General features: G+C 45.7%; 1 pseudogene; it reads left to right on the top strand.

The window, feature by feature from the left end:
* The first annotated feature begins 8,207 nt into the window (after nucleotides 1-8,207).
* LOC136499467 ((E)-beta-caryophyllene synthase-like) lies at nucleotides 8,208-53,331 on the top strand (annotated as a pseudogene).
* Nucleotides 53,332-65,338: the final 12,007 nt, after the last annotated feature.

Raw genomic sequence — 65,338 nt, 5'->3', positions numbered from 1 at the left:
AATTCTACTAAGAGTAGGACTCCTACTTGCATGTATGGGGACCTTGGAGAGGACCATATAAACAAGGGGTAGAGGCCATAGGCATCAGCCAACAGCCAACACAAGGGCAGTGGCGAAGGATGGATTAAACTTGAAGTGCGGTGGATCAAAGCATGCCACGATTCCATCTGCCAACGGATGTAATTAGAGGTACTAGGGAGACGCTTTATGCCATGTGCACTATTGACTAGGCCTGCTATTGTCTTGTTTTGATAACCTAGAGACCTTTTCTACAAGTAGCAAAATAGAAATTGAAAGAAAAACAAGTAGTAAAAGGTATATGTGGTAGACGCACCTTGCCATGTTGGTCCTCCGCCCCTGCACAAGGGTCTCATCCAAGGCTTGTAAGGATCAATTAGTAGCGCTAAAGAGGATTAGGCTAGACAGTTCTATTGCACTCAGTGGATCCTAAAGTGTCAAGTAGGTTTGTGAGAGAGCGACAATTAGTTGTACTTGTTAGAGTATATTTGGTGTGTCAAGTGACCTGGTCTTAGTTCCCACAATAGATAGGCTGCCCCTCCCCTTGCTTGTAGGCATGGTGACTGGGCACGATTGGCCACCAGTGCTCCAGCACATCTATATGTACCTGCACACTATGATTAATGGACATCAAGCATTCTCCATTCTTCCTCTATCATGGCATCAGATGCTTAGGTTCAAATCCTACTTCTAGCCGCTGCCGCTTCCACACAGCGCGTCCCCGGGGAGAGATCGATCTCTGCCGGGGCAGCACTATCATTTAGGCGCCCGATCCTATTGATCCGGCTGCCATCGTCATCGTCGCAGCAGCACATTGGGCTATCTCCTTGTGCTTGTCGCCTTCACGGATGGGTCGTCACCGCCTCATTCCCCAGGCTCGTCTCTAGGCCCTCGTCCTCCCCTTCCAGATCCGCCCCACCATGGAGGCGAATGACCTGCGCACCGTCATCCCTTGCTGTGGTGGCGGCCAGGCTTGGCCACGTCCCTGTCCTTCAGCCACCATGGTGGTGGTCGGGACAGGTCGTGCCCCCTCCCCGGCCGTTGCCCTGGCCTTGAGCCACGAGCCCACCAATATCGCCCGGGCCGCGCCCCTCCAACCGCCGAGGCCCTATCGTGGCAACTCGACGGGGCCGTTCCCCTTTGCTTGTGCCCGTGCTTGCCCTGGCCACAAGCCGTGAGCCCTCCGGCATCACCCATCGAGGCCCTGCTGTGGCCACCTGTCGGGGCTGTACCCCTCCGTTCGCACCTATCCTTGCCCTGGCCATGAGCCACGAGCCCGCTGGTGTCGCCCGCCGACACCGTGCCCCTCCACCCGTGTCCGTGCTTGCCCTGGCCACGAGCCGCGAGCCCGCCGGGGCCACGCCCCTCCGCCGGCTGGGACCCTACCATGGCCACCTACCGGGGCCACACCCCTTAGCCGCTAGGGCCCTGCCATGGCTACACGCTGATGCCACGCCCCTCCGCCCTGTGCCCGGCCATGGGTGCGCCTAGCCGCAAGTTCCGCCTGTTAGATTGATCTCTAATCCCAACTGGACCCAACGACCCAGTTGGGCCTTTGATTCGCGTCCTGATCGAGGGCGTCCAACCCACCATGGCTAGAGGGCCCCTGTCACACTGCGCTATAAAAAGAGGTGAGGGCCGGTGGCTCTTATCACGAGGTTGACCTGAGCCGAGCTCCCCATCGACACCTAAACCCTAATCCGATCAGAGAGGGGCACAGCCAGTGACAGGAAGCCACCAGCCGCGCCACCCACTCCATCAACACTATCTTCATCATCGGTCACCACCGCGCATCTCCGAAGCTGTCTTCACCGACCATCGCTGCCCTAGCGCAGACATCGACTCTATGGCATCCACTGAACCATCCCCCTCTGCGGTGTTAGGTTCAACACCTTCCTTCCTTCTCTTTCTCTTGTTCTACATGCTCTAGTAGATGTTCTAGGTTTCATGATACTATTCAACAGCAAGAACCCCCTCAGATCTATCCCTAGTAACATCTACAGTCTAACAATGGTACCAGAGCCAGGTTTCTAGGGTTTTAGATCTAGAACAGGTAAACCGATTAGAAAAGGGAAAAAAGGTTAGATCCAGTGCGGCTCTAACAAGAACAGAGGGTTTGGATGAACCCTAACCCTAATTGGGTGAAAGAAATAAGAAGGAGGGCTCGGTTTCACGTCTAAACCAAACCCTAAAACCCACAATCAATTCAGGAAAAAGAACAACAGCGAAACCCTAACCCTAACCCTAACCCTAATCCCCAAATCGGATGAAATCCGAGAAGAAAATTCAAAAAGCAGATGAAGGAAAGGATATGGGCATGTTGGGGGAAAGGGAGACCTACCTCGCTGCTGTGTAGCGCTGCTGCCTCACCAGTGCGCAGGGAGAAGAAGGGAGCACACACGCCAGCGAGGGGGGCAGCGAGGGGGGCTGCTCGACGGCGGCGTGGTCACCCGCTGGGGAGCACGCACGCCGGCGAGGGGGGCGGCGATGGTGCTAGGGCTGCCCGGTCCACCGTCGTCGCTCTCAGTTGCTCGCTCGGTGCTGCTGTGCTAAGGAGAGAAGAGAAAGCAGCGAAGAGAGAGAGAGCAAAGAAGCAAATGAGCTAGGGTTACGGGTCGGACGGCCGTGGCTACGGTTTTGTTAGCGTGATATCACCGCTCGGCCATCGGATCGGCGCAGACAGCTCAGATCGAGCGGACCGCCGGTTAGCCTAGGTGGGCGCACGCGGCAGCACAACTTTGCCTGCCCAAGCCTAGGTTGCGGCCTGGGTGAGGGCAGCTCGCGGGCAAAGGAGGTGGGCCGGTCTATTTTGTCGGCTGGGCCGAAGCAACAGTGTTGAAATGAATGTGTTTTTCTTTTTCTTTTTCCAGTAAATGTTTATTTCCTAGAAATTGATAAATGGCTTAAAGAAAATAGAAAAGAGAATTTTCCTGTGGGTAAAATTCACTAAATTGAGATTATTTTTCCGCTGCGTATTTAAAGATGTTATTTTCATTATTAAATTCGAACCAACGGGAGAATTTAATTTTGAAAAATGGATATGTTTTAATTGATTATAATATTGTTATTATTCTGACCAACGTTGATTAATGGCAATATTATGATGTTTTGTCTTGCATTAATTCTATTTCTGCCCAACGGTGATGTAGAATTAATGTAGAGAACAATTGCATGTTTTAATTTTGACCAACGTTGGAACTAAGACATGCAATTATTACTGTTATTATTTATGTTCTCACTTTATTTGAATTATGGTTTCAGGCGGATACAACTTGATGGGTTGTATCAAAGAGATCCCCACTCTCAAAGGTGATAACTACACGGAGTGGAAGAAAAAGATAGACCTGGCTTTCATCTTGGCCGAGGTGGACTGGGTAGTCACCACACCGTGTCCCACAGAGCATGTGGCACCGGTGAGGGAGACAAACGAGGCTTATGCCGCTTGGGCAACAAAAGAGAGGGATTTTGCATTCCAAAGAATGTCCTATGACCTTGACCATAGGAAGTGTGTCACTGCCAACAAGAAATGTTTAGCTATGATAAAGAACACGATTGAGCCTGCAATTATGGGCTTAATCCCAGAGTGTGACACCGTCACGAGTACCTTGAAAGAATAAAGAGTCAGTTCACTGGCTCTTCAAAGACATATGCTACCCAGCTGATAAAGTAGCTGGTGATAGAGAGGTACTCAGGTAATGGTGGCATAAGAGAGCACATACTAAGGATGAGCAATTTGGCATCCAAGCTAAAACCAATGGATCTGGCTCTCAAGGAAGAGTTCCTTATTCATCTAATTTTTGTTTCCTTGCCAAAAGAGTTTGACACTTTTATTGTCAACTACAACATATAGCCCGAGAAGTGGGACATGGAGAGGCTCATGGCTATGTGTGTGCAAGGGGAGGAGAGAATGAAAGATGCCAATGGTGGCTCTATCAATTATCTCAAAGATAACAAGAAAAAGAATACTAATCCTAACTTCTCCTCAAAGTTAAAGGGAAAGGGTCCCATGCTGCATCAACCTCAGCAGAACAAGTTCACAGTAGAGAAAGACCAGTGTCTCTATTGTAAGAAGATGGGACATTATAAGAAAGATTGTCCTGATTACTTAAAGATGGTCATGGCAAAGAAAGGTGAGAACTTATTACGTTCATAAATGAATCCCTGTATGTACAGTATTCGAAATCTACTTAGTGGATTGACTCAGGTGCAACTATTCATGTTGCTAATTCTTTACAAGGATTCCGTTTGACGAGGACTACGCAAAGAAGCGAAAGACACGTTAAAGTTGCAAATGGAGTCTGAGCAGAAGTTGAAGCCGTTGGCGATCTTTCTCTAGAGCTTGCTGATGGTTTTAAACTTATACTTAGAGATGTTCTTTATGTTCCCTCGTAACAGAGGAACTTGATTAGTGTTTCATGTTTGGACAATGATGGATATGATTGCCATTTTGGAAATGGCAAATATAAGATAACATTTAATAATTCATGTGTTGGTCTTGCTATCTTACAAAATGAGCTTTATTTGTTATCACTACGTGATGATGTAAATGTTGTATGCGATAATGAGAACGTTGTGTGCGACAATGTGAATGTATCCTCATCTGCGGATGTAAACATAAAACGAAAGAGAGCTCACGATGCATTGTCGAAATTATGGCACTGTCGTTTAGGTCATATTTCGAGGGGGAGAATAGAAAGACTAGTTAAGAATGATATTCTTCCTCCATTAGAGCTCTCAGATTGAGAACAATGCAGAGAATGCATTAAAGGAAAGTATGTAAAGAAAATTAAAAAAAGATGCCAAACGAAGCGTAGGAATTCTATAGATTATACACACAGACATTTGTGGTCCGTTTCCTGTAAAGAGTGTGGATGGTTATGATTCGTTCATAACATTCACAGATGATTACTCCCGTTATAGCTACATTTATCCAATCAAAGAAAGAACAGAAGCATTGGATAAATTTAAGATATATAAGGTAGAAGTTGAAAACCAACACAATTTAAAGATTAAGAGAGTCAGGTCCGACCATGGGGGGAGTACTACGGTCGGCATACTCCATATGGTCAAGTTCTTGGACCTTTTGCAAGGTTCTTACAGGAGAATGGCATAGTAGCCCAGTATTCTACATCGGGCGAACCTCAGCAGAATGAAAGGCGCAATCGTACCATGATGGATATGGTGCGCAGTATGATAAGTTACTCCACCTTACCGATGAGCCTGTGGATGGAGGCGTTAAAACCCATCATTCATATTCTCAATAGAGTACCAAGTAAGTCGGTGTCCAAAACACCGTATGAGTTGTGGACAGGAAGAGTACCCTCACTAAACCACTTACGCGTGTGGGGGAGTCCTGTTGAGGCTAAAGTATTTAACCCAAACATTGAGAAGCAAGATCCCAAAATAGTAAGTTGTCATTTCATTGGCTACCCAGAAAAGTCAAAAGGTTTTCATTTCTACTGTCTAGATAGGCATACAAAGTTTGTGGAAACAAGACACACTGTCTTCCTAGAGGGTGAAATGATGAGGGGGAGCATGGTAGCTCGAGAAATTGACCTTGAAGAGAAGCGGGTGTATGCGCCCACTCCGATGATTCATGAGCCATTTTTCTCACTACCTGCTGTCGCTGCACCGACAGTACAAAATACTGTAGTGCCAACACCTGTTGTTGTTCCGCCCGTGGCAACAATGAATGATGATGAGGAACATGTTCTTCAGGATCCTATAGAATCAATTGCCACACATGAGGGGGAGCAACAACAGCCTCAAACAAAAGATATGCCAAATGTGGAGGCCCCTAGAAGGTCTCAAAGAGTTAGAAAATCAGCTATTCATGCTGATTATGAAGTGTACAACACTGAGGAATTTCAAATAGAGGATGATCCCACCTCATTTGAAGAAGCCATGAGAAGTGATCATTCATCAAAGTGGCTCAAGGCCATGGAAGATGAAATGAAATCTATGAATGCCAATAAAGTTTGGGATTTGGAGATAATTCCTAAAGGAGCCAAAATAGTAGGCTGTAAATGGGTCTACAAAACAAAGCTTGACTCTTAAGGGAATATAGAGAGATATAAAGCACGACTTGTGGCAAAAGGCTTTATGCAAAGAGAAGGGATTGATTACAATGAGATATTTTCTTCAGTCTCATGTAAGGATTCCTTTATAATCATAATGGCTTTAGTGGCACATTACGATTTCGAATTACATCAGATGGATGTAAAGATGACATTTCTCAACGGGGACTTGGAGGAAAGAGTTTACATGGCACAACCGAAAGGTTTTGTCATTGAAGGAAAAGAACGAATAGGATGCCGCCTAAAGAAATCCATTTATGGATTAAAACAAGCTTCAAGACAGTGGTACTTGAAGTTTGATCAGACAATAAGGAATTTTGGGTTTAAAGATAATGTAGAGGACAATTGTGTCTATACAAAGTTTAAGAATGGGAAGTTTATCTTCCTTGTCCTGTATGTGGATGATATCTTACTTGCTAGTAGTGATGTCAGTCTACTACTGGAGACAAAGAAGTTCTTGTCCTCAAAATTTGATATGAAAGATCTTGGTGAAGCTTTGTTTGTTCTAGGGATCGAGATTCACCATGATAGAAGTAAAGGGGTATTAGGACTGTCACAAAAGGCATACATAGAAAAGATCTTAAAGAAATTCAGTATGCACAAATGTAGTCCCTCACTTGCTCCAATAGTCAAGGGTGATAGATATGGAGATTTTCAATGCCTCAGGAACCAATATGAGATCGATCGAATGAAAGCGGTCCATATGCTTCAGCTGTCGAAAGCTTGCAATATGCTCAAGTATGCATGCGCCCTGACTTGGCATTTGTTACCGGGTTACTTGGCAGATTCCAGAGCAATCTTGGTATAGAACACTGGAAATTGATAAAGAAAGTCTTGCGTTATTTGCAAGGAACGAAAGACCTCATGATGACGTATAGAAGATCTGATTCACTCCATATAGTGGGATATTCAGATTCTAATTATGCGGGAGATGATAGAAAATCCACGTCTGGATATGTATTTACTCTCGCAGGGGGAGCTATTTCATGAAAAAGCTCAAAGCAAACCATCACTACATCGTCCACAATGTATGCCGAGTTTGTAGCTTGTTATGAGGCAACAGGGCAGGTGAACTGGCTAAAGAAGTTCATACCCGGTTTGAAGGTGGTTGACGACTTCTATAGACTACTTAAGTTATACTGCGATAATAATCCAGTCGTACAGTATGCTCACAACATTAAGTCAAGTGGTGCTGCCAAACACATTGACATAAAGTATTATGTTGTGAAAGATAAAGTCCAGGATCAAGTCATAAGTCTTTAGAGCATATAAGTACAGTAAAGATGCTCGCGGATACTCTTACAAAAGGCTTACCACCCAACGTGTTCAGAGAACATGTAGCCAGCATGGGTTTAAGGGAAAGCCTATAATTCCTGGACAAAAGAAGGCCTAAAAATAAGTATCTATTTTAGAACAGAGTAGTGTGTTGTAGCTGTTAAATCTATCGGCAATGGACCATGACGATGAGACATGCTTTATGCGCTAATCTGTAATGGAATGAACAAAAGTAAATGATATGAAAGTGAAAGATGGAAAGAGATCAAGGGGGAGATTGTTAGATTGATCTCTAATCCCAACTGGACCCAACGGCCCAGTTGGGCCTTTGATTCGCGCCCTGATCGGGGGCGCCCAGCCCACCATGGCTGGAGGGCCCCTGTCACACTGCGCTATAAAAAGAGGTGGGGGCCGACGACTCTTATCACGAGATTGACCTGAGCCGAGCTCCCCACCGACACCTAAACCCTAATCCGATCAGAGAGGGGCGCAGCCAGTGACAGGAAGCCACCAGTCGCGCTGCCCGCTCGATCAACACTGTCTTCATCGCCGGTCGCCACCGCGCATCTCCGAAGCCGTCTTCACCGACCATCGCTGCCCTAGCACAGACATCGACTCCATGGCGTCCACTGAACCCTCCCCCTCTGCGGTGTCAGGTTCAACACCTTCCTTCCTTCTCTTTCTCTCGTTCTACATGCTCTAGTAGACATTCTAGGTTTCGTGATACTATTCAACAGCAAGAACCCCCTCAGATCTATCCCTAGTAACATCTACAGTCTAACACCGCCTTCAGCTCTCTAGGTGTGTTCATCAAGTTTCCGGTGGCACTGCAAAGTTATGCATGAAAGCATTAGTAAGTGGTACTGGCACCGATTCAAAAGGACATTTCTACTATTGTCGAAGGAGAAGGCACAAATCAAGAAGGAAGAAGTGAGGCAAATTATTTTAGAAACCGTTGCCTCCTCCATCCTGGTACGGAAGATGTGACATGCTGGTACGGAAGAAGATCGACGAGTTGCTTTGCTTTGTCTACGAAGATGAGGATGGAGGCACAATCTCTACATCACCTCGCTGAAGTTCTATTTGCTCAGGAAGCATGGGTATGGAGCGTGGTGTCTCATCGATTTTAATATTCTTGTTTGAGATAGGGATTACAGAAGGAGTTCTAGTGCAATCCGTTGTAGTCTAGCTGGTTAGGATACTCGGTTCTCACCCGAGAGACCCGAGTTCTTATCCTGGCAATGGAATTTTTTTTTTCTTTTTGCACTGACAGAAAACGAATGCATTCAGAGACTAGGTCACCAGCACTGTATCGTTCTCCTATGAACACCTTTTCCGCGATTATTGGATTAAACATCATATCACCTTCTAAAATTGTGTCACTACTTCAATCAAAGTTAGGCTCTTATTCTCAGCTTCTAAAATTATGTCACTGCAGACTGCTTCAATCAAAGTTGGCTCTTATTTAAACTAGCAGAACATGCTCTACTTACACACGTTCTATATTATTACTTAACACTCATCAAGCACACGTTCTATATTGATAGATACTTCTGTAGACTGGTAGCCTTGTGTAAAAGGCTTCTGAAAGTCAGTTTTTGGTTTCTGCGACGCCAAAAACACAGCATTGGACTTCTGCGTCTTAGTGGAGCATCATGGACCTTGCCAGGTTAGTATCAGCTAACCCTGTCAAAATCAACAACAAGGATTACTAATTAGAACAAGCAAAAACTATTTTAGATTAACATAGAATAGATGGCGATCCTCTGATATGGCATAGGGATCTCAGCATTTAGCAATAAGGGTGTGTCCAACGGCAATCCAAATCGCCAGCGAGGAGCATATTATATTCAAAACTGATGAAAGATAACGACGAAAAAAGGAAAACGCTAGCAAGAGTTCAAGAGGCCAGATCGCAGCCTCGGACGATCTCCAACCACTTCTGTGTCACTGCTCTGCCGTCCTTCTAGATTACTGTTGTGTGTACTGGATTTTTTTTTCTTTTTTTACCTTCTCTTTCCTCCCTCTGAACCAGCGATTTGATAAAGGCCTCTGGAGACACCCAAAGAAAGTGGCTTCTGGGGGTTTCAATTCAATGTAAGGTTGTGATGTCATGTGACGTATGGTTTAGTTTAAAAAAACTCTCTGCACTGCTATATCATAGAATAAAAAATCATGATACTCTACTTTGCTCAATAGTAACACCAGTGTATAATTTTTTTCTCTACCTAATATTTTAACATTCTCAACCACTGCGGCACTGCAGCAGCATCTTCGAGAACGTATACCGGCAAGTTCGTTTCTCAGAAGAACACCATTGACTATCTTATAGCTTAATAGCTTATTGATTACAAGGAGGTTTCAATAGTGCATGCCTGCCTTGCTATGTGATATATGGTTAGTATCATGTTCATGGAGACAAGGGCATGCGTAGTTCATATATAACTAAGGAGATCATAAGCCATAGTGACCATCTTCAGATCAAAGTGTAACCATAGAGGACTCTCTATAGATGATTCGGTCGTATTTGGTGGGTACACGATCTCGAACGCCGGCTACCGTCGTGTCCGCCACCGCCGTCGCCCTTAGGCACGGTCTGATTCAGTTATCATGTTCGAGTTCACTTCCTCTCACTCAACGGTACATGAAGGAGTTGCCTGGACTGCCTTCCGTTCTGGGCCACGCAGGGTCCCTCTCTACTTAGCCCACTCCGGCCCAGCTAGTCTAACGTTCGCCTTCTTCTGTCTTGGAGGCCCAGCACGCCTTCCCGCTTGAATGTTCCCATGTTCAGTTTCTTCAGTCATCGGCTCCCCTTCTTCAGCAACAGAGTCTTCAGTATTTTCCGGCGCCATCTCCGCAGCTTGGTCTTCAGTGACACAAAGTCACAGTGGCAATAAAATTCAAGATGTTGACTATTCATAGAAATTTGGTTTAAGTAACAACTCAACACAATAGCATAGTAATAGGGTGCACATACCATCAATATACTGGGCTCCCTCTCCTGGACTTTTTTTTAGATAAAGGATAGTTTATATCCGGCTTCATCTACCAAGGTAGAATCAGGTCCATTATTACAAAGTTCACAGCACACCACTTACAAGATTGAGAAGCTCACATCCAGACCTTGGGAAACAAAACATGAAGAGAAGTCTTGACTAAAAAAAACCAAAAAACCTAGTAGATAACCATCCACTGGAACTAAAGAAATGCAGGGCTGAAGTCTCCAAATGTTGCCCAGCAAGGGTCAGCTGGTCCCGTAGATCATCACGCCGCTGCAGTCTTGCCCACTGCTGTAGCCAATGGGTTCCCCTGAAGAGCACCTGCAAAAAAGTTTTTGGTCTCCATTTGTCAAAAACCACTTCATTTCTTGTTAACCAAATTGTCCAACATAAAGCCGCTGCTGCTGTTAATAACAATGAGTTAGAAATAACACCACCCATCTTAGACCAAGTAATAAATAAATCGTCTATGTTGAGAGGAGGTGCTATTCCAAAAAATAAGTGTACAGCGCGCCACAGAAATTTGGCATAAGCATATTCGAAAAAAAAGGTGGTGAATAGTCTCTGTAGAGTGACAAAAGCAACAACTTTTGTCCCCATTCCAATTACGTCCTGCAAGATTATCTTTGGTTAGGATTACACCTCTTTTTAGGTACCACAAGAATATCTTTATTCTTGTAGGAATCTTGATCTGCCATAAATCTTGTGACACTCTGACCCCATTGTTAATTAACTTGGCATACATAGATTTAACCGAGGAAGTACCTGATGAATGTAAAGCCCAAACAAATGTGTCTCTTTCCTCTAGTAAGTTCGCATCTTGTATAGAAGCAACAATTCTAAGCCAGTCCCTTAAATTTCTACTCACTAAATTGCGGCGAAAGAAAATGTTAAGTGGAACTGAAGCAAGTACTGTTGCCACCGAATCTTCTTTTCTTCTCACAATATTGAACAACTCAGGAAATCTATCTTTTAGTGGCTGGTCCCCCAACCAAGCATCAATCCAAAAACGAGTTTGTGATCCGTCTTTCACTCTGAATGAACCCAAACCCATGAAAGTATCTTTAACATTCATCAAGCTTTTCCAGAAATGAGAGTCAGTTGGCTTTTTAGTACAACTCCCTAGAGTCTTATCTTTTATGTATTTATTCCTCAATAATTCTTGCCACATGCTATCCTCATTTAGCAATTTGAAAAGCCATTTACTTAACAGACATCTGTTGTGTAAGTCCAAATTTTGAATACCTAAGCCACCTTGGATTTTTGGTTGGCACAAAATTTCCCATTTAGCCAGCCTATATTTGCGCTTGTGTTGGTCATTTTGCCAGTAGAATCTCGATCTTAAACAGTCAATCTTTTCCAAAAACTCCTTTTGGGAGTTCAAAAAATGACATCATAAACATAGGTAAGCTCGAGAGCACCGAATTTATTAAAACCAAACGACCTCCTACCGAAAGCAACTTGCCTTTCCAACCACTAAGCTTCTTCTCAATTCTGTTTTCGATTGTCTGCCAATCTTTATTACTCAACTTCCTAGTGTGCATAGGTAAACCAAGGTAACGGAAAGGAAACTTACCCACCCCACATCCAAACAGCTGCGAGTAAAACACCTTATAATCCTTTGCCTTACCAAAGCAAAAGATCTCACTCTTGTGAAAGTTAATTTTAAGCCCTGAGAGTTGCTCAAAAGTACTTAAAATTAGCTTCATGTTTCTAGCTCTTTCAACATCATGGCTCATAAATATTACTGTGTCGTCCGCATATTGGAGGATGGACAAGCCATCTTGGACAAGGTGAGGTACGACCCCTTCTACCTGACCTGCTTCCTTCACTCTAGCAATCAGTATAGCCAGCATATCTATTACTATATTAAATAGTATTGGAGACATTGGGTCACCTTGCCTTAAACCTTTTTTCGTTTGGAAGTATGAACCAAGTTGATCGTTCACCTTAATATTTACATTTCCTCCTTGTGTGAACTGCTTCACCCAAGAGCACCATTTTTGTGAGAAACCTTTCATCCTTAAAGTTTGTTGTAGAAAGCTCCATTTTACTTTATCATATGCCTTTTCAAAGTCTATCTTGAACATTATCCCATCATGTTTTTTCGAGTGAAGTTCATGTATTGTCTCGTGAATTATTACTACGCCTTCCATAATGTTTCTACCTAGAAGGAATGCTGTTTGTGTTGGTCTAATAATCTTCTAGGCAACAGTAGATAATCTATTAGTTGCAAATTTGGTAAAGATTTTGAAAGAAACATTCAACAAACATATTGGTCTGTATTGTTGAATCACTTTCGCATCTTTCTTTTTTGGTAGCAAAATTATCGTTCCAAAGTTGAGACTATTCAAAGGCAAGGTTCCCTCATGGAATTCCATAAACATAGCCATCAGATCATCTTTTAATAAGTCCCAGAAGACCTGATAAAATTCTGGTGGAAAACCATCTGGGCCTGGTGCCTTATTATGTTCCATTTGGAACACTGCTGTCCTTACTTCTGATTCCGAGAAGACATCTGTCAAGTGCTCATTTTCCAGTTCAGAGACTTGTGGAATGTCATGAACATAGTGTTCATCTAACTGATTAAAAGAATTCTCCGGAGGACCAAAAAGACTCTTGTAATAATTGGTAATATGCTGCTTCAACTGAGCATCACCATCTATTACAGTGTGACCGTCCTCCAACTGGAAAATATGAGTTTTCCGATGTCTTCCATTAGCCAACAAATGGTAATATTTTGTGTTAGCATCACACTCTAGTAGGTGCTTAACCTTTGCCCTTTGGTACCATTTGAGTTCCTCTTCTCAAAGTATTTCAGCGAGCCTTTCATTTAACACGTGTTTTAAGTTTAGTTCCGACTCATCAAGCAAAGAGTTCGCTCATCGAGTTTGTTTAACAAGGTCTTGTTTTCTTTCTTGTAGGCACCACTCACATTTTTTGCCCATCCTCTGAGGTATTGGCGAAGCTTTCTGATTTCGCTTGCCACCTCTCTAGGGGGCTACCCTCGACGAGCACACTATGCCACACATCTCTCACCATGTCACAAAATCCATCCCTGAGCAACCAACCCAATTCAAACTTAAACTGTGGCTGGTAAGCCGGAGATGGGCTATTTGTGCTATAAAACAGTGGAGTGTGATCAGAAATCTCTCTGCTCAATGCTCGGACACTAGAAATAGGGTATTTGGACTCGAAATCCGTACAGACAAGAATTCTATCTAATTTCTCGAAGGTCTGATTTTGTAAATTGTTCGCCCAAGTAAACTTCCCCTGCCATTTCTAATTCTCTAAGGTTTAAAGTATCTATTACAGCATTAAACAGAAAAGCCATCTATCATTGTAGTTGTCATTGTTTTTCTCATCCGGTCTACGAATAATGTTAAAATCACCACCTATAATAATAGGTAATGTTTCTTTTGAACATACTCGGACTAATTCGGATAAGAAATGTGATTTAAGATCCGCTTGAGCTGGGCCATACACTGAGATTAAATTGAACTTAAAATCATCCTCCTTGTGTCTCAACTTAAACCTAATTAAAAAGTCCCCCTCTTCTATTTGTCCAATGTCAAAGGTTAAGAGATTTACCCCTAGAATCATGCCACCGGACCGACCCCTTGGAGCCATGCAATGCCAAAGAAAATCTCTGCCAGCGCAGATATTATTCAAAGTGGACTGCTGAAAATTGGCTCTGCCGGTTTCCGATACAGCTATGAAGTCTAGGTTCTTCTCTTTTGTTAAATCAGAAAGAAATTTATATTTTTTTGTGTCAGCAAAACTATTGCTATTCCAGAAAATTCCTTTCATTGCGATTCTTTTTTTAGTTTTTTCTTATTATTATTTTTTTTGGACCTAGACTTCTTGAGATGTGATATGGGGGTCTATAGACATAGTGGGTCACAGCCGCCATCACCTAAGTCTTCAGAGATTTCGGCACAAATGTGATTTAAAGCATATAAGTCTAGTTCTTCATCTACTGAACAAACAGTTGAAACATCCCCTACCAAAGAACTGTTATCTACTTTTAACAAGTTACTCTCAGACATTCTGGTTGATTCTATGTCTCTAAGATGTCGCAAAGAGAATGTAACTTCATGTTCATTAGCCCCAAGTGATATACCTAGTGTGCTAGTAGAAGCTAATAAAGAAGAATCATCAAAAACATCAAAAGAAAGTGGTTGTTCTTTACCTTTGATAGAAGAAGAATCCATGTTCCTACGCGCCTTTAACTTTGTTGCCTTCTCCAATGAGTTTCGCTCTGAAGTAGACGCGTTTCTTTTACTAGCTCTCACTGGCGACACTACCCCACCACTCAGTGCTTTAGTCTTATTCAAAGTGCTAGAGTCAATCTTGGATTGCAACATGCTAGCTTTCCACATTGCAGATCCATCTGGAGTCATCCCAGTCTGGGTAAGTAGCACCACAGGCTTAACTACATCACTTTTCCTGACAGAGTTGGAACCTTCGCCTTCCTTATCAACATGATGGGGTACCTCTGCAGTACTCATAAAACCCTCCTGGGTCCCAGCGGCTACAAGATCTTCCTACTCAGTAAGAACAACAGTGGTAGCCTTACTCTTATGCTATCCACTCGGTGCAACTGAGGCATCAGGATGCTTTTCAGATGTTTGACCAGCTGGCGGGTCTTCCATCTTTTTACCATCATGATCCATGTTCTCCGGCCCTTTTTCCTCTGGTGCTTTGTCCTCGTCCATGGTAGAGTCCATGTCAATGACTTGTGGGTCACCATCAGACATATCCTTCTCCACTCTGAATTGTAGCTCATAGACAAAGTTCCCAATGACTACATCCACAAGATCTGGGATGAGATGGGGATCCAGCACGGCTACTTTCATTCTAGCTCTACCATACTTCTTTGTAAATTTAGTATCAGCTGCTCTAGAGACACCTAGAATGAAGCCAATTGTCCAAATGATAGGGAACTCTCGCAGTTCCTTTGGTAATCCCCGAAACTATACCCAAACCTTATCAATCTCATATTTGAAGACATCATTTTTAGCCCCTTTCTCAAAACTAATCTTTCCTTTCACTGTTTTGGTGTCCATCGGACCCCAGTTCACCATGTGATTAAGCACTTCAGCAGAAGGGAAATTAGTGGTAAAGGTAACATTGCCTTTCTCCTCAATCACCCAACTGTTTCCAGGTAGTAGTTTGTCGAGTTCTACTGCCAATTGATCTACAGTAAGAGAACCCTCCAGAACACGTACCGCAGCTGATTTATCATCTGAAACTACTTTTGGATTTTCTGCAACAGGTATAAAATAGAATCCTAGACCTTGAACAACATACCCACATGGTAAAGCAGTAGATTGGAGATTCTTCAAATTTGGGCAAACTTTTTTAACATGATCCCCATAGCAAATCTCACAGCTAAGAACTGTTGTATAAACTGAAATTGTATGCCCTTTAGTATGGCAGCGATAACAGTAGGGTTTACCCTTGCTCTTTTGATTCCCTTTTTGGGATGACTCTAGTGCATCACACTTGAACATTGCATTGTTGGAATTTGGTGGGGCAGTGGCTGGATTGAGATTAGCTGATGCCGGTGCCGTCATAGTCGAAGATGATGCCCCCATGGTTGGATTGGAGGCAGTGCCTAGCGCCTCCTGCAGGTTGGTTCCATTGCCTTGCACTGTAGCCGTGCCATGCCCATGCACAGGTGCCTAGCCATGCATGCCTTGTCCCTGTACTGTTGCTTGGCTCCTTGGATGCGCCTGACCATGACCGGTGGTAATGGTCTGGCCGCTCGCTTGGGGCTGTGAGTGATGGTTGGGAAGAGGCATGGGAGGCGGCACGCCATGATTGGTACCAGACGGCATCGACTGATGGTTCTGGCCAGCGTAGCCCCGGCCCCTACCATCATTGTTGTAGTGCCAGCCGCCTCCTCGCCCAGCTCCCTGATACCCTCCATTGAAGCCTCCATAAGCATGTCCACCGTGAGTACCATGGCCACCGTGACCACCATGGCCACCGTGACCACCATGTCCACGACCTCTCCCACGCGGCGGGAACCGACCACGTCCTCCACCTCTCCCTCCGTAACCTGGATTGAAACCAGGATCAAAGCCCGGATTGAACCTTCCTCCGCCCCGTTCGCCGAAACCCTCCTGAGCCGCCATAGGCTTTCCTTCCCGAACAACGTCGGCAAAAGATTTTTTTCGTTGGCTGTGTCACAGGATACGGCTTAGGGATGCACCTCGCGGTATGCTTTGGCGGCTGCCTTTGTGGTTTCCTAGTTGCAGTTCTCGCAAACAGGTTACACAAGCCCGTCGTGGGCCGAAAAAAATTTCCAGGCCCAATGGAAATTAGATTAGGACTCTCACGCAGCTCGTGCCTTTCCCCCGTGACGCACGCGGACGTAACTACGACCGGAAGCTCAGCAGGGTTCAAGGGAGGAAAGATCGGATCAAGATTCCATGGATTTGAATTTTCAAATTTTTTCGAAACAGGATCAGCACCTGCCGACCCTGACCTCGCCAGCGTTCTTGCCTGACGAGACGTCGAGGGCGACCTGCCACTCACAGATCCTGAACTCGCCGGTGTTTTTGTCGACCGGTACTGGTAAGTCGCTTTGGCAAAAAAGTCTCCCAGGGTTCTTGGTGGAGATACCCGAGGGGAGGGCAAAGGCCCATGCCATGGCGTGCCAACCAATTTTTTGTGAACCATTGACGAGATCACTGACCTTAAAAGCCTGCGATCACTGGATGAAGGAATGTTACCTGATGCCAAGGCTCGTTCTGCTCTTGCTACCTGATCCACCGTGAAACCTGCCTCGAGAGCATCCTTGACGAATTCAGATGTTGAAGGCACGCTCACCTCGTGCACTGGATCTTCATCGTCGGAGTCGTCGGTGTCCTCCGGCTGCGCCCAGAATCTTGACGCAATCACCTGCGCTGGTGAAGAAGGATCAACACCGCCTTGTACGCCATGAACGGGCTTTGGACGCAGGGTCGCGTCCACGGCCATCGCTATCTCGCGCGACATAGCCTCGCGACCCTTGTCGTGCCGCCGGTCATCCGCTTTGTCGTCGTCGCTGTCAGGTTCCGTAGCGGCTGCCGCCGGTAGCAAGGATCACCTGACCGTCGGAGCGAGGGTCAAGTGACGCTTACCAACCATCGCCCGCTCAGCACCTTCATATATTATGCTAGAGGGTGAACGGCACAAGGACTTGAGGACGACAAGGCCGCAACTGAGCTCCTAGAACACAACAGTCCTCGAGGGACTTAACATGCACCTCATGTTTTTGACCAGTAGGTTGTTCCTCTTCCTCATCTTCTGACTCACTAAGCCATCCATAGCAGGGTCGCCTTGGGCCAGTCCTTCTAGCTGCATTAAGTGGCAATACAGCTTCACGAGCAGGTGGTTCAATGAACATAGGATCTTCCACTTCCTCATCTGCTGACTTAGTCTCTGCTGGTACCTACAAATGTACAAAACTTTTTGAATTGAGCCCACTGGCAATTTCACAACATGCATATGCATCATCAAATAGATAATCCTCTTAATGAAGCATGTGCCATTGCACGCTTTCAAAAAAAATCATCAAATAGATAACATAAATCATAGTCATAATATCATATATTATGACTCAGAGTTTCTGCTTAGAGAAAAATGCCATATTATGGCATAACGGTTTGTTTACCATTCTTTTTTAGTTTTCTGCATTCTACCAGTGTTAAAATTTATATCATCCTATTTGAGAATTCCACAACATGCATAAGCATTTGTCGATTGGATGACAACAGAAACTATAATCATAAATTAAATTAATGAATAATGACCCAAAAGATTTTAGTTAGAGGAAACAACAGACTGACAGTTGGTTAACTTTCAGTTTGCTGCATTGTGTCAGTATCAACTCTGGCATCATCATTGGAGTGTAAGGGACTTAATGGCCCTGAAAACATAGTAATACCGAAAGTCATAGTGATATCCAAGATAGATTATTGTACAAAACACAAAACTTTTCATTTACACTGGTTCACGTTGCATACTTAGGCATTCGAATGTTCATGGACACATACAGAGGTAAGATTGTTGGCTTCAAACAAAAATTAATACCAACTCGAAGTTATTTGGTGGTGAAATCAGTTCTTTCAGAACTACCCACCAACCATATTGATACAATGATGATTTTGCGCACTTGAAAAGAGATAAACAACAGAATAGTTTGTCAAACAAAATGTGGCACAATCACAGTTAGATATAAAACATCAGAGAAGAAGCCTTGCAGTGGAGAATAGGTGAAGCAGGATATGCTTTCAGCACTTAGGAGTGTGTGCAAGATGTTAGTATATTTTACTTAATGGCTCAGTTTGTTTTGTCATTCAGCCACAGTATGGCATCTTTTTTCTCTCTCCTGGATTAAGCTACCAACCCTTAAAGTCTGCACATATGCAATGGTTATATGAACAACTTCTTTTTAACATGGAAATACACAGGTGTCATTTGAGGTGTTATGGTGGCGGCTAGGGTTGAGAGGGAGATAGGGGGCCGGCCGGGCAAGAGAGAAGGATTTTCATTCTAATTCCTGCATGCTTATTCTCATGGTAGCTAACGGTATAAATAGTCATTAGGCAGCCCAATCACCCCTAAATTCTCTCTCAATCACTCTTGCTAAGCTTCTAAATTTGCACATGCTAATGGTGCGCCCAGGATTGTCCTCAGTTTGGTACCAACCTAGCCACTTTCCTGATTTATTGTGCTTGCCTTCTTTGCTCTATGGGTGAATCTCTTGCCTCACATGACAACATACGCCTATAACACTACACCCCTTCTAGACAAGTAGCTTATCCTCGAGCTGCAACCAAACCAGCTCATAACAATAACTCGACTCGACACAAATCTAACACTTAAAAACAAGCCTTTTACTTCTTATCCTGAAATAGATTTGGACTCTATTTCTCGGCCTCCTCAATGGAAGGTGGACACTGTCTAAACACAATAATTGCACATGCATAACCACCTGGATCCCATGGAGCAGTCCGCACATGGGCTGATGTCTTGAAGAAACAAGAACACAACATCCCACGCAGCTTGGCCACCACATCCAGCCCAAGCCACGAGCCACGTCCCAGCCACGCATCTTGCCGAGGAAAATGGAGCTCTGCCTGTCTACGCCTCAGCATGAGTATCACCTAGAAAGCAACAAGGTGGCCGTGCCACAACAGCGACCAGAAGAGCCGACCCCACGGTAGTCAATGGCGAAATGCGGCGGTGCGTGCCTACCCATGACCCATGTCTTCTCCCCGCCTGATACCTACTGGTCCATGCCACATAGGGAAGAGAGGAGGGCTTCCAATGGAGAATGGCGAGGAGGGGTGCGCCTCCCCAACCGCCTCCACCGTAGACTCAGAGTTTGCTGCCCACGTGGGAAACAGCATGCCCACGGTGAAAGGGTCTAGGGCACTGAATCAGCTACAGATCGCGCATCTCCCTCGTCCACCTTGCTCTAGGACCACTCAGCACCCACCTGGCCACTTCCTACACCCACCTTTCACGCCACGCCCATCCCTCGCCCTAAGAACCGCTGCATCTGCTAGACTGCTACCCCTAGGAACCTCATCACCGCCGCACACCTCCTCTGATCCTCTCCCAACGGCATCTCCCTCCACTACTGATGTGCCATAATAGGGGAAGACCCTGGTAAGGGCAGCCGCGTTGATGCGTGCCCAGCTTGCGATGGGCCCGGAACCAGGGCCCTCCGCAGCTCGCCCTCCGTGTGCTGCTAACGAGATTTTCCATCCACGGCTCCACGCTATGTGGTGACGAGGCCGGCGGCGACCGTGCAACAGATGGATGCATGACTGGCCGTGGGCGCTCAGATGGCCAGATCTTCATGAGCCCAAGCTTTTGGAGAAAAATGTTGCAGAGTGCCTCCAGTTGAAGATTAGTATTTTAGTTATAGTAGTACTGGTGGTGTTCAGCTTGAAGCATAGCTTATTGCTGCTAATTCTTTGTAATATAGGAAACGGTCCTTAAGGTGCACTGTTTGTTTCATGGTTAGCTGTGTTTTTTTCTATTTTTTCCAAAGGTATGTATTGACAAATTGGATAAATATTAATTCTTGCTGTTGTAAGTTTATTAATGGTATTTTCTCTGCAGTGAAAAAATATGTCATTCTGTATAGTGTCATGTGGTGGCTGGTGTTCTAAATAAGTAGCCAGTGTGAAAAAGTATCAATATAAATATGGTCTAAAATAGTATTGATCACAAAACATGTGGTCGTTATTACTAAAACATGGTCGTTAGTGCCTCATGATAGATGGTGTAAAAAATATTGACGATGAAAACTGTGGTCGTTATTATTAGAAATATGGTCGTTACAAGTCTAGTATGAACGACCACATATTGTTCGGTCGTTGAAAAGTTAACGACAGGAAATATTATGTGGTCGTTAATTGTATTATTAACGACCATGGACGACCACAATTTTGTGGTCCTTGATAACTTCTAGCGACCACATTTAGACTTTTAACGACCACATATCCCGTTATTAATACCACTTTTTCTTGTAGTGCATGGGCTGAAGTCTTGAAAAAACAAGAGCACAATAGCCCACGCAGCTTGGCCACCACATCCAGCCCGAGCCACGAACCCAGACCCAGCCCCATCCAAACGGATGAGCTAGGCATAGCAATTGCATGCAGCCACGCATCTTGCCGAGGAAAATGGAGCTCCGCCTATCTGCGTCATCAGCATGCACATCACCTAGAAGGCAGCAAGGTGGTCATGGCACCGACAACGACCAACGAAGGCGCCCCCACGTCATTCGATGGCGGAATGCGGCGGCACTTCACGCTGCACGCCTGCCGTGACCCTATGCCTTCTCCTCGCTGGATGCCTGCAGGTCGGCGCCGCACAGGGAAGAGAGGAGGGCTTCTGATGGAGACTGGCGAGGAGGGGTGCACCAGCATGCCGCAAGGGAACACCAGCGGCATGGTGGTGGTTGCCGGCGGTCGGGATTCGAGGGCTCTAGGCGCGCCCAGAGAGACGCCATCTGTTGGGTGAGGTCGGCCAGTGCCTTGGCGATGGGATCCAGTGGCAGCGTCGGTGGCACCTTCGGCTACTTGTCGCCCTCACTGGAACCTGGCATCGCCAACACAGATGTTATGGTGGCAGCTCGTGTTGAGAGGGAGAGAGGGGGCCATCCGAAGGCCTTGCCCACACCAAGCAAGAGAGAAGATTTTTTCTTCTAATTCCGTCTTGCCTCTAATCCCCATACGAGACACAGATAAATAGCCTCCCTACCTTACCACTCCTATAATTCCTTTCTTCTTTCCTATCATTTCTCCAACCTTCCGAACTAACCCAATCAGCTAACTAAGGCAAGGCTGAACAATTTGCCGCGCCTCTTATTGAGCATGGCTGGTAGCCACTAGGTAGGCCCATGACATATGCCTCTAACATGAGGTCTTCAAAAAAAATATTATCAGAAGTCCCCCACTTAACCCTGGTTAGGTGGGACACAGGCTGGTACCAACGAAGTGATAAGAGTGGATACAATTAGACATCAGGGCATGAATGCTAACGGACAAAAGATGTGTCTTGGTTTCCAGGACGATTTCAGACGTCCAAATCTCCTCTTATTCAGATTGCTAAATATGGTCTATAATTCACAATTGAAACTAGGTGGCCCTGGCAGCAGTTAGGTAAAACTGAGAAACCATGGATGGTGATGTGTCTTTGAATAGACATGCTGGGCAAACCATGAATGGGTCTTTCGAGACCAGGTGGTTTTTGTTTTGAGTGAAATGCATTAGCGGCCCTCAAACTTTGAAGGGTGTGTCATTTAGGTCAACGAACTTTGAAAATGCATTTATGGGTATCTAAACTTGTTACTAGTGCACTGCAGGTCTATATCAGCCACATGAGCGTTTGTTACTTATATGGCATGCCAACATGACATGTTTTTTTATATTTAACCCCGTTCCTTCCCTCTTCTCACTCATGGATCCTTGTCTCCCTTTTCTCTCACGCTGACCCAGCCCGTTGGACGCCGCGGCTGCCCTCACCTCGCTGTTGCTAGTCTGCATGTCGCCATTCTACCCCACCACTAGCCAACACCTCATCATCCGTATAGCGTGGAAGCTTGTCACCGCCATCGAGCTAGGCGCGCCGAGAAAAGCATGGCGAAGGGTCGGTGGTCAAAGAAGGGTGGTCAAAGAAGAGCAACTCGCCGCGCACGTACCAGTGCTGCTCCATCCCCTTCTCATGCAAAAGGATGCAGTGTCACACCTACAACATGCATGTGTGTCAGCATGTGGGGTGCACTAGCCAAGGTTGCCGGCCATTAGATAGTAAAAAGATGCGACACCAACTACAATCACAGTAATTACTCCTATGTGCGTGCATCCTAAAGCAGCAGCTAGCTTTCCTATATATGCACCAGCTGCAGTAGCATGTTGTGCTCTACAGCAGCGAGGCAAGGGGAGCCTCGGCATCCACAGGCGCAGTCGCAATTAGAGAAGAGGGAGGCACTCGGCAAAGGCTAGATTGCACTCGGCAAAGCCTTTGCCAAGTGCGACATTCGGCAAAGAATACACGGCAAAAAATTGATCGGCAAAGCCCTCTTTGCCGAGTGTCTTTTATCGGGCATTCGGCAAATGCTTTGCCGAGTGCTCCGGGGACACTCGGTAAAAAAAAGCGACCGTCACGGCTCCCGTTCCGTTGACGGTCACTTTACCGAGTGCCAACCCTGCAGACATTCGGCAAAGATTTTTTATTTTTTTAAAAAAAAATTCTTTGCCGAGTGCCAACCCTTCAGGCACTCGGCAAAGAGTTTTTATTTTATTTTTACAAAATTTCTTTGCCGAGTGCCAACCTTCAGGCACTCGGTAAAGATTTTTTTTAATTTCTTTGCCGAGTGCCCTCTGTCCAGCACTCGGCAAAGTTTGAATTTTTTTTAATTTCTTTGCCGAGTGCCCTCTACCCGGCACTCGGCAAAGTTTGAATTTTTTTTAAAAAAAATCTTTGCTGAGTGCCCTCTGTCCGGCACTCGGCAAAGTTTGATTTTTTTTTAATTTCTTTGCCGAGTGCCCTCTATCCGGCACTCGACAAAGTTTGAATTTTTTTTTAAAAAAAATTCTTTGCCGAGTGCCCTCTGTGCGGCACTCGGCAAAGTTTGAATTTTTTTTTTTAAAAAAAATTCTTTGCCGAGTGCCATGGTCACAGCACTCGGCAAAGCTGGAAAAATGGTTTTCTGGACACCCATTTTTCCAGCTTTGCCGAGTGCTGTGGCCATTGCACTCGGCAAAGAGTCCTTTGCCGAGTGCAACACTCGACAAAGTGACCCAAAACTACAATTTTTAATTTTTTTTTACATTCCATCGTGACAAATAAATTCATACAAACATATATCACATATATATCTCATCCATCACATATATATCTCATCCATCCACACATCCATCCGCACATATCACATACATCACAATATATATCACATATATAATAATAAGTGCTCAAGTCCATCCAAATAAATCCATAAGTCCATCAAAGTCCACAAGTGCATCACAAGTATATCACAAAGTGAACAATAAATGAAAAAAATACAACGTGCACTCATCTCGGCCAAAGCGACTGTGGTGAAGGCCCAGCTCCATCATTCGGAGGTGCATGAGGTGGATTATTCGAACCACCGTCAGATGGAGACTGCACAAAGGAGAAAAGATTGCATGTGAGACAAGATTATTTAGATAGCTAATCTAGGAAGGTAGAGGCCATACAAGCAAAGCACAAGCGAAAGTAAAAAAAAAACTTTCATACTCATAGGAGTAGCTGCAGCTACAGGACGCGGAGGCGGAGGTGGAACCAATAGCCCAGGTGGCAGAGAGAAGCCCACACGTTGCCCAAGTCCTTGTAGGAACTCTGTAATGTCTGTCAGCCTCTACGCCTGGGCCTGCCGCTCGGCCCGCTCGGCCTCCCGCTCGGCCTCTAGCTGGGCCGCCATCCTCTGGTGCCCAGCCTCCATCTCTAGACGTTGCCTCATTTCTTGTTCCAGCCGGGCCTGCAATATTTCACTCCAATATTTCAGTAATGCAAAGCTAATTAAGGTGAGAAAAGATCAATGTGTGACGAGTAAAACAGGAATAACCTCGAGTGCGTCGACCCGGTGCTGTGCAGCGGTCAGCCGTGTGCGAACGGCCGGGCTCTTGCTCGTGCTTCGTGCTCGGATCTGGGAGAGAGAGGGAGTAGATGCCGTGTCGATGACGCCGTCGCCAAGCCAGAACCGTCCATGCTTCTTGCCTTCCCCCACCCTCATGACGGTCTCTCCATCAAAGTCCTAGGTGCTCGGATCGTGGTCTGACCCATGGAGCGACCTCGCCACCTCAGTGTACTCACTGATGCGGGAGTGGACATCGCCTTGCCCTTGTGGGCCATACACCATGCTTGGAAATCCGAGCAAGCCTGGCCACTATGTGACGCCGACTGGGAGAAAGACAACACGATGATTAGAAATTAGGCAGAACTGAGCGTCACAATAGATAAATGAATTCGCGTACCCATGCTTGTTTGTATCCGGCGAGGCTGCGGCTGCCTTGATGGTGTGCTGGACCTTGCATCTGCAAAGACGGTCCCGGGCATCCCTATGCATCTTGAGGTACTCCTTCGTGAACCACCTATCCACCATCATCGCCCAGCACTCGGGATACGCTTGGCACCACTAGGGAATTATCTACATGTCATCAATTATTGGACATATAAGAAGATCAAATTAAACCAACTTAATCTCAAAACGAATCAATATTGATGTTTTTCATTTACCTTAAGGTACTACTCCTGGGTCAGCTGCATCTCTCTTGCGTCTTTCTTGGTTTTCCTCTCTCCAAGCTTTGACCCGTAGTAGGTTACGATGGCCTGGATGCGCACCTCATGATGCATGTCAGAGACGTGTTTTTTACAGGCTTTGGTAGTCACCTGCTCCGCCCTGGCCTCAAATCCCTCCTCGCATCTGTAATAAGCCTGCATACAAAAGCGATGTATCCATTCATTATTTCAAGAAAAGTCCAATGAATGCGATGTATTGAGCAATGTTGTGCGACGGAGACTTACCTAAAGCTCTGCCTTCACCCACACCGCCTTGTTGGGGTACTCCGCATCGGTGGCGACGGCATAGTGGTCAAACGAGTAGGCCGGCTCCGTCTTCGATGCATACGTGACAATGCCGGGGAAGTGTTGCCTGCACAGAAGACCCAGGATGCCGTTGACTAGACGTGCGTTACCACCCGACACAACCACCCAGTTCCTCCACAAGTGATTAAGAAAAATTATTAGTTTTTTTCATCATATCATATGAAGTAGTGGTGATAACATATAAAGTTACTTACTTTTGCCCTTCGGGGTGAATCACTGGGCGTTGGTGAGGAAGCGGAACATGTGGAAGGCTCGTGGGACCTCGCAAGTAGACACTCGAAGAGGAGTCGGAGGAAGCGAAACCCGTGCCTGCCGCCTCCAACTCATCGTCCTCGTGCGGCCCCTCCTCCTCGTCCGTCTGCCGAACTAGCTCATTGTCCGACTCATCCACGGGCGCCACCTCCTCCTCCGGCTCCTCCTCACACGGCGTGGGAGGAGACGGCCCCCTCCTGAGTTTGGCAGTCCTCCTCCTCCTCCTGTCCGATCCCTCCGCCGCCCCCTCCGCCTCCTCCTGCAGCCAGCGTGGTCTTTGGTATATCGAGTTCACGGACCTATGATGGTCGCCCGCCATCTTTGTTCAATCACCTGCAACAAAAAAGAAAAACAAGACATAATTAGAAATAGGTGAAAAAATGAACAAAACATAATTACAAAAAACATAGTAATACATGTATTAGAAATATATGCAAAAATGAATAAAACATAATTACAAAAAACATAGTATTACATGTATTAGAAATAATCTTCATGATTGAGATTAGCTGGATCATAGGTCTCGTCATCACTATCAACATTGTCCAACTCATCAACACTATCCGAAGGAGGAATGTTGTCTTCATTGTCATTGCCTAAACGTAATCGCTCAAGCATTTGTATGTCCTTCAGATTTCGCACCTCATCTCCAACGTCCTCATCATCATCCCTTTCATTGTCTACTTCCATTCCTATCTCTTAGGTTAAGTCTATGTCAAACCTTCCTTGTAGTCCCTCTTCTTGATAGAACTCTCCATCATATGTGTTTGGGTTGAAGTTGTAATCTTCATCGTTTGGGGCAGGTAGTTTACCATGTGGCGATACCTTGTGCACAATAGACCAACCCTTAAGATGCTCGGCATCTTTGCACGCGTATGACGTATAATAAACCTAGACGGCCTGTTGAGCCACAATGTAGACATCTTTTCCTAGATAGACGGAATCCTGTCGAATCTCGACTAGCCCAAGCTTAGGGGTTCGTCTCGTTACTCTAGGATGAAACCAGTGGCATTTGAATATGACAGGAGTAAGAGGTTTGGAACCATAGAATGATAGTTCGTAGATTTCTTCAATTCTTCCATAATAGTCGAGTCCATAAGTGCCGAACATAACAACTCCGTTGTTTGTGGTTTTTCGATTGGACCGACTCTGCTCGTAGCTTGCTATGTGAAAATGATATCCATTCACATCATAACCGGTAAATGACTTGACCCTAATAGCACAGCCGTTTGCAACCTATCTTAGCTCGTCACTTATAGAGTTATAGACACATCAGTTTGGGCTTTCTGTTTGAACCAACAAATGAAATCGGGGCTCCCTGGTCCCGCACCCCATGAAAGAAGGGTATCATTTTCTTGCGGGGTAGGTTGCCTTGATCCATGCCAGGATTGACGAAGAAATTCCCTGTACCAATGAGAAACAAAGGGGGTTGGATGAAGAAACAAGGACATACGGCGAAATGAAACAAGTTCGTTCAGAACTTACCCAATGAACGGTTGCACCTTGATAAGGTTGGTCAACACATATAGCATGATACTGCGCCACCCTTCATTTTTCAATTGCTTAGTGGTCGATGCACTTGCGCTTCTGAGTTGCCCTTGGAAAAGGCTGAGGTTCGATTCATTTTCGCCAGCATTGTAACGAGGGGGTGGATTATAAACGCTAGGAAGTTTCTCAGTGTAGTATTTCTCTATGAAGTTTGACACCTCCTCTAGAATGTATGCCTCTGCAATGGAAGCCTCAATTTTAGCTTTATTTCTATATTTTTTGCGAAGAGTCTTCAGACATCTCTCGATTGGATAGCACCAACGGTTCTGCATAGGCCCCCCATCCGTGCCTCATACGAGAGGTGCACAATCAAATGTTGCATCGGCAAGAAGAAACCGGGTGGAAAGATCTTCTCCAACTTACAAAGCAACACGGGTGCAGCTTTTTCCAAGTCATCAATGCCGGTCCGAGAGAGCTCCTTGGCACAAAGCTGGTGGAATAAGTAGCTCAACTCTGCCAGCACTTGCCAGACATGCTCTAGGACATAGCCTCGAACCATCGTCGGAAGCAGCCACTCAATCCATATGTGGTAGTCATGACTCTTCATCCTGTTTACTCACAAAGTGCCTAAGTTCACTCCCCTCTTTAGATTTGCTGCATACCCATTAGGGAACATTAACATCTTGATCCATTCAAGTACTTCCCTCCTTTGGTCCTTTTTCAAGACGAAATCTGCCTTAGGCCTTCTCCAAGTCTTACCACGACTAGGAGGCTGCATCTCTTGATTTTGTCTATTGCACAATGTTGCCAGGTCCACTCTAGCCTTAGGGTTGTCCTTAGACTTTTTAGTGTCCATGAGTGTTGCCCAAAGTGCCTCGGCGACATTCTTTTCAGTGTGCATTACATCAATGTTATGTGGCAGAAGAAGGTCATCGAAATAGGGGAGCCTCGTCATGCCTGAGATATGAGTCCACATATGTTGCTCACCATATCCCACAAAACCACCTTCATTAGGCACGAGAGCATCTATCTGAGCATGAACCTTGGCACCAGTCATCATCTACGGTGCAGGGTTTATCACTTTGACACCTTTCATAAAGTTCTTGATGTCTTGTCTGAATGAATGGTCAAGAGGTAGGAATTGATGATGTTTGTCGAACGTTGAATACTTGCCACCCTTCTGCAACCAAATGAACCTCACACCTTCCTTGCATATTGGGCATGGGAACTTCCCATGAATGCACCAGGCATAGAATATCCCATACGCCAGGAAGTCATGCAGGGAGTAGTGGTACCAAACGTGCATTTTGAAGGTTGTCTTTGTAGCTCGATCGTATGTCCATACCCCTTCATCCCAAGCATGGACCAATTCATCAAACACGGGCTCCATGAACACACCCATATTGCTCCCTGGGTGTCCAGGAATTATCAACGACAAGAATATATTATGTCGTTGAAAGGAGACACGGGGGGAGATTAAGGGGGATAACGAAGATGGGCCAACATGTGTATGGGGCAGCCATCATTCCATAAGGATTGAACCCATCTGTTGCCAGCGCGACACGTACATTATGAGCCTCATCTGCTTTGTCACGATGTTTGTCATTAAAGTGGATCCAAGCTTCACCATCGGATGGATGTACCATCTTGTCAGGATTGTACCGTTTGCCATTTCTGTGCCATGTCATCTATTTCGTGGATTCCTCGGTCATGTATAGCCATTGGATCCTCGGTAGGAACGGAAGGTACCATAGGATTTTCACGGGGATCGTAAGTTGCCTCTTTTGGCTATCATCAAAGTCTACCTCCAGGTACCTAGAGGATTTACACTTTGGACAGAACTTTGCATGCTCGTGTTCTTTCCTAAATAGGACACACCCCTTTGGACAAGCATGTATCTGCTCATACGGCATCTTAAGTGCTCAAAGGAGTTTCTGTGACTCATACATGCTCATTGGTAGAATGTGGCCCTCCGGAAGTAGGGTGCCAATCATGGCCAACATCTTATCGAAGCCAGGTCGACTCAAGTTTAACTCAGACTTCAACCCATTAAGCGTCCAATGGCATCCAGTTGAGACACCGTTGATCGATCGTGAAGGGGGTTTCTGTGCTGAGTCCATCATGTCGTAGAACGCTGTGCGGCTACCTCCATCTCCTCCTTCTCACGTCCCTCATCGAACTATCCTTGATGAAAGTCATCTAACATGTCTAGTACCCCGGCATCAGCATCAAAAGCCTCCACCCGTGGTCTCACCACCTCCTCTCTCATACGATGGGCTTCACCATGGTGGACCCACCGGGTGTAATCCGATGTAAATCCATTCTTCACAAGATGTTTACCCATTTCCACCTTGTTTACCCTCCTCCTATTTCCACATTTGTTGCAGGGACACAAAACTAGGCAATGTCCTTTAGCAGCCTTGCCAAATGCACTATTCAAGAAAGCATCGATCTTGTTCATCCATTCTGTGGTATAATCACTCTGACTTCTCCAGCCCGTGTACATCCACTGACGGTCATCCATCCTCTAACATATGTATCAGCGAGTAATGTAACCATCAATTGGATCTACATGGTGTTCCTACTATCTAATAGGTGAGGATAGGTCCTAATCCCACCCGTGGATGCATAGATGAGGTTAGTTTCCATGCTCTACTCCTATCCGAGATAGAACTTCAGCAGCACCTCCCCACTGTTCTCCAGATACACGTCCTACCAAAGAAGAGTGCGTATCCAGAGAATAACAGGGAGGTGATGCCGAAACTCTGTCTCATACCAGAATAGACCATGGAACTAACCCATCTATGCATCCGCGGGCTGTCCAAAAAACGTGGATAATCCAAAACAGATACGGTCATAGATATGCAAAGATCTGCATACCTCCAACTATATCTCTTTCGAATGGGAGACGCCTAACTAGGTTACGCGATCTACGACCATGATACGGAAAGAGGTGTTATACCTAGGGTGGCGGCGGAGTCAGGCTAGCGGGGCCATGGCGGGTCGGGTGCAGTGGCGAGGCGACGCGGTGCAGGCAGACCGGCACGGCGACAGGAACTCCGACTCGGCTCCGATGGGCTCTTCTCTACAAAAATGGAACAAAATACTGTCATTTAAAAAAATCGGCAGAACCTCCCCTGCACGGTGAGGTTTCCAAAACCTACCAGAAACAGCAAGCACGGATGGCCGACAAGCACATGTGTCTTAAGAGAAGCCATGTAATTTGGATATCAATCCATGCAGAAGAATATATCATTGTAGTACCACGACTTCTACTTTCTACTTCCACTATTGCTACTACTACTTCCACTATTGCTACTACTACTACCACTAGTTCTACTACCACTACCACCACTATTGCTACAAACTACTACCACTAGTTCTACTACTACTACTACTACCACTACTTCTACTACTACCACCACTAATTCTACTACTACTACTACCACTACTTCTAATACTACTACTACCACTAGCACTACTAGTACAACTAATACTAACTATCACTACCACGACAACAACAAGAGAGAAGGCATACCTGACGGGCGCCGGGGGTAGGGGCGGGCGACGTCGGGGTCAGAGTCGGGGGTCGGTCATCGGAGTCGGGAAAGGGGTCGGGGGAAGGACGGCACTGGGAGCAGGGGGCAGGGGGGGGGGGGAGGGCGGCTAGGGCGGAAGGGGGCAGAGCGGCGATGATAGAAGAAGAATCCATGTTCCTACGCGCCTTTAACTTTGTTGCCTTCTCCAATGAGTTTCGCTCTGAAGTAGACGCGTTTCTTTTACTAGCTCTCACTGGCGACACTACCCCACCACTCAGTGCTTTAGTCTTATTCAAAGTGCTAGAGTCAATCTTGGATTGCAACATGCTAGCTTTCCACATTGCAGATCCATCTGGAGTCATCCCAGTCTGGGTAAGTAGCACCACAGGCTTAACTACATCACTTTTCCTGACAGAGTTGGAACCTTCGCCTTCCTTATCAACATGATGGGGTACCTCTGCAGTACTCATAAAACCCTCCTGGGTCCCAGCGGCTACAAGATCTTCCTACTCAGTAAGAACAACAGTGGTAGCCTTACTCTTATGCTATCCACTCGGTGCAACTGAGGCATCAGGATGCTTTTCAGATGTTTGACCAGCTGGCGGGTCTTCCATCTTTTTACCATCATGATCCATGTTCTCCGGCCCTTTTTCCTCTGGTGCTTTGTCCTCGTCCATGGTAGAGTCCATGTCAATGACTTGTGGGTCACCATCAGACATATCCTTCTCCACTCTGAATTGTAGCTCATAGACAAAGTTCCCAATGACTACATCCACAAGATCTGGGATGAGATGGGGATCCAGCACGGCTACTTTCATTCTAGCTCTACCATACTTCTTTGTAAATTTAGTATCAGCTGCTCTAGAGACACCTAGAATGAAGCCAATTGTCCAAATGATAGGGAACTCTCGCAGTTCCTTTGGTAATCCCCGAAACTATACCCAAACCTTATCAATCTCATATTTGAAGACATCATTTTTAGCCCCTTTCTCAAAACTAATCTTTCCTTTCACTGTTTGGTGTCCATCGGACCCCAGTTCACCATGTGATTAAGCACTTCAGCAGAAGGGAAATTAGTGGTAAAGGTAACATTGCCTTTCTCCTCAATCACCCAACTGTTTCCAGGTAGTAGTTTGTCGAGTTCTACTGCCAATTGATCTACAGTAAGAGAACCCTCCAGAACACGTACCGCAGCTGATTTATCATCTGAAACTACTTTTGGATTTTCTGCAACAGGTATAAAATAGAATCCTAGACCTTGAACAACATACCCACATGGTAAAGCAGTAGATTGGAGATTCTTCAAATTTGGGCAAACTTTTTTAACATGATCCCCATAGCAAATCTCACAGCTAAGAACTGTTGTATAAACTGAAATTGTATGCCCTTTAGTATGGCAGCGATAACAGTAGGGTTTACCCTTGCTCTTTTGATTCCCTTTTTGGGATGACTCTAGTGCATCACACTTGAACATTGCATTGTTGGAATTTGGTGGGGCAGTGGCTGGATTGAGATTAGCTGATGCCGGTGCCGTCATAGTCGAAGATGATGCCCCCATGGTTGGATTGGAGGCAGTGCCTAGCGCCTCCTGCAGGTTGGTTCCATTGCCTTGCACTGTAGCCGTGCCATGCCCATGCACAGGTGCCTAGCCATGCATGCCTTGTCCCTGTACTGTTGCTTGGCTCCTTGGATGCGCCTGACCATGACCGGTGGTAATGGTCTGGCCGCTCGCTTGGGGCTGTGAGTGATGGTTGGGAAGAGGCATGGGAGGCGGCACGCCATGATTGGTACCAGACGGCATCGACTGATGGTTCTGGCCAGCGTAGCCCCGGCCCCTACCATCATTGTTGTAGTGCCAGCCGCCTCCTCGCCCAGCTCCCTGATACCCTCCATTGAAGCCTCCATAAGCATGTCCACCGTGAGTACCATGGCCACCGTGACCACCATGGCCACCGTGACCACCATGTCCACGACCTCTCCCACGCGGCGGGAACCGACCACGTCCTCCACCTCTCCCTCCGTAACCTGGATTGAAACCAGGATCAAAGCCCGGATTGAACCTTCCTCCGCCCCGTTCGCCGAAACCCTCCTGAGCCGCCATAGGCTTTCCTTCCCGAACAACGTCGGCAAAAGATTTTTTTCGTTGGCTGTGTCACAGGATACGGCTTAGGGATGCACCTCGCGGTATGCTTTGGCGGCTGCCTTTGTGGTTTCCTAGTTGCAGTTCTCGCAAACAGGTTACACAAGCCCGTCGTGGGCCGAAAAAAATTTCCAGGCCCAATGGAAATTAGATTAGGACTCTCACGCAGCTCGTGCCTTTCCCCCGTGACGCACGCGGACGTAACTACGACCGGAAGCTCAGCAGGGTTCAAGGGAGGAAAGATCGGATCAAGATTCCATGGATTTGAATTTTCAAATTTTTTCGAAACAGGATCAGCACCTGCCGACCCTGACCTCGCCAGCGTTCTTGCCTGACGAGACGTCGAGGGCGACCTGCCACTCACAGATCCTGAACTCGCCGGTGTTTTTGTCGACCGGTACTGGTAAGTCGCTTTGGCAAAAAAGTCTCCCAGGGTTCTTGGTGGAGATACCCGAGGGGAGGGCAAAGGCCCATGCCATGGCGTGCCAACCAATTTTTTGTGAACCATTGACGAGATCACTGACCTTAAAAGCCTGCGATCACTGGATGAAGGAATGTTACCTGATGCCAAGGCTCGTTCTGCTCTTGCTACCTGATCCACCGTGAAACCTGCCTCGAGAGCATCCTTGACGAATTCAGATGTTGAAGGCACGCTCACCTCGTGCACTGGATCTTCATCGTCGGAGTCGTCGGTGTCCTCCGGCTGCGCCCAGAATCTTGACGCAATCACCTGCGCTGGTGAAGAAGGATCAACACCGCCTTGTACGCCATGAACGGGCTTTGGACGCAGGGTCGCGTCCACGGCCATCGCTATCTCGCGCGACATAGCCTCGCGACCCTTGTCGTGCCGCCGGTCATCCGCTTTGTCGTCGTCGCTGTCAGGTTCCGTAGCGGCTGCCGCCGGTAGCAAGGATCACCTGACCGTCGGAGCGAGGGTCAAGTGACGCTTACCAACCATCGCCCGCTCAGCACCTTCATATATTATGCTAGAGGGTGAACGGCACAAGGACTTGAGGACGACAAGGCCGCAACTGAGCTCCTAGAACACAACAGTCCTCGAGGGACTTAACATGCACCTCATGTTTTTGACCAGTAGGTTGTTCCTCTTCCTCATCTTCTGACTCACTAAGCCATCCATAGCAGGGTCGCCTTGGGCCAGTCCTTCTAGCTGCATTAAGTGGCAATACAGCTTCACGAGCAGGTGGTTCAATGAACATAGGATCTTCCACTTCCTCATCTGCTGACTTAGTCTCTGCTGGTACCTACAAATGTACAAAACTTTTTGAATTGAGCCCACTGGCAATTTCACAACATGCATATGCATCATCAAATAGATAATCCTCTTAATGAAGCATGTGCCATTGCACGCTTTCAAAAAAAATCATCAAATAGATAACATAAATCATAGTCATAATATCATATATTATGACTCAGAGTTTCTGCTTAGAGAAAAATGCCATATTATGGCATAACGGTTTGTTTACCATTCTTTTTTAGTTTTCTGCATTCTACCAGTGTTAAAATTTATATCATCCTATTTGAGAATTCCACAACATGCATAAGCATTTGTCGATTGGATGACAACAGAAACTATAATCATAAATTAAATTAATGAATAATGACCCAAAAGATTTTAGTTAGAGGAAACAACAGACTGACAGTTGGTTAACTTTCAGTTTGCTGCATTGTGTCAGTATCAACTCTGGCATCATCATTGGAGTGTAAGGGACTTAATGGCCCTGAAAACATAGTAATACCGAAAGTCATAGTGATATCCAAGATAGATTATTGTACAAAACACAAAACTTTTCATTTACACTGGTTCACGTTGCATACTTAGGCATTCGAATGTTCATGGACACATACAGAGGTAAGATTGTTGGCTTCAAACAAAAATTAATACCAACTCGAAGTTATTTGGTGGTGAAATCAGTTCTTTCAGAACTACCCACCAACCATATTGATACAATGATGATTTTGCGCACTTGAAAAGAGATAAACAACAGAATAGTTTGTCAAACAAAATGTGGCACAATCACAGTTAGATATAAAACATCAGAGAAGAAGCCTTGCAGTGGAGAATAGGTGAAGCAGGATATGCTTTCAGCACTTAGGAGTGTGTGCAAGATGTTAGTATATTTTACTTAATGGCTCAGTTTGTTTTGTCATTCAGCCACAGTATGGCATCTTTTTTCTCTCTCCTGGATTAAGCTACCAACCCTTAAAGTCTGCACATATGCAATGGTTATATGAACAACTTCTTTTTAACATGGAAATACACAGGTGTCATTTGAGGTGTTATGGTGGCGGCTAGGGTTGAGAGGGAGATAGGGGGCCGGCCGGGCAAGAGAGAAGGATTTTCATTCTAATTCCTGCATGCTTATTCTCATGGTAGCTAACGGTATAAATAGTCATTAGGCAGCCCAATCACCCCTAAATTCTCTCTCAATCACTCTTGCTAAGCTTCTAAATTTGCACATGCTAATGGTGCGCCCAGGATTGTCCTCAGTTTGGTACCAACCTAGCCACTTTCCTGATTTATTGTGCTTGCCTTCTTTGCTCTATGGGTGAATCTCTTGCCTCACATGACAACATACGCCTATAACACTACACCCCTTCTAGACAAGTAGCTTATCCTCGAGCTGCAACCAAACCAGCTCATAACAATAACTCGACTCGACACAAATCTAACACTTAAAAACAAGCCTTTTACTTCTTATCCTGAAATAGATTTGGACTCTATTTCTCGGCCTCCTCAATGGAAGGTGGACACTGTCTAAACACAATAATTGCACATGCATAACCACCTGGATCCCATGGAGCAGTCCGCACATGGGCTGATGTCTTGAAGAAACAAGAACACAACATCCCACGCAGCTTGGCCACCACATCCAGCCCAAGCCACGAGCCACGTCCCAGCCACGCATCTTGCCGAGGAAAATGGAGCTCTGCCTGTCTACGCCTCAGCATGAGTATCACCTAGAAAGCAACAAGGTGGCCGTGCCACAACAGCGACCAGAAGAGCCGACCCCACGGTAGTCAATGGCGAAATGCGGCGGTGCGTGCCTACCCATGACCCATGTCTTCTCCCCGCCTGATACCTACTGGTCCATGCCACATAGGGAAGAGAGGAGGGCTTCCAATGGAGAATGGCGAGGAGGGGTGCGCCTCCCCAACCGCCTCCACCGTAGACTCAGAGTTTGCTGCCCACGTGGGAAACAGCATGCCCACGGTGAAAGGGTCTAGGGCACTGAATCAGCTACAGATCGCGCATCTCCCTCGTCCACCTTGCTCTAGGACCACTCAGCACCCACCTGGCCACTTCCTACACCCACCTTTCACGCCACGCCCATCCCTCGCCCTAAGAACCGCTGCATCTGCTAGACTGCTACCCCTAGGAACCTCATCACCGCCGCACACCTCCTCTGATCCTCTCCCAACGGCATCTCCCTCCACTACTGATGTGCCATAATAGGGGAAGACCCTGGTAAGGGCAGCCGCGTTGATGCGTGCCCAGCTTGCGATGGGCCCGGAACCAGGGCCCTCCGCAGCTCGCCCTCCGTGTGCTGCTAACGAGATTTTCCATCCACGGCTCCACGCTATGTGGTGACGAGGCCGGCGGCGACCGTGCAACAGATGGATGCATGACTGGCCGTGGGCGCTCAGATGGCCAGATCTTCATGAGCCCAAGCTTTTGGAGAAAAATGTTGCAGAGTGCCTCCAGTTGAAGATTAGTATTTTAGTTATAGTAGTACTGGTGGTGTTCAGCTTGAAGCATAGCTTATTGCTGCTAATTCTTTGTAATATAGGAAACGGTCCTTAAGGTGCACTGTTTGTTTCATGGTTAGCTGTGTTTTTTTCTATTTTTTCCAAAGGTATGTATTGACAAATTGGATAAATATTAATTCTTGCTGTTGTAAGTTTATTAATGGTATTTTCTCTGCAGTGAAAAAATATGTCATTCTGTATAGTGTCATGTGGTGGCTGGTGTTCTAAATAAGTAGCCAGTGTGAAAAAGTATCAATATAAATATGGTCTAAAATAGTATTGATCACAAAACATGTGGTCGTTATTACTAAAACATGGTCGTTAGTGCCTCATGATAGATGGTGTAAAAAATATTGACGATGAAAACTGTGGTCGTTATTATTAGAAATATGGTCGTTACAAGTCTAGTATGAACGACCACATATTGTTCGGTCGTTGAAAAGTTAACGACAGGAAATATTATGTGGTCGTTAATTGTATTATTAACGACCATGGACGACCACAATTTTGTGGTCCTTGATAACTTCTAGCGACCACATTTAGACTTTTAACGACCACATATCCCGTTATTAATACCACTTTTTCTTGTAGTGCATGGGCTGAAGTCTTGAAAAAACAAGAGCACAATAGCCCACGCAGCTTGGCCACCACATCCAGCCCGAGCCACGAACCCAGACCCAGCCCCATCCAAACGGATGAGCTAGGCATAGCAATTGCATGCAGCCACGCATCTTGCCGAGGAAAATGGAGCTCCGCCTATCTGCGTCATCAGCATGCACATCACCTAGAAGGCAGCAAGGTGGTCATGGCACCGACAACGACCAACGAAGGCGCCCCCACGTCATTCGATGGCGGAATGCGGCGGCACTTCACGCTGCACGCCTGCCGTGACCCTATGCCTTCTCCTCGCTGGATGCCTGCAGGTCGGCGCCGCACAGGGAAGAGAGGAGGGCTTCTGATGGAGACTGGCGAGGAGGGGTGCACCAGCATGCCGCAAGGGAACACCAGCGGCATGGTGGTGGTTGCCGGCGGTCGGGATTCGAGGGCTCTAGGCGCGCCCAGAGAGACGCCATCTGTTGGGTGAGGTCGGCCAGTGCCTTGGCGATGGGATCCAGTGGCAGCGTCGGTGGCACCTTCGGCTACTTGTCGCCCTCACTGGAACCTGGCATCGCCAACACAGATGTTATGGTGGCAGCTCGTGTTGAGAGGGAGAGAGGGGGCCATCCGAAGGCCTTGCCCACACCAAGCAAGAGAGAAGATTTTTTCTTCTAATTCCGTCTTGCCTCTAATCCCCATACGAGACACAGATAAATAGCCTCCCTACCTTACCACTCCTATAATTCCTTTCTTCTTTCCTATCATTTCTCCAACCTTCCGAACTAACCCAATCAGCTAACTAAGGCAAGGCTGAACAATTTGCCGCGCCTCTTATTGAGCATGGCTGGTAGCCACTAGGTAGGCCCATGACATATGCCTCTAACATGAGGTCTTCAAAAAAAATATTATCAGAAGTCCCCCACTTAACCCTGGTTAGGTGGGACACAGGCTGGTACCAACGAAGTGATAAGAGTGGATACAATTAGACATCAGGGCATGAATGCTAACGGACAAAAGATGTGTCTTGGTTTCCAGGACGATTTCAGACGTCCAAATCTCCTCTTATTCAGATTGCTAAATATGGTCTATAATTCACAATTGAAACTAGGTGGCCCTGGCAGCAGTTAGGTAAAACTGAGAAACCATGGATGGTGATGTGTCTTTGAATAGACATGCTGGGCAAACCATGAATGGGTCTTTCGAGACCAGGTGGTTTTTGTTTTGAGTGAAATGCATTAGCGGCCCTCAAACTTTGAAGGGTGTGTCATTTAGGTCAACGAACTTTGAAAATGCATTTATGGGTATCTAAACTTGTTACTAGTGCACTGCAGGTCTATATCAGCCACATGAGCGTTTGTTACTTATATGGCATGCCAACATGACATGTTTTTTTATATTTAACCCCGTTCCTTCCCTCTTCTCACTCATGGATCCTTGTCTCCCTTTTCTCTCACGCTGACCCAGCCCGTTGGACGCCGCGGCTGCCCTCACCTCGCTGTTGCTAGTCTGCATGTCGCCATTCTACCCCACCACTAGCCAACACCTCATCATCCGTATAGCGTGGAAGCTTGTCACCGCCATCGAGCTAGGCGCGCCGAGAAAAGCATGGCGAAGGGTCGGTGGTCAAAGAAGGGTGGTCAAAGAAGAGCAACTCGCCGCGCACGTACCAGTGCTGCTCCATCCCCTTCTCATGCAAAAGGATGCAGTGTCACACCTACAACATGCATGTGTGTCAGCATGTGGGGTGCACTAGCCAAGGTTGCCGGCCATTAGATAGTAAAAAGATGCGACACCAACTACAATCACAGTAATTACTCCTATGTGCGTGCATCCTAAAGCAGCAGCTAGCTTTCCTATATATGCACCAGCTGCAGTAGCATGTTGTGCTCTACAGCAGCGAGGCAAGGGGAGCCTCGGCATCCACAGGCGCAGTCGCAATTAGAGAAGAGGGAGGCACTCGGCAAAGGCTAGATTGCACTCGGCAAAGCCTTTGCCAAGTGCGACATTCGGCAAAGAATACACGGCAAAAAATTGATCGGCAAAGCCCTCTTTGCCGAGTGTCTTTTATCGGGCATTCGGCAAATGCTTTGCCGAGTGCTCCGGGGACACTCGGTAAAAAAAAGCGACCGTCACGGCTCCCGTTCCGTTGACGGTCACTTTACCGAGTGCCAACCCTGCAGACATTCGGCAAAGATTTTTTATTTTTTTAAAAAAAAATTCTTTGCCGAGTGCCAACCCTTCAGGCACTCGGCAAAGAGTTTTTATTTTATTTTTACAAAATTTCTTTGCCGAGTGCCAACCTTCAGGCACTCGGTAAAGATTTTTTTTAATTTCTTTGCCGAGTGCCCTCTGTCCAGCACTCGGCAAAGTTTGAATTTTTTTTAATTTCTTTGCCGAGTGCCCTCTACCCGGCACTCGGCAAAGTTTGAATTTTTTTTAAAAAAAATCTTTGCTGAGTGCCCTCTGTCCGGCACTCGGCAAAGTTTGATTTTTTTTTAATTTCTTTGCCGAGTGCCCTCTATCCGGCACTCGACAAAGTTTGAATTTTTTTTTAAAAAAAATTCTTTGCCGAGTGCCCTCTGTGCGGCACTCGGCAAAGTTTGAATTTTTTTTTTTAAAAAAAATTCTTTGCCGAGTGCCATGGTCACAGCACTCGGCAAAGCTGGAAAAATGGTTTTCTGGACACCCATTTTTCCAGCTTTGCCGAGTGCTGTGGCCATTGCACTCGGCAAAGAGTCCTTTGCCGAGTGCAACACTCGACAAAGTGACCCAAAACTACAATTTTTAATTTTTTTTTACATTCCATCGTGACAAATAAATTCATACAAACATATATCACATATATATCTCATCCATCACATATATATCTCATCCATCCACACATCCATCCGCACATATCACATACATCACAATATATATCACATATATAATAATAAGTGCTCAAGTCCATCCAAATAAATCCATAAGTCCATCAAAGTCCACAAGTGCATCACAAGTATATCACAAAGTGAACAATAAATGAAAAAAATACAACGTGCACTCATCTCGGCCAAAGCGACTGTGGTGAAGGCCCAGCTCCATCATTCGGAGGTGCATGAGGTGGATTATTCGAACCACCGTCAGATGGAGACTGCACAAAGGAGAAAAGATTGCATGTGAGACAAGATTATTTAGATAGCTAATCTAGGAAGGTAGAGGCCATACAAGCAAAGCACAAGCGAAAGTAAAAAAAAAACTTTCATACTCATAGGAGTAGCTGCAGCTACAGGACGCGGAGGCGGAGGTGGAACCAATAGCCCAGGTGGCAGAGAGAAGCCCACACGTTGCCCAAGTCCTTGTAGGAACTCTGTAATGTCTGTCAGCCTCTACGCCTGGGCCTGCCGCTCGGCCCGCTCGGCCTCCCGCTCGGCCTCTAGCTGGGCCGCCATCCTCTGGTGCCCAGCCTCCATCTCTAGACGTTGCCTCATTTCTTGTTCCAGCCGGGCCTGCAATATTTCACTCCAATATTTCAGTAATGCAAAGCTAATTAAGGTGAGAAAAGATCAATGTGTGACGAGTAAAACAGGAATAACCTCGAGTGCGTCGACCCGGTGCTGTGCAGCGGTCAGCCGTGTGCGAACGGCCGGGCTCTTGCTCGTGCTTCGTGCTCGGATCTGGGAGAGAGAGGGAGTAGATGCCGTGTCGATGACGCCGTCGCCAAGCCAGAACCGTCCATGCTTCTTGCCTTCCCCCACCCTCATGACGGTCTCTCCATCAAAGTCCTAGGTGCTCGGATCGTGGTCTGACCCATGGAGCGACCTCGCCACCTCAGTGTACTCACTGATGCGGGAGTGGACATCGCCTTGCCCTTGTGGGCCATACACCATGCTTGGAAATCCGAGCAAGCCTGGCCACTATGTGACGCCGACTGGGAGAAAGACAACACGATGATTAGAAATTAGGCAGAACTGAGCGTCACAATAGATAAATGAATTCGCGTACCCATGCTTGTTTGTATCCGGCGAGGCTGCGGCTGCCTTGATGGTGTGCTGGACCTTGCATCTGCAAAGACGGTCCCGGGCATCCCTATGCATCTTGAGGTACTCCTTCGTGAACCACCTATCCACCATCATCGCCCAGCACTCGGGATACGCTTGGCACCACTAGGGAATTATCTACATGTCATCAATTATTGGACATATAAGAAGATCAAATTAAACCAACTTAATCTCAAAACGAATCAATATTGATGTTTTTCATTTACCTTAAGGTACTACTCCTGGGTCAGCTGCATCTCTCTTGCGTCTTTCTTGGTTTTCCTCTCTCCAAGCTTTGACCCGTAGTAGGTTACGATGGCCTGGATGCGCACCTCATGATGCATGTCAGAGACGTGTTTTTTACAGGCTTTGGTAGTCACCTGCTCCGCCCTGGCCTCAAATCCCTCCTCGCATCTGTAATAAGCCTGCATACAAAAGCGATGTATCCATTCATTATTTCAAGAAAAGTCCAATGAATGCGATGTATTGAGCAATGTTGTGCGACGGAGACTTACCTAAAGCTCTGCCTTCACCCACACCGCCTTGTTGGGGTACTCCGCATCGGTGGCGACGGCATAGTGGTCAAACGAGTAGGCCGGCTCCGTCTTCGATGCATACGTGACAATGCCGGGGAAGTGTTGCCTGCACAGAAGACCCAGGATGCCGTTGACTAGACGTGCGTTACCACCCGACACAACCACCCAGTTCCTCCACAAGTGATTAAGAAAAATTATTAGTTTTTTTCATCATATCATATGAAGTAGTGGTGATAACATATAAAGTTACTTACTTTTGCCCTTCGGGGTGAATCACTGGGCGTTGGTGAGGAAGCGGAACATGTGGAAGGCTCGTGGGACCTCGCAAGTAGACACTCGAAGAGGAGTCGGAGGAAGCGAAACCCGTGCCTGCCGCCTCCAACTCATCGTCCTCGTGCGGCCCCTCCTCCTCGTCCGTCTGCCGAACTAGCTCATTGTCCGACTCATCCACGGGCGCCACCTCCTCCTCCGGCTCCTCCTCACACGGCGTGGGAGGAGACGGCCCCCTCCTGAGTTTGGCAGTCCTCCTCCTCCTCCTGTCCGATCCCTCCGCCGCCCCCTCCGCCTCCTCCTGCAGCCAGCGTGGTCTTTGGTATATCGAGTTCACGGACCTATGATGGTCGCCCGCCATCTTTGTTCAATCACCTGCAACAAAAAAGAAAAACAAGACATAATTAGAAATAGGTGAAAAAATGAACAAAACATAATTACAAAAAACATAGTAATACATGTATTAGAAATATATGCAAAAATGAATAAAACATAATTACAAAAAACATAGTATTACATGTATTAGAAATAATCTTCATGATTGAGATTAGCTGGATCATAGGTCTCGTCATCACTATCAACATTGTCCAACTCATCAACACTATCCGAAGGAGGAATGTTGTCTTCATTGTCATTGCCTAAACGTAATCGCTCAAGCATTTGTATGTCCTTCAGATTTCGCACCTCATCTCCAACGTCCTCATCATCATCCCTTTCATTGTCTACTTCCATTCCTATCTCTTAGGTTAAGTCTATGTCAAACCTTCCTTGTAGTCCCTCTTCTTGATAGAACTCTCCATCATATGTGTTTGGGTTGAAGTTGTAATCTTCATCGTTTGGGGCAGGTAGTTTACCATGTGGCGATACCTTGTGCACAATAGACCAACCCTTAAGATGCTCGGCATCTTTGCACGCGTATGACGTATAATAAACCTAGACGGCCTGTTGAGCCACAATGTAGACATCTTTTCCTAGATAGACGGAATCCTGTCGAATCTCGACTAGCCCAAGCTTAGGGGTTCGTCTCGTTACTCTAGGATGAAACCAGTGGCATTTGAATATGACAGGAGTAAGAGGTTTGGAACCATAGAATGATAGTTCGTAGATTTCTTCAATTCTTCCATAATAGTCGAGTCCATAAGTGCCGAACATAACAACTCCGTTGTTTGTGGTTTTTCGATTGGACCGACTCTGCTCGTAGCTTGCTATGTGAAAATGATATCCATTCACATCATAACCGGTAAATGACTTGACCCTAATAGCACAGCCGTTTGCAACCTATCTTAGCTCGTCACTTATAGAGTTATAGACACATCAGTTTGGGCTTTCTGTTTGAACCAACAAATGAAATCGGGGCTCCCTGGTCCCGCACCCCATGAAAGAAGGGTATCATTTTCTTGCGGGGTAGGTTGCCTTGATCCATGCCAGGATTGACGAAGAAATTCCCTGTACCAATGAGAAACAAAGGGGGTTGGATGAAGAAACAAGGACATACGGCGAAATGAAACAAGTTCGTTCAGAACTTACCCAATGAACGGTTGCACCTTGATAAGGTTGGTCAACACATATAGCATGATACTGCGCCACCCTTCATTTTTCAATTGCTTAGTGGTCGATGCACTTGCGCTTCTGAGTTGCCCTTGGAAAAGGCTGAGGTTCGATTCATTTTCGCCAGCATTGTAACGAGGGGGTGGATTATAAACGCTAGGAAGTTTCTCAGTGTAGTATTTCTCTATGAAGTTTGACACCTCCTCTAGAATGTATGCCTCTGCAATGGAAGCCTCAATTTTAGCTTTATTTCTATATTTTTTGCGAAGAGTCTTCAGACATCTCTCGATTGGATAGCACCAACGGTTCTGCATAGGCCCCCCATCCGTGCCTCATACGAGAGGTGCACAATCAAATGTTGCATCGGCAAGAAGAAACCGGGTGGAAAGATCTTCTCCAACTTACAAAGCAACACGGGTGCAGCTTTTTCCAAGTCATCAATGCCGGTCCGAGAGAGCTCCTTGGCACAAAGCTGGTGGAATAAGTAGCTCAACTCTGCCAGCACTTGCCAGACATGCTCTAGGACATAGCCTCGAACCATCGTCGGAAGCAGCCACTCAATCCATATGTGGTAGTCATGACTCTTCATCCTGTTTACTCACAAAGTGCCTAAGTTCACTCCCCTCTTTAGATTTGCTGCATACCCATTAGGGAACATTAACATCTTGATCCATTCAAGTACTTCCCTCCTTTGGTCCTTTTTCAAGACGAAATCTGCCTTAGGCCTTCTCCAAGTCTTACCACGACTAGGAGGCTGCATCTCTTGATTTTGTCTATTGCACAATGTTGCCAGGTCCACTCTAGCCTTAGGGTTGTCCTTAGACTTTTTAGTGTCCATGAGTGTTGCCCAAAGTGCCTCGGCGACATTCTTTTCAGTGTGCATTACATCAATGTTATGTGGCAGAAGAAGGTCATCGAAATAGGGGAGCCTCGTCATGCCTGAGATATGAGTCCACATATGTTGCTCACCATATCCCACAAAACCACCTTCATTAGGCACGAGAGCATCTATCTGAGCATGAACCTTGGCACCAGTCATCATCTACGGTGCAGGGTTTATCACTTTGACACCTTTCATAAAGTTCTTGATGTCTTGTCTGAATGAATGGTCAAGAGGTAGGAATTGATGATGTTTGTCGAACGTTGAATACTTGCCACCCTTCTGCAACCAAATGAACCTCACACCTTCCTTGCATATTGGGCATGGGAACTTCCCATGAATGCACCAGGCATAGAATATCCCATACGCCAGGAAGTCATGCAGGGAGTAGTGGTACCAAACGTGCATTTTGAAGGTTGTCTTTGTAGCTCGATCGTATGTCCATACCCCTTCATCCCAAGCATGGACCAATTCATCAAACACGGGCTCCATGAACACACCCATATTGCTCCCTGGGTGTCCAGGAATTATCAACGACAAGAATATATTATGTCGTTGAAAGGAGACACGGGGGGAGATTAAGGGGGATAACGAAGATGGGCCAACATGTGTATGGGGCAGCCATCATTCCATAAGGATTGAACCCATCTGTTGCCAGCGCGACACGTACATTATGAGCCTCATCTGCTTTGTCACGATGTTTGTCATTAAAGTGGATCCAAGCTTCACCATCGGATGGATGTACCATCTTGTCAGGATTGTACCGTTTGCCATTTCTGTGCCATGTCATCTATTTCGTGGATTCCTCGGTCATGTATAGCCATTGGATCCTCGGTAGGAACGGAAGGTACCATAGGATTTTCACGGGGATCGTAAGTTGCCTCTTTTGGCTATCATCAAAGTCTACCTCCAGGTACCTAGAGGATTTACACTTTGGACAGAACTTTGCATGCTCGTGTTCTTTCCTAAATAGGACACACCCCTTTGGACAAGCATGTATCTGCTCATACGGCATCTTAAGTGCTCAAAGGAGTTTCTGTGACTCATACATGCTCATTGGTAGAATGTGGCCCTCCGGAAGTAGGGTGCCAATCATGGCCAACATCTTATCGAAGCCAGGTCGACTCAAGTTTAACTCAGACTTCAACCCATTAAGCGTCCAATGGCATCCAGTTGAGACACCGTTGATCGATCGTGAAGGGGTTTCTGTGCTGAGTCCATCATGTCGTAGAACGCTGTGCGGCTACCTCCATCTCCTCCTTCTCACGTCCCTCATCGAACTATCCTTGATGAAAGTCATCTAACATGTCTAGTACCCCGGCATCAGCATCAAAAGCCTCCACCCGTGGTCTCACCACCTCCTCTCTCATACGATGGGCTTCACCATGGTGGACCCACCGGGTGTAATCCGATGTAAATCCATTCTTCACAAGATGTTTACCCATTTCCACCTTGTTTACCCTCCTCCTATTTCCACATTTGTTGCAGGGACACAAAACTAGGCAATGTCCTTTAGCAGCCTTGCCAAATGCACTATTCAAGAAAGCATCGATCTTGTTCATCCATTCTGTGGTATAATCACTCTGACTTCTCCAGCCCGTGTACATCCACTGACGGTCATCCATCCTCTAACATATGTATCAGCGAGTAATGTAACCATCAATTGGATCTACATGGTGTTCCTACTATCTAATAGGTGAGGATAGGTCCTAATCCCACCCGTGGATGCATAGATGAGGTTAGTTTCCATGCTCTACTCCTATCCGAGATAGAACTTCAGCAGCACCTCCCCACTGTTCTCCAGATACACGTCCTACCAAAGAAGAGTGCGTATCCAGAGAATAACAGGGAGGTGATGCCGAAACTCTGTCTCATACCAGAATAGACCATGGAAACTAACCCATCTATGCATCCGCGGGCTGTCCAAAAAACGTGGATAATCCAAAACAGATACGGTCATAGATATGCAAAGATCTGCATACCTCCAACTATATCTCTTTCGAATGGGAGACGCCTAACTAGGTTACGCGATCTACGACCATGATACGGAAAGAGGTGTTATACCTAGGGTGGCGGCGGAGTCAGGCTAGCGGGGCCATGGCGGGTCGGTGCAGTGGCGAGGCGACGCGGTGCAGGCAGACCGGCACGGCGACAGGAACTCCGACTCGGCTCCGATGGGCTCTTCTCTACAAAAATGGAACAAAATACTGTCATTTAAAAAAATCGGCAGAACCTCCCCTGCACGGTGAGGTTTCCAAAACCTACCAGAAACAGCAGCACGATGGCCGACAAGCACATGTGTCTTAAGAGAAGCCATGTAATTTGGATATCAATCCATGCAGAAGAATATATCCATGTAGTACCACGACTTCTACTTCTACTTCCACTATTGCTACTACTACTTCCACTATTGCTACTACTACTACCACTAGTTCTACTACCACTACCACCACTATTGCTACAACTACTACCACTAGTTCTACTACTACTACTACTACCACTACTTCTACTACTACCACCACTAATTCTACTACTACTACTACCACTACTTCTAATACTACTACTACCACTAGCACTACTAGTACAACTAATACTAACTATCACTACCACGACAACAACAAGAGAGAAGGCATACCTGACGGGCGCCGGGGGTAGGGGCGGGCGACGTCGGGGTCAGAGTCGGGGTCATCGGAGTCGGGAACGGGGTCGGGCACAGGCACGGCCGGGAGCAGGGCCGGCCGGGGTGTAGGGCCGGCCTAGGGCGGCCGGGGGCAGCGCGCGGGCGGCGCGGCCAGCACAGGTGCAAGGGCGCAAGGGCGGTGGCGGCGTGGGCGCGATGCGCGGAGCAGGGGCGGGGGCGGCGCAGGCGTGGGCGCGGGGGCTGGCTGGCTGTCTGTTTGACTGCCCGGCCGGCCGAATTTGCTTAAGTCCTAGAACCGCCCTTTGCCGAGTGCCGGATCAGGGAGGCACTCGGCAAAGATTTAATTTTTTTAAAAAAATTCTTTGCCGAGTGTCCCAGATCTGGCACTCGGCAAAGATTTAATTTTTTTTAAAATTTTTTTGCCGAGTGTCCCAGATCTGGCACTCGGCAAACTTTTTTTTTGAAAAATACTTTGTCGAGTGCCCCTAGCATAGCACTCGGCAAAGATTTAATTTTTTTTTAAATGTCTTTGCCGAGTGCCCTATGAAGGCACTCGGCAAAGAGGAAATTTTTTAAAAAAATTCAAAACCCTCTTTGCCGAGTGCCTTATTCGTGGCACTCGGCAAAGACCCCCCTTTGCCGAGTGCCATGCCCCGGCACTCGGCAAAGTTTTTTTGTTTTTTGCCTCCAATTTTTTTGTGCAGCCCTTTTAAAGCACCAGGAACTCCTAGTTAGAATTTGGGGATTTTTTATGGCTTTTTGATATATTTAGTTACTTTATTTATTTACTTGAATTTTTTTGAAAAATATAATTTTGAACTGCACGTGGTACGAATAATGGAATTTAATGATTCAAAAAATGATAGTCATGTTACTAAGTGTAGTGTGAGGCCGTATTCAGGAACGGACCCGAAATTTTGGACATCTTGTTCACGAAACATGACCGCGAACTTGCGTGCGAAGTGTTTTCAAATTCTATAAAAAGCAAACGAAGTCGGAAAATCATGAAACTTGTTGAGATATCGTGATATCATATGTGGAGGCTATGATAAAAATTTTAGATGATTTCGTGCACGTTGTCACGTACGATGCTTACAAACTAGGACACACATGTAGAGAGTCCTGGTTTGTAAGCATCGTACGTGACAACATGCACGAAATCTTCTGAATTTTTTATCATAGCCTCCACATATGATATCACAACATCTCAACAAGTTTCATGATTTTCGGACTTCGTTTGTTTTTTATAGAATTTAAAAATACTTCGCACGCAAGTTCACGATCATGTTTTGTGAACAAGATGTCCGAAATTTCAGGTCCGTTTTTCTGGATTCGGCCTCACACTACACTCAGTAACATGACTATCATTTTTTGAATCATTAAATTCCATTATTCGTACCATGTGCAGTTCAAAATTATATTTTTCGAAAAAATTCAAGTAAATGAAATAAAGTAACTAAATATATCAAAAAGCCATAAAAAAATCCCCAAATTCTAACTAGGAGTTCATGGTGCTTTAAAGGGGCTGCACAAAAAATTTGGAGGCCAAAAACAAAAAAAAACTTTGCCGAGTCACGGGCATGGCACTCGGCAAAGGGGGTCTTTGCCGACTGCCACAAATAAGGCACTCGGCAAAGAGGGTTTTGAATTTTTTTAAAAATTTTCCTCTTTGCCGAGTGCCTTCATAGGGCACTCGGCAAAGACATTTTAAAAAAAATAAATCTTTGCCGAGTGTCGTGCCAGGGGCACTCGGCAAAGTATTTTTCAAAACAAAAAATTTGCCGAGTGCCGGATCTGGGACACTCGGCAAAGAAATTTAAAAAAAAATAAATCTTTGCCGAGTGCCAGATCTGGGACACTCGGCAAAGAATTTTTTAAAAAAATTAAATCTTTGTCGAGTGCCTCCCTGATCCGGCACTCGGCAAAGAAGGACGTGGCCGAACACCGTTACGCTGGCCATCCTATGCCGAGTGCCGCGCTTTTGCCGAGAGTGGCACTTGCATTTTTTTGCCGAGTGTAATTCTTTGCCGAGTGCCCGATTTTTTATACTCGGCAAAGAATTTTGCACTCGGCAAAGTTTCTGTTTCCAGTAGTGAAGGAAGGAGAAGAAATGATCTATTCGTCAGAGAAGAGCAAAGAGGAGTGGGAGCCTCGGTGTCCACGGGCTGCAGTCGCCTAGAGAGAAGAGCGAAGCAAGAAGAAGAAATGATCTATTCGTGAGAGAAGAGCAAAGACTATTCGTGAGAGAAGAGCAAAGACGAGTGCTTAAATGAAGAAAAAAATGTCACGCTAATATCGAGGTGAGGGCCCATGTGGCTGTCATAGACCTGTGTTGCACCACTAAGGACACAACCAATGGAGGCTAACACTTTTTGTGGTTCTAGGACAAATAAAGTGATCCACATATACTAATAAATATTGAGACTACTATTCACACAATGCAAACTATCACTACTTGTGGTTTGCAAAGAAACTTTTTCTTTTCATCATGCCTCACTTTTATTTCATCTCCCTCTTCTTTTTTAACATGGACCACCTTCTCTCTCCCCAAGCATATGTAGCTTCTGCAAGCTAATATGACAAGTGTAGAGAACCTACTTTTTTTATCCGATCCTACTTAGTCCTTGGGGCTACTAGTAAAAAACGGCGTTGGGGAAGGCCTAACAAGTTTAGGGACCAAAAAATATATTTTTAAAGTTCACGGACCTAAAGTGACGTGCCTTTACAAGTTTGAGTGCCGTTCATGGCTTATATTAAGGAACGGAGGGAGTAATAAATTATCCATATTGAGCATGTTGTTCTGAAATGAGAAAGTGAGAATTTGAGAGAGGCAACAAAAAGAAGTGAGGAATCACCCAACCTGAGGAGGCTCATCCTCCACTTGCTGGCCATCTTGCTGTTGGTGATACTCCAGCAGCAGCTGCGCGTCCTGCTTCTGCTTCTCCTCTTCCTCGATCTCAAACAGCCTGTTTTGCACAACCTCGTAGGAGCCTTCCTCCGGTACACGCCACACATCAGGGCCAGGCCCCCGTACACCTACAGCCATATCAGAGAAAAAAAACACAACTGATCAATCAGCTAGTGCATTCGCTCATTCACACACGAATTCAAGCGCCGATCGCCGCAAACACAAGAGAACGCCTTGCAACTGGCTGTTCACGGAACCAAAAAAGGGGGGTTTCGGACCACAATCGATCCGCGGAGAAACAGGAAACCCAATACCTAGAATGCCGCCATAGACCGACGCTGCTTGCTGGGGAAAAAAAGAAGAGACCTAATCCAAAATCACCTTGAGAAGATCAGCGACGACGGCCCTAATGTCGCGTGTAGCGTAGCCCATGGCGGTGAAGAGGTCGATGGCCGCGTCGATCCGGCGGCTGCCCTTCCTGGGCCGCGCCGGCATTCCTTCCCTTCTTTTAGGGTTGTATACGAACGGTCGTCGGCTGGTTTTGGTTGCGGTCGCGTTGCGGTTTGGGGCTTCCGGCGATACGGCAGTACGTGCTACTCCGATCCTACAGACTACAGTCCTACTTCCGTTCCGTCCTCAGAATGGCCTCGTCAACTCGACTCAAAATCCCAGCAGCGCAGTCCGCATCACGAAACGTCAAAGCGGGGTGAGACGCTCCCTGTCAGGTGTATGGACCGGCCTGGCTAGTGGCTACCCCTTCCTTTATCACGAAACGTCAAAGTGGGATATATTGCTTGTTAGATTGGAAATGATGGTTTAGTTTTTTCAGGGTTCTGAAAGAATGATAGGTGGGGTGGGGGGGGAGGTTGTAAATAATGACATGACCGAACTGGAATTTTGGGTTGGAATGAATTCTCGGGAGAAGTATTCGGACTGCCTGCTAATCTCGATTCGTCCTCTGCAGCTCGCTCTTCACCACAGTCCCCAGACATGGAGTTCGAAGACCACTGCCACAAGGTCCAGGAGCCCAAGTTCGACGGCCTGCTCTTCGGTAAGCCGCTGCTGCTCTGCTTCCTGCAAAAATGTCGCCGCCCTGTTGCTGTCTTATTTTTGTTTCGTTCTGTTTGTTGCCTTGTTCCCTCTGCCCCTTCACGGAATGCAACCTGTTTGTTCTTGCCTGCAGACCTCGACGACACCCTGTACCCTCTGAGCTCCGGGATCGCAGGCCATGTCAAGAAGAACATTGAAGGTGAGGTTCCTCTTCTCCTGCTGTTACTGGCTGCTGCTTGTTTTTTAACTGTCTGAACTTTCAGTTAACTGAATGCCTGCATCTTTTCGCTTTTGCCATTATTCATTTCAGATTACATGGTTGAGAAGCTGGGTATTGATGAGAGCAAGATCGAGAACCTGGGCAATCTTCAGGTTATCAGGTACGTAAGATTGTCAACTACAAGTACGTAGTATCTGTTTCCTTTCATCGATATATGGTGATGCTAAATGTGTGTTGGGTAAACTAGTATTATGTGTAGTGTGAAATTTTGAGCTGTGTTAACATATGCGTGAATGAATGTTCAATTACATGAGCAGATGTGTTTGAGAAATTTAGGGATGAGCAAGGGAACATTTCAAGTGATGATATCAGCAGCTTGCTGATGTTGTACGACGCTGCGCATCTGAGAACTCATGGGGAGGAGAGGAGATATACTTGACAACATCATCACTTTCAACAAGAGCCACCTCCAATCTCTACTTCTGCTGGAAAATTTGGGGCCAGAGCAACAAGACGAGGTCCAGTGCACTTTGGAAACACCTCGATTCAGGCGGGTCAAGAGAGTGGAGACAAGGCGCTGCATCTCAGTATATGAGAAGAAGGCTACACGGGATGCGACCATACTGGAGTTTGCAAAACTAGACTACAACATCTTGCAAGCTATCTACTGTGATGAGTTGAAAGAACTTACAGTGTAAGGAAACCACACATTGGTACATATATTTAATTCATGAATAACAATGTACTTCGTAGTAATAATTTACTATATACTAAGTTGGTAGTAATAATTTACTTAATGGAGTCGCTTACTTATTAATTCACCAATATTCGCAACCTTGTTCGATGACCTTTATGACAACTATGGCACCGCAGAGGAGAGTAATATCTTCACTATGGCCATGGAAAGGTTTGCCTAGCTAGATATTCTATTATGCATTTTTTTCAGATAGATCACTTGTAGCTATAAGACTAACAAAATTTATATTACATCACTAAAGTTTACCTTTGCTTGAAAACTAATGACAGGTGGGATGAAGAAATAAAAGAACAGATTCCAGCATACTTAAAGGCACTCTTCATCAACATACGAAACACTACAAATCAGATCGTGAAGGAGTTAAAACTTAAGAAAAACAAGAATGCTGAATTTGTCAAGAAACTGGTATAAGCTGCTCCAAAAGATCACAATAAGGAAACATGACGAGTTTTCTCAATTAATTTTACCATCCTTATATTTATCTATTTAGGTGATTGACACTGCTAGATTCTACCATGCTGAGGTTAAATGGCGTGATGAACAGTTCATCCCAGCCAATATTGAAGAGCACCTCCAAATTTCCACCCGTAGCAGTGCTTGTATGCAGATGACAAATCTTGGGTTCATTTCACCGGGAGATGTGACTACTAAGGAGGATGTTGAGTGGGCTCTCACCTTTCAAAAAATCATTAGAGAGGTGTCTGTATCGTGGGGCGTGTCGGCAATGACATCGTGTCGCATGAGGTTTAGAAAATCTCTCCAACTATATATGCAAAATTCTTGTAAATGATAGTTGCAAAACATTTAAATCAGTAGTGTAAAGGTTATATATATTTAGTGCAATTAGACATTTGTTTTTTTTTATATATTTTCTAACTATCCCTACTCGTTTGTCCCTTGAAGCGTGAACAAGCTAAGGAGCATGTGGTATCCACAGTGCAAACATACATGAACCAATATGAGGTGACAGTAGAGGAAGCCAACAAAAAGCTTAAAGTTATAATTGAAGAAGCATGGATGGACATTGTTGAAGAATGCATCGAGCACAAACGTCCCATGGCACTTTTAGAGGTAGCAGTCAATGTTGCCCGAACAATGGATTTCATGTACAAGAGTGATTGAGTGAAGACGCATTCACCCTTTCATTTAGCCTCAAGAACACTATAGCTTCAATATATATCAACTCCGTGTAAGCTTATTGATCCAGCATTAGTGACCAATAGTTTTTTAGCGTACGTGGGTGTGCATAAAGTCGGCAGCCAAGGGTACCTTTTAACCCCAGATTATTGCTAGTATAAATAATACAATTCGCACAACATCTTGGACTCTATTTTTGGCTTTCGTCAGCTTTTAGCTTTTCCAATTAGGTGAAAATAGAGTGACGTTTACAGTTGTTTTAAGGGAAATAAAAGTGAGGAGGTATATTTCATAGTTGTTTAAACATAACAGTTTATAGCTTGTTTACGTCACATAGCTCACAATAGCCTTGTCACAGCTGAACAAAACAGACCCTTCAGTCAATCTCTAATCAATTTCTTATACAGAATTAATCTTTTATTGCATCTAGTATTTATTATGGGTCTTCTGATTAATTAAATAAGGTTAGGCTAAATCTAGTCAGATCCAACATGATAGCTAGCTAATTATGTGCCTTGTGACTCCACAACGCGATGATGTATGTCTCGTTGCAACAGTGTGGATATATTTGTTGATCATATGGCCAACTTAAGAGAAACTTGAAAAAAAAAGTTCTGCTGACACGTTATTCGTGTGGATCAAACAAGGCACTTCACAGTTCACATGCTTCGGCGAAGAGTGAGGTTATGGACGCGGATCGAGCAAGCTGAGGTGAGCGCCTATTCGTGGTAAGAAGTAATAACGTCGTGTCGCGTCGCATCCGGGGAGCTGATCGAGCTCATGCCCACGAACCCGGAGTTTCTTTTTATTTTTTGAACTAGAATCATGCTCGTGCGTTGCAACAGGAGTACAAAAGGAAGAAAAATAATAATAACATGATATTTCATGTTCGATTGTGTGTCGCACTATTAACAAAAAAAAATGATATTTTAAGTGTGATGTCCGTAACATTATGTTTTGTAGCCAAAATCTGCTATCCGACGTGGCCTGCTGCCTCCGGTCTCGCCTGTCCGCCTGCCTGACTACAATAGGTCGGAGCTCCACCCTGCACCGAGTGCACCCTAGGGCAGAGCTCCCCACCAGCGTCGAGCCCACCTGTCATCTATGCCACCCACCAGATATCTCCAATTTTTAGGGATTGATGTGTCCCAGGATCTAAAGGAATATTGCTCTTTAGACTGACTCCAACAGAGTAGGCATAGGGTGACCCAAACCCAAAATGGGTAGTTCATAGTGTTTTATCCGCACAAAACAAGCTCCAACAGACTAGGCAAATGAGTGACCCATTTTGGGTGGGAGCCGACACGGGATGCAAATAAGCGTCCTCTCTCCGTCCTTCTGTGTCTCCACGCAGGCGCCAGGCCCACCACCACGAGGGAAGGGGACGTCCGGAGCCCGGCCCGGCCAGAGCAGCGCCTCGAGGTCGTAGCACCGGAGCCGGCTCAACGCGGATCGGAGCTGAGGAAGGGGTTGCAGGTGCCGCTCCGGCGGACCGCAGGGCCACGCCGCCAGTGCCACTCCGTCGGTGAGGGGAGGAGAGGGCGGTCGGATCTCGTGTTGAGGAAGGTGGTCTCAGGTGCCGCTCGCGGTGGGGACGGAGGCGGCTCGCGCGCGGCGGCTCTCACCCACGGTGGTGCTCGCCCGCGGCGGCGCTTGCGAGGCGGTGGACAAAGGGGCGCGTGGCGAAGGGGCCCGCGCTAGGGACCCTGCCGGAGCTCGTCCGCACGAAGGGGCGCCACGCCTGGTCGGATCTCGCGCCGGAGCTCGTAGCTCGGTGGCCGGCCGTGGGGAAGACGAAGACGGAGGAGTAGGCAACACCGGGTGGAGGAGAAGGAGGTCGTCGTCGCAGCGAGGCAGGTCCGCGGCAGGGGAGCCGCCAGTGCGGCAAGGTGGGTCCGCGGCGGCGCGCGGCCAGCACGGTGAGGCGGTCTGCGGCAGCGCGCGACCGGGGGCACTAGTAGAAAATAGACCTTTTGTCTCGGCACCATTTTCGGAGTTACTCCCGGCATTTTTTGAACCCAGGAGTGAAGGAGATTTAATCTCGGCTATACCCTCGAGCCGGGAGTAAAGGTCGCTGCCCAACGCTGCTGGCTCGGCAGGCAAACCTTTAGTCCCGGTTAGAGGCTATAACCGGGACTAAAGATCGACATTTAGTCCCGGCTAGAGCCACTAACCGGGACTAAATGTGTAGTCCCGGCTGGAGGCTTTAGCCGGGAATAAATATTGCTCTTTGTTTCTGGTTATAACCTCTAACCGAGAATAAAGCTTCCGCCAGTAGTTATTAAAAAAACAAATAGTTTTAGTTTATTAGTTTCATTTATATTCTTTTCTTAAGTATACTTTGATTTTTAGAGTCTTTTGTTGAAAAAATAGTTTTAGATTTTAGGAGAAAATTATAATTTTCACACATAAGTTTTTAAGTTTTATTTTACCGTATTTCGACGCAAAATTCTAGTGTTTTCATTCTATAATTCACCGTATTTCGTCTCACGCGGCACAAAGAAAAATGTAATAATAAAAATAATTATCAGAAAAACCTAAGATCTTGTGTGGGCCCATATTTTGGGGGTAAATGACTGCCAAAAAATTTCAAGCCATTTCGACATAGGCGGAGTCGACGTGCTTCACAGAGATATATAGAACCTTTCGTCGAACCCTATCTATACACCTAAGTTCTCTGGGATTCTGAGGTCCATGTGCATTCCAGTGCCGAATTGGTCTCAAACTTTTTCTCAAGACTGCAAATGCCCTGTGTGAGGCCACCGCCAAATTTGAGATTTCTCTGAGCTGGTTTGGTGCTTTTTGCACTTTAATTGAATTTCCGCACGAATTCACCGATTAATTATACGTTGAACTGAGTCCACCCCCGAAAAGATCCAGAATGGTGCCAAACTTTGCCAAATGGTCTCTTGTGCCCTAGGTGACAAATCTCTGTGGAGGTCGACGCAAAATTCTAGTGTTTTCAATCTATAATTCACCGTATTTTGTCTCACGCGGCACAAAGAAAAATGTAATAATAAAAATAATTATCAGAAAAACCTAAGATCTTGTGTGAGCCCATATTTTGGGGGGGAAATGACTGCCAAAAAAATTTCAAGCCATTTTGACATAGACGGAGTCGACGTGCTTCACAGAGGTATATAGAACATTTCGTCGAACCCTATCTATACACCTAGGTTCTCTGGGATTCTAAGGTTCATGTGCTTTCTAGTGCCAGATTGGTCTCAAACTTTTTCTCAAGACTGCAAATGCCCTGTGTGAGGCCACCGCCAAGTTTGAGATTTTTCTAAGCTGGTTTGGTGCTTTTTGCACTTTAATTTAATTTCCGCATGAATTCATCGATTAATTATACGTTGAACTAAGTCCACCCACGAAAAGATCCAGAATGGTGCCAAACTTTGCCAAATGGTCTCTTGTGCCCTAGGTGACAAATCTCTGTGGAGGTCGACGCAAAATTCTAGTGTTTTCAATCTATAATTCACCGTATTTCGTCTCACGTGGCACAAAGAAAAATGTAATAATAAAAATAATTATCAGAAAAACCTAAGATCTTGTGTGGGCCCATATTTTGGGGGTAAATAACTGCCAAAAAAATTTCAAGCCATTTCGACATAGGCGGAGTCAACATGCTTCACAGAGATATATAGAACCTTTCGTCGAACCCTATCTATACACCTAAGTTCTCTGGGATTCTGAGGTCCATGTGCTTTCTAGTGCTGGATTGGTCTCAAACTTTTCTCAAGACTGCAAATGCCCTGTGTGAGGCCATCACCAAATTTGAGATGTTTTTGAGCTGGTTTGGTGCTTTTTGCACTTTAATTGAATTTCTGCGTGAATTCACCGATTAATTATACGTTGAACTGAGTCCACCCCCGAAAAGATTCGGAATGGTGCCAAACTTTGCCAAATGGTCTCTTGTGCCCTAGGTGACAAATCTCTGTGGAGGTCGACGCAAAATTCTAGTGTTTTCAATCTATAATTCATCGTATTTCGTCTCACGCGGCACAAAGAAAAATGTAATAATAAAAATAATTATCAAAAAAACTTAAGATCTTGTGTGGGCCCATATTTTGGGGCTAAATGACAGCCAAAAAAATTTCAAGCCATTTTGACATAGGCGGAGTAGACGTGCTTCACACAGGTATATAGAACCTTTCGTCAAACCCTATCTATACACCTAGGTTCTCTGGGATTCTGAGGTCCATGTGCTTTTCAGTGCCAGATTGGTCTCAAACTTTTTCTCAAGACTTTAAATGCCCTGTGTGAGGCCACCGCCAAGTTTAAGATTTTTCTGAGCTGGTTTGGTGCTTTTTGCACTTTAATTGAATTTCCGCGCGAATTCACCGATTAATTATACAATTATTGATGAAGAACTTAAAGATTTACGTTAAAATGATGTGAAAACAAATTTCCTATCGAAAACCAATAGATTTAATGATTTTAATTAAAGTCTATATTTTTGCATTAACGAAAATAGTGATTATTAGTTGCATTATGTTCAATATTTATAATTAAAAAGACAATAGTTTAGGTCACATATTTTTCTTGTGTGCAGTAAATCAAAATAAATTTTATCACTTTTTAAAAAAAATATTATGCCTAGTATTTAATTTACTAAGCAAATAATAAGAATTTAACATTTAAATAAAAAGAAATATATATAATACACTAACCAACAAAAAAACGGGCGTGAAGTGAATTTTCCATCCCCCTTTAGTCTCGGCTTCGATCACGGCCCGGGACGAAAGGTGGGCTGCATTTGGTGGCCCGCCAAAAATTATCTTTAGTCCCGGCTGGTTATTGGAGTCGGGACTAAAGGCGGACCTTTAGTCCCGGGCAGTGTTAGGAGCCAGGACTAAAGGTGACCTTTAGTCCTGGGTAGTGTTAGGAGCCGGGACTAAAGGTCCCTCTCCTATATACGCCAGCTCCCTTCTCTTCCTCCTCTCACTTCTCGTCTTCGACTTCATCGTCATCAGCGAGCGCGCCACCGCCAACCGCTGCCGATTTGGCTCCCCGTCACCAGATCGTGGATCCTAGCCACCCCGACGCCGCCCTCCTTGTCGGAGCAGCCCTCGACACCGCACCCGTCACCGGAGGAGCCCCCGAGATGACGCCCCACGCGCGCCGCCTCTCGCCGCGGCCCCCACGCCAGCCTACAAGCGCCACCGGCCTCCACACCGACGGCGCCCCCCGTAGGCACTCCACGACGCCGGCGTGCGCCTCCCCATCGACGATGCCCCCCCCCCCCCCCCGCAGGCACTCCACGACGCCCGCGCGCCTCCTCTCGCCGGCCCTGCACGACGCCCCATGCGCGCCGCCTCTCGCCGCGGCCCACGCCGGTGCTCGCCTCCCCGGCCACCGACGCTGGTCGGCCGCCCCACGCAGGCAACCACCCCCGGCCAGCATATAAGTACATATAATTATTTATAAATTTTATTTTTTATATATATGAAATGTATATGGAAGTATATGAAATTATATGTATGAAATGTATAAATTTATGTTATATATAATGTTATATATAATACTAAATTTCATTTTATATGTATGAAATTATATGTATGAAATGTATAAATTTACAAGTATAATACTAATTAAATTTCATTTTATATGTATGAAATTATAATAATGGGTTATATATATATGAAATGTATAAATTTATATTTATATCTATGAAATGTGTATGAAATTATATGGCTAAACCCTAAACCGCCCTATATATATATGTAATCCATTAAAATTATATAGATGACATGTATAATTTTTTCTTAGGAAAAAACCTATTGTGGAGTATGAAAAAAATTATATATCTATGAAATGTGTATGAAATATCTATAAAACCCTAATTGCATAATTATTGTTTTATAATTGTTTAGGCTCTCTATGGCCGACCCGAGAGACGATGACCTGGAGGCAGAAATGATGGATATTATCAATGCCGGCACTGAACATTTGTGCTGATGTTGATAATGACCAGCAGGAAGACGACGGAAGTCAATACTTGAATCTCGATCATATTGTTGAGGAAGTTGTTCATGAAGATAATTCCGGCGAGGTATATATTTCTCAATATCTAGCTCTCATTTATTTATTATGCATACATGTAGCCCACTGGATCGATCTTTGTTTTATAATACTTTTTGTGTTTCTATGTGTACATAGCCGTCTGGATCGACGACGACGACGGGGAACACAAAGAATGTTCGAGGGGCCAAAAAGCCGTTGGAAGGCCGCTACATCATCTCATAATTCAACATGGCTACAGGCGAACCACTAGGACAATATGCACAGAAATTCATGTACCACTATGGGTACCTTGTAAGGGACAAGCTCCCGATCAATGCCCGTGAATGGAAAAAAATAACAATGCTCCTCATATTAGTTATGTCTCTGATAAGGACTAGGAGCTGATTTGGCAAGATGTTCTTGCACATTTCACGCTCTAAACAGATGATTATCATGAAGACATCACCCACGAAAGGTTGACGGAGCGAGTTAGGCACTGGACAATGAAGAAGATGGCCACCCAATTCCAATCTTGGAAGAAGCAGCTGTACAAATCATACGTCAAGAAGAACAAGACTCCAAATTGGAATGATAAGGGCCCAATCACGAAGGCAAGGCCCTATTGGGAGGAATTTGTACAGTACAAGACATCAGAAGAGGGTGCAGAATGGGCGAGAAGGAACCAAGAGAATTCCAGACAAAAGCAATACCACCATAACATGGGATCAGGTGGCTACGTGACTTCCGTTCCCAAGTGGCAAAAAATGGAAGCAGACCTTATTGCCAAGGGGGTCGTACCTGAATCAGCACCGTGGCCTGAACGCACAAAGCGTTGGTTTTTAGGTCATGGGGGAGGATTGGACCTAGTCACCGGGAAGCTCGTCCATGGCACAAAACTTGAAAGAGCAACAGAAAGGTTGATTCAAATTCTAAAAGCTAGAGATAGTGGACTATTCTGGCCCAACAGAGAGAAAGATGAACTGACATATTCCATCGGGACTGCTGAGCATTGTGGACGAACTAGAGGAAAAGGGGTCATTCTGTGGGTGCAAGGTTTCCCTGAATGGATCAATTCGTACAGAAGCCACCAGAGATAGAAGGATGAGGAGGTAGAGAGGATCTACATCTTGCAGCAATATGTTATTGAGTGACAGGAAGCGGTGCTTGAATCACAAAGGCGAGAAAAAGAAATGCAAGCGAAAGTGCAAGAGGAAGTCGCAAGGCAAGTGCAAATACAAATGAGTGCCCACAGGATTACAACCGCTCCGGGAATCAACATTAGCTCCAATTAGTTGAGAAGCAGTTGTGCTTCTACAGAGCTGCCTGATGCCATAAAAGATGCAGAGCTGCGCTTCCCCGTGGATGATGTCACTAAACCTTTTACATCATGTGAGCTGCACATTCCAAAAGATAATAGCACAGTGAAGGTGGCTATTGGTGTTGTAAACCCTATCGACCGTACCAAGACACCAAGAATCCATGGGGCAGTAGTACCAGCTGGATATGCTACCATCTCGGTGGATAAAGCTATTGAAGGTTTTAGCGATGTGCCTCTTGACATTCATGGAGGTGATGGGGAGAAGACTGTGGGAGAAGCAGAGAAGTCATTCATTGCATGGCGCAAGCGCTACATCAATATTCCCGGAAAGTCGTTGCTGCACAATAGGTACAGATGAAAGTGAACGAAACAATTTTTTATTAATTTTATATTGCCTCTTAAATAACAATTGACTCATTGTCTTCTATACGCACATAGCAGGGCCTCCCCCAACCTAAGTCCAATAGTACAATCACTAGACCAGCATAGTGCTCCGGGCAGCGGATACGATGGGGTAGAAGACACGGCTGCATCCCCACCATCTCCAAGACGGTCTCCACCGCTGCCGCCACCGCCCCCAAGGTGTTCCCCAACGCCACCTCGAAGGTCTCCAACGCCTGTTCCCCCACCATCTCCAAGACGGTCTCTACCGCCGCCGCCACCGCCTCCAAGGCGTTCCCCAATGCCGCCTCGAAGGTCTCCAACACCTGTTCCCCCACCTCCTCCCATGAACCAGGGAAGACGGCTGCAAACAAATAAGCCATCCGCCCCATCGGTGAAGACGACCAAGAAGGCCCCCGTGAAACCAAGGCCAATTCCACAGAAATTGCCTGGTGAAATGAGTAAAGAGGAGTTACATGATGCGGTTAAAAAACCGTCGAAGCATTCTTCTCAGACATAGGGAAGAGGAAGCAGCAGGAGTAGAAGCACTTCCACCTACCTCCAGCTAAACTAAGGCGGATGGTGGAAGCTGAGCAGAAAAAGAGGCGGCAAGCTCGTAAGCCCTCGCCACCATTAGACTTTGACCGCATGCTTACCAAGATAATCAAGAAAGCTGCTAAAGCAGGGAAAACTGTTGCACAACTCGGAGAACAAGAATTGCAATCAGTCCCTCCTCTAATTATTGCTAATGAATATGGTTCAAACATAGATATGCTGGATATGATGGAAATACCTACTGATAAAGAAGTGGATATGTCGGAACTTGCTAACTTTTATGCTATGAGAGGTATCGACCTTGGCGATTTCCTCTTCGAAAGTGCGCCGGTAGCGGATGAATGGCAGAAACATGAGCATGGCAGGAGTCTATGGAATCCTAAGACCATCCATGAACTGGGTACACAATTGTTCAAGCTAAACACCTTGTACCTCGACGCGTGTCACCGGAAAGAGTTCTTTATTTTTGTCAGAATCAAAGACGACCATTGGTTCCGTGGCGATGACATTATGTACATTGAGTTTGCTGAATTACACCAACTAGTCCACCGGAACTCTCTCGACAAGACTCTCATCAGCTGCTATTGTCTGTAAGTGATTCTTTCTACTAATTAATAATAAGTTGCTACGTACGTACATGTCTGTGTTTATTATCCTCACTCTATATATATGATGTAGGTTTGAGATGGGAGAGTGCAAAAAGAGAGGGTGTACTGGTATTGGTTTCATTGATCCACATATCGTATTCAAAAACCCTAAACCCCAACCAACATGGAAAGCAGAAACGGAGGCCAATATCAAGATGTTCTTAGAGAAGCAACATGACAAGAAATGTATACTCTTCCCCTACAACTTCAGGTAAGTGTTCATAATGTCGATGATCGTGTATCCATATATATATGTTCACTGTACTTGTTAGCTAATTAATGAGTGTTAATGGACATGGCATTGAACACTGGATATTGATGGAACTCGATCTGGAGAAAGGTCATCTAGGCATCTGGGACTCGATGAGAAAAGAGCAAAAAGAGTTCCAAGAGATGATAGATATTATTCAGAGGTAATTGCAGTCTCACTAGCAAAACTATTCCAGTCTCTCTACATGCAAATTAATGGTCCAAATATTTTTTATGTTATTTGGTAGTTGTTGGGAAAAGGTCTGTCAGGAACACCATATGAAACGCAAAGTGCCACTGAAAGTAGTGCTATATAAAGTAAGTACTATATACCTACCTTAGTTCAATTTCCCTATGCTCAGATGATGACGAATCTTTTTTTCGTAAAGTGGGTTCTGCGGCAGCCCTAGGGGACCAATCTCTGTGGACTATGTTTGCGAGTTTATGAGAGTGTGCTCAAAAAGAACTAGTCTAGAGGAAAAAATGGTAAGTGTACGCATATATATATTCTTCATACACATATATATATATATATATATATATATATATATATATATATATATTCGTGATAGATACAATTTATTTATCATTATTCTTGATACATATATATATATACTAATATACTTTTTCTTTATCTCATATCTCAAATTGAAGACTCGTTGGTTAAAGGAAAAAAAACCCTGGACACACCATCTCAAAGCAATCCAAGAGACAATAGGTGGATTTCTGAATGATCAGGTCTTAACTCCCGGCGGCGAGTTTTACTATGACCCAAATATGTGATGATGAAAGCCAAATTTCATATTGATCCAAAGAACATGTGATGATGAAATGTACAATTAATGCAAACTTTACATGTGACGATGAAATGTAATATTATGTTTTAGTTTACTTTTACTTGTGTTGCTTGCGTGCATTGATCGAGCGAAAACTTTACAGTATGCGCGCGTATACGTATATTACTTTGCAGCGAATAATGCGTATTCGAAAACCAAATTAAAACAAAAAAGAATCATCAATTGAAATAAGCAGGAAAAGAAAAAAAAGATCCTTTAGTCCCGGCTAGTAATACTAACCGGGAATAAAGGGGCCCGCCCAGGCGCTGGCGTGGCTACCTTTTTAGTCCCGGTTGGTATCACCAACCGGAACTAAAGGTCCACTTCTATTCCCGGCTACTAACCCTTTATTCCCGAACTCTTATTCCCGGCTGCGTAACCAGGAATAAAGGGGGTTGGCAGTCGCGAATAGAAGCCCTTTTTTTACTAGTGGGGGAGCGGCCCGACATGGCGAGGCGGGCGGCGCTCGGCTGGGTGACGTTCCGGGCTTCTCGTTTGCGTCAGCTGTTGGAAAATGGAAGTTTTGGGTCCATGACCATTTCGTTGTGCGCTACCCAAACCATCGAATGACTCTCGTTTTTAGGTCCGGGCTGTTGGAGACAGTCTTAGAGACCAATTTCTAGGGATTGATATGTCCCAAGATCTAAATTAGCCAGCTCAAGTTTAAATTTACCGCACAACTGGCACTTAGGTGCTGTTTGGTTCGTTGATAGAAGCGGCAATGGGAATGTAATAATCAGCTGCCCCTCCTGCTACCTGTTACATGGGAACGAATCGCACGATCTGTTTGGTTTGCTTTAGAAGGGTTTCCATTGACTGTTGGAGATGCAGGCCTGCGCATTCAGTCTGCAATTGCCATGGATGAACGGGTCTCGCCGCTCGCTCGCCCTTCCCATGCCTGGTGCAGTGCTGCTCGCTCCCTCGGCCCGGTGGCGTTGGCTGCGGTTCTTGCGCCCTTCCGTGGCCGACCGTCGTCGCCGCGGCCCCTCCTCCTGTGCATCTTCCTCCGCGTTTGTCTGCTCGAGCCGCCGTGGCTTGGCACACATCGTCGGACCCTTCCGCGGCCGGCCGTGGCGAGGTCATCAAGGTTACCTCATCGGTTGTTGAGTTGCGACTCGTGAGGCATTGGAGAAGAAGTCACGGAGAAGACGAACGGACCAGAGTCCAGATAACGCGCCGAAGGGAGCGGAGTCCGGATAAGGGCGGGTTAAGAGCAGGATTGAGTTTGTATAGGCCCATAACTGTTCACAACGTGACCGACTAATGTGAAGCGACATTATCCATTCACGCCGTGAACCATTGACGGGCTAAAATAGCCCAACCAAACAACACCTGTAACATGTACCCATACGTGTTTTGAATGACAACAAAATATTGCCGTCCTTCCGTACTAAAATAACTGTACATCCCATATTTTGCGGAGTTAACTAAGAATCTTAAGTTTAACAAAATATATATAAAAATACTAATGTTTATGATATCAAATAAGTATTATTTGATTAATCGTGCCATATATTTTCATACTAAATTGATTTTGAGATACAAATGATGCTGATGATATATATATTTTTTAGAAATCTACCCAAACATAAAATTAGTTGACTTCTTAATTATTTTAGGACGGAGCAGGGACTATATATTTCACAAGTCAGACATGGTGACACGTCCAACACACATATATGAGAAAAGGACAAAAAAAATAATGTATCGACTCTTATTTTGTTTTGTTAGGATCATCGTCAGCAACAACTAGCATATAAGCACAAATAGCTAGTTAGGGGCGTACGGAAGCTCTTTTGGGCAAAATGCTGCTAGTCTCAACCAACAAGCTCTTTAAAAGTCCATCAGGACCTATCTTTAAATGTTGTGGGATTGCTAGGGGCGTGCCAATCATCCTAGGCAAAATCGAGGTTTTAATAGATTTCCACATCTTTGCCATCCTTGAGTTCGATCTTCTCATAGGCTGTTCGTTGGACAAACTTTTTCAAGAAAAATATCCCCATGGGAGCCTTAGTGAACAGTTTGGGAAAACCGCCTCCGCCACTCACCTAGAAATCCCAATGGCGGAGCA

Source organism: Miscanthus floridulus, chromosome 13 (genome assembly GCF_019320115.1).
Source record: "Miscanthus floridulus cultivar M001 chromosome 13, ASM1932011v1, whole genome shotgun sequence".
Lineage (NCBI taxonomy): Eukaryota > Viridiplantae > Streptophyta > Magnoliopsida > Poales > Poaceae > Miscanthus > Miscanthus floridulus.
This window is presented reverse-complemented; position numbering and strand designations above follow the sequence as displayed.